The 72,089-nt window shown below is 45.1% G+C and overlaps 3 protein-coding genes across 3 annotated transcripts; 2 read left to right on the top strand and 1 right to left on the bottom strand.

Moving 5' to 3' along the window:
- Positions 1–18,265: 18,265 nt before the first annotated feature.
- On the top strand, positions 18,266–19,204 carry LOC140916633 (olfactory receptor 52N4). The gene has a single exon (XM_073358320.1). The coding sequence runs from the start codon at positions 18,266–18,268 to the stop codon at positions 19,202–19,204; it is 939 nt and encodes a 312-aa protein (XP_073214421.1).
- Positions 19,205–33,603: 14,399 nt separating this feature from the next.
- Positions 33,604–34,494, top strand: LOC140916548 (olfactory receptor 52E2). Its single transcript, XM_073358237.1, has one exon. The coding sequence runs from the start codon at positions 33,604–33,606 to the stop codon at positions 34,492–34,494; it is 891 nt and encodes a 296-aa protein (XP_073214338.1).
- A 12,988-nt stretch (positions 34,495–47,482) lies between these two features.
- On the bottom strand, positions 47,483–48,454 carry LOC140916462 (olfactory receptor 52N4). Its single transcript, XM_073358145.1, has one exon. It carries the CDS (start codon positions 48,452–48,454, stop codon positions 47,483–47,485), a length of 972 nt encoding a protein of 323 aa, XP_073214246.1.
- Between the last annotated feature and the right edge of the window lie 23,635 nt (positions 48,455–72,089).

Raw genomic sequence — 72,089 nt, 5'->3', positions numbered from 1 at the left:
AAATGAATATTTCTCTAAACTATTTCCAATAATATTTGAGTTGCAATTTTACCAGGTAAATCCCTTGGTGCTTTTGACAATACTAAAAATGTAAAGTTGCTGTACTGGTGAATTCCTGCCCAGATGATTTTTGGTATGGACCCTTGAACCCTTCTTGAGCCCTTAGCACTAACTTAAATACAGAAACAAGTAACTCACCAGAATCCTGCTCAACAGAGAGAGAAAATCACCTTATAGCGACAGGAAGCCAGAGCCCTGAGAATCAGCGTATGAATCTCACATGTCTGACACTCGGCATTCCGGACAGTGATCTTTATGATTCCCCTGTACAGTCCCTGCAGACTCTCAGGTTGGCCAGGACTCCCAGACAATTCTCTCGGCTCCATGAGCAGCAGGAAGTGCAGAAAATAGACCCTGGAGATCATCAGCCTGAGAGCCTCCGCTGGGAGTGAAGAAATTATTTGCTGATAACAAAGGCTCAGATTCTCAGGACACACAGAGTCTTGCAGACTTGATACAGCTGTCCAGCATTACAATAACACCAGAGAGAAAAGATAGAATCAAAGGTTAAACATACTCATTTATCTATCAGCATTTCCATGCTGCTGCCCATCGTCATAGAATCTGAGCAGCTCCTCCTCCTGACTGACGAGCCCTGCGCTGAATCCCTGAGAATGCGACAAGCAATGAAAAGGCTCTGGAAAATCCTTAAAAAGAAAAGGAGTACTTGTGGCACCTTAGAGACTAACCAATTTATTTGAGCATGAGTTTTCGTGAACTACAGCTCACTTCATCGGATGCATACCATGGAAACTGCAGCAGACTTTATATACACACAGGGAATATGAAACAATACCTCCTCCCACCCCACTGTCCTGCTGGTAATAGCTTATCTAAAGTATTTTCCATCCTGATTTTACAGAGATGATTTTTACCTTTCTTTTTTTAATAAAATCCATCTTTTAAGAACCTGACTGATTTTTCCATTGTTCCAAGACCCAGAGGTTTGGATCTTTGATCATTCTGTAACAAATTGGTTAGGATATTATTCTCAAGCCTCCCCAGGAAAGGGGGTGTGAGGGCTTGGGGGGATATTTGGGGGGAATAGGAACTCCAAATGGTCCTTTCCCTTATTCTTTATTAAATCACTTGGTGGTGGCAGCGTACCCTCCAAGCGCAAAGAGTTTCTGCCTTGGGGAATCATAGAATCATAGAATATCAAGGTTGGAAGGGACCTCAGGAGGTCATCTAGTCCAACCCCCCGCTGAAAGCAGGACCGATCCCCAATTAAATCATCCCAGACAGGGCTTTGTCAAGCCTGACCTTAAAAAGTTCTAAGGAAGGAAATTCCACCAGCTCCCTAAGTAACCACCTCCCTAGGGAAGATAGTAGAAATAAGCTTAGGGGGTCTTTCATGCAGGTCCCCACATCTGTACCCTAGAGTTCAGAGTGGGGAGGGAACCCTGACACAGAGTAATAGCCCCTCTCATCTGATAGCCTCTGTCTGACCAAGTGCAGCACAGATGCTCCTGCTCAGTCACAACCCCCCCATAACACAATATCGTGCCATGGTCAGGAGAAGCTTTCTGAGCCCCTTCGGTGATCAGCATGTGCCCTGTGGCTTGTGGACTACTAGAGTCATTGCACACGATATAATTAGGAGAGGGAGTGTGGAGGGAGATGTTCAGAGGAACAGCTGTGAGCTCGGTGCCCAATGGTTCATCTGTATTCAGTGGGACTCAGGTTGTTAGAGGCACAAAGGCAGTAGGCACCAATTATAGTCTTGGCCGTCATAACATCCTCTGGCAAAGAGTTCCACAGGATAGGTCCAAAGAGTTCCTGGAGGATAGGTCCATCAATGGCTATTAGTCAGGATGGGCAGGGATGGTGTCCCTAGCCTCTGTTTGACAAAAGGTGGGAATGGATCACTTGATGATTACCTGTTCTGTTCAGTCCCTGTGAATCACCTGTCATTCGCCAGTTGGAAGACAGTATAATGGGCAAAATGGATCTTCTCTCTGACCCAGTATGCCCGCGCTTATGACTAAGGGGGAATATGATATTGACCTATGCAACTGTGACTGTTGTGGAGAAAGTGTACACAAAAGAGTTGTTTACTCCAGCACATAACACAAGAACTAGAGGGCACCAAATTAAATTAATAGGCACAGTGGGTTTAAATCAAACAAAAGGAAGTATTTCTTCAACAGTGCACAGTCTTTCCCAAGGGATCTTGTGGAGGACAATACTGTAACAGAGTTAAAGAAGAATTAGGTAAGTTCATGGATTATAGGTCCATCAATGGGTATTAGCCAAGTTGTTCAGGGACTCAACCTCATGGTCTGGGTGTCCTAGCCTCCGACTGCCAGATGCTGGGACTGGATAATAGGGGATGGATCCCTCAATAATAGCCCTATTCTGTTCTTCCCCCGAGACGCATATGAAACAGGTCACTATCAGGAGACAGGTACTGGACTAGATGGACCCTCGGTGTGATCCAATGTGGTCAGTTTTATATTCTTATCTGAGTCTCCTTTTTCTTCTTGCCAGCAAGTTAAAGAAATATGGGCTGGATGAATGGACTATAAGGTGGATAGATAGATGCCTAGATTGTCGGGCTCAATGGGTAGTGATCAATGGCTCCATGTCTAGTTGGCAGTCAGTATCAAGCAGAGTGCCCAAGGGTCGGTCCTGGGGCCGGTTTTGTTCAATATCTTCATTAATGATCTGGAGGATGGTGTGGATTGCACCCTCAGCAAGTTTGCAGATGACACTAAACTGGGAAAAGAAGTAGATACACTGGAGGGTAGGGAATGGATACAGAGGGACCAAGACAAATTAGAGGACTGGGCCAAAAGAAATTTGATGAGGTTCTTCAAGGACACGTGCAGAGTCTTGCACTTAGGATGGAGGAATCCCATGCATCGCTACAGACTAGGGGCCGAATGGCTAGGCAGCAGTTCTGCAGAAAAGAACCTAGGGGTGACAGTGGACAAGAAGCTGGATATGAGTCAACAGTGTGCCCTTGTTGCCAATAAGGCCAATGGCATTTTGGGCTGTATAAGTCGGGGCATTGCCACGAGATTGAGGGACATGCTCCTTCCCCTCTATTTGGCATTGGTGAGGCCTCATCTGGAGTACTGTGTCCAGTTTTGGGTCCCACACTGCAAGAAGGTCAGGATTGACAAAGCCCTGGCTGGGATGATTTAGTTGGTTCTGCTTTGAGCAGGGGTTGGACTTGATGACCTCATGAGGTCCCTTCCAACCCTGATATTCTATGATTCTATGATTCTATAAGGATTCAAATTGGAAAGAGTCCAGTGGAGGGCAACAAAAATGATTAGGGGACTGGAACACATGATTCATGAGGAGAGGCTGAGGGAACGGGGATTGTTTAGTCTGCAGAAGAGAAGAATGAGGGGGGATTTGATAGCTGCTTTCAACTACCTGAAAGGGGGTTCCAAAGAGGATGGCTCTAGACTGTTCTCAGTGGTAGCAGATGACAGAACAAGAATAATGGTCTCAAGTTGCAGTGGCAGTGGTTTAGGTTGGATATTTGGAAAAAAAAACTTTTTCACTCGAAAGGTGGTGAAGCACTGAAATGGGTTACTTAGTGAGGTGGTGGAATCTCCTTCCTTTGAAGTTTTTAAGGTGAGGCTTGACAAAGCCCTGGCTGGGACGATTTAACTGGGAATTGGTCCTGCTTTGAGCAGGGGGTGGGACTAGATGACCTCCTGCGGTCCCTTTCAACCCTGATATTCTATGATTCTATGATTCTATGACTTGATCACAATTTGTCAGTACTACATGAGGAACAAATATATAACATTAGACTTTTCTGCCTAGTGTACAGAGGTGTAATGGGATCCAATGGCTGGAAGTTGAAGTTAAACCAATTCTGAGTGGAAATAAGGCATATAATTTTAATAGTGAGAGTAATTAACCATTGGAGCAATTTACAGAGGGTCTTGGCAGATTCTCCATCACTGAGAATTTTGAAATCAAGGTTAGATGTTTCTCTAAAAGATTTGCTCTAGGAATAATTTTGGGGAAATTATCTGGCCTGTGCTCTTCAAAAAGTAAGGCCAGATGATCACAATGGTTCCTTCTGGGCTTGGAATCTATGAACATGTCAGCCAGCATGGATTCACCAAGGGAAGGTCATGCCTGACTAATCTAATCACCTTTTATGATGAGATTACTGGTTCTGTGGATGAAGGGAAAGCAGTGGATGTATTGTTTCTTGACTTTAGCAAAGCTTTTGACACGGTCTCCCATAGTATTCTTGTCACCAAGTTAAGGAAGTATGGGCTGGATGAATGCACTATAAGGTGGGTAGAAAGCTGGCTAGATTGTCGGGCTCAACGGGTAGTGATCAATGGCTCCATGTCTAGTTGGCAGCCGGTATCAAGTGGAGTGCCCCAAGGGTCGGTCCTGGGGCCGGTTTTATTCAATATCTTCATAAATGATCTGGAGGATGGTGTGGATTGCACTCTCAGCAAATTTGCAGATGATACTAAACTGGGAGGAGTGGTAGATACGCTGGAGGGGAGGGATAGGATACAGAAGGACCTAGACCAATTGGAAGATTGGGCCAAAAGGAATCTGATGAGGTTCAATAAGGATAAGTGCAGGGTCCTGCACTTAGGACGGAAGAACCCAATGCACAGCTACAGACTAGGGACCGAATGGCTAGGCAGCAGTTCTGCGGAAAAGGACCTAGGGGTGACAGTGGACGAGAAGCTGGATATGAGTCAGCAGTGTGCCCTTGTTGCCAAGAAGGCCAATGGCATTTTGGGATGTATAAGTAGGGGCATAGCGAGCAGATCGAGGGACGTGATCGTTCCCCTCTATTCGACATTGGTGAGGCCTCATCTGGAGTACTGTGTCCAGTTTTGGGCCCCACACTTCAAGAAGGATGTGGATAAATTGGAGAGAGTCCAGCGAAGGGCAACAAAAATGATTAGGGGACTGGAACACATGAGTTATGAGGAGAGGCTGAGGGAGCTGGGATTGTTTAGCCTGCAGAAGAGAAGAATGAGGGGGGATTTGATAGCTGCTTTCAACTACCTGAAAGGGGGTTCCAAAGAGGATGGCTCTAGACTGTTCTCAGTGGTAGCAGATGACAGAACGAGGAGTAATGGTCTCAAGTTGCAGTGGGGGAGGTTTAGATTGGATATTAGGAAAAACTTTTTCACTAAGAGGGTGGTGAAACACTGGAATGCGTTACCTAGGGAGGTGGTAGAATCTCCTTCCTTAGAGGTTTTTAAGGTCAGGCTTGACAAAGCCCTGGCTGGGATGATTTAACTGGGAATTGGTCCTGCTTTGAGCAGGGGGTTGGACTAGATGACCTTCTGGGGTCCCTTCCAACCCTGATATTCTATGATTCTATGTACCCAGGAGTCAACTGGAGGCATTTTGTCTGCAAGCTCATACTTGAGATTACTGAATGCATTTTTTCTCCTCTGGGAGCAGACTGGGAGCATGGAGAAGACACTGGTGACTGTAGTGGGAAGAGAACCTACCGTATATCGACAATGAAGTTGGTGATCAGCTAGAAACCATTGCCAGTTAAGTTAAACTTGGCTACTATGTACAAGTGACTGTATTACTGCTGTATTGTTGTATTTTTGTTGTACATCGTTTACAGTGTGCATAACATTGCTAAACTGTTTAACCAACACATACTGAAAATCAGCAGAGGAATGGCAGCAAAGAACATGAAGGCTTGGAAAAAACAAATTGGTAACACAGTGACTATAAAGTGGGTAAACAAATTCTCTGATAGTACCAGTCACACTTTGGGGTCAGTAACACTGCATCCTAATTAAGGCACATGTTATTCAAAACAATCTTTTTCAGTATCTGGATCCAACACTAAATCCTGGAACAGCAATATTTAACAAATTGGTTACATCCATTTAGTAGATTATCTGAAAGACAGCATACATAAGAAACAACTGGATCTATGTCAGCGTCCGGTGTACCACAGAGCAACGCGACCCGTGGAAGCAAGAAGCTGTTCCTGTTTCCTGCCCAGTAAAATTTACCAGAAGGTGACAACTGGCAGTATGGGTAACCTGTAACATGAATGGCCAGTACTGTGGAGTAACGAATTACAAGACATTTGCATATAAAGGCCTCATTTGTAATGTCACCACTCCACTCTTCTGTTTTACTTCTCCTACACAAAGCACTGTTGGACACACTGCAATAGTGCCCATCCCAGGATTTTAGACCACTCAGCCTGCCACCAATAATAATTCAGGCGGTAACTGTAATTGCCCTACTAGGAAAGTGTTGCTATCTGCAGTGCCACAAGGACCAGACTACACCATGGAGACTGGAAAAGGATTGTTATGCTTGGATATAAGGTGCTGTCGTATGTACACATATATACTAGTGTAGCCCATAGGATTATTTTGCTAGCTGTTATATCCAACTAATCCAACCAGCAGAATCAATGAATATGTTTCTTTTCCTGAAATTAATCTATTTTATCAGTATTAATTCCTTGGAATTTAAGATGTGCTGAGGCATGTGTTTCCTAATAATAAGTTTTGCCGAAATTCTGAAATGCCAGAAGCCTACTGGTCTGTATGATCTGGTAAGAACTGCTATATAGCAAAAAGTATAATCAGTTAAGAATATGTCAGCATAAAAGCTGGCAACCTTTGGCACAGATACGAATGGTTCCTGAACTTTGGGGAACCAAAGGGAGGAACTATCCACATCACTTCACAGGTTTATCTGGCATCTACAACCGGTTGGTAACCGCAGGGTACACCACAACTTGGAGGTCACCAAGAAAGCCTAGGTTGACAGTTTTGGAGTGAGATAATCCTTATTAATATATTTAGAAAGTAAGTGTCATAATCCACTAACCTATAGGAGAAAGGTACCCATACATTTCTTAGGGTACGGAAATAAAATTTGGGTATGTTAATGTCAATAAAGATTTTATCAATTTGTTATTGTCCTCAGTGTACGTGTTCTTGTCAAGCATGCTGAGAGTCCTCTCCTGATATAGAACTCTCTGAATTGGATAAGAACATATTAATCTTCTGGTCGGATGTGATCAGTGGTGAGCCACAACAACTAACCCATCAAATTCAGGTCAGCACTAGGCATACATACCCATATGTAACATACAAATATATACACATATCCCATACTATCCATACATTTTAATTATCTAAAAGTGCCCCCAAAGGTCAATCATAAAACTACATTCCTCAGTCATGGTCCCAGCCCTAACATTCCCAGATCCCCTATAAGTAACTAAAAACAATTGGGAAATAAAATCTATTAGTCGTATAAGAGAATGTGCAGACTCTGGGACCATAAGTGTGAGGATGGGAAAGTAAGGTGACCACATAACAGTGTTTAGCCCACTGGGTCATCTTCAGTCCATGCATTATGCTTTTCCGAGATGATGGGTAAACATCCTTCCCATAAAAAAGACAAAAAGTGGGGGAATGTAGTAGGAAGGGAGCCTGAGACATAAACCCTTGTATCAGAGGCCTGAGGCTTGGGCTAAAGTAGTAGACAAAGCCTTATGATATAAGGCAAAGAGAAGCTGTGACCAAGATGCAGAACCTGCTTAGAGAATCTGGCCCTTCCTAAAAGATAAGATGAGGATGATAATACATAATAGAGATGTTTTGATCTAACCAAGATGTACAAGGAGATGGGTGATAACTACTCACATGAGGGGCAATAACTAACTATATCAGAGGGGCAGTATGAAACTTGTTTGTATTGGGATATAAAGATTTATCTCACAGGGAGTGTCTTTGTCTAGCCTAGGGAGGAATGGAAAGTCTCGTCGTTCACTGAGCTGGTCCATTGATACAGGCATACATGTATTTGTGGTCCGGTAAAGTCTTCGGGATTCTAGTGCTGTGCTGCATTGACGATAAACCAGGCTGGGAGCCTTCATCCCTTAACAGATCTTGTGCTTACTGTGAGTTTCGCTTGAGGTCTGCTGTGCCAACTGTCTGTGAAGAGAGAACACACACATGCAGCCAAACGTCTAACCAAAACGACCAGCATACTGCTGGAATTGAGCCAGCCTAGGATGGGGAAGGAGAGTACAGACAGGGGAATATGAGACTATGATGGGAGATTGAACCAGCTGAGGAGCTAAGACCAGTGGTTCTTTCTACTGGTGAGATACCTGAAGTTACGTAAATAGCATTCAATAACAACAACTGGAAACCAAACTGAGTGAAGGTTGTGACACCCAGGCTGCAGTTCTGTGGCTCGCCAGGGGAAAGAGACCCAGAGCCCAACCACAGGTACTTGGGGCCATGAAAGGTCCCAGTGCTGGCCTTGGACTAACAATCACAACAACAACATTTCAGTAGAGCTGCCCACCTGTCCGTGTACACCTCCCTGCCTCCCCACAGCCCCCCCTGCTGCCCACATATCTATGTGCACCCTCCTGCCTGCCCCCTATCTTCCAGTACTGCTGCTACTCTGCCCCAAAACGGCCAGCACTCCCCATATGTCCGTGTATATCCCCTGCCAACCCACATGCTCCAGTACTTGCCTGCCTGTCCGTTTACACCCCCTGCCTAATCCCCATCCCCAAGTGATGCCCACCTGTCCGTGTACACCCCCTGCCAGCCCCACAACCCGCAGTGCTGCCCGCCTGTGTACACCCCCATCCTGCTTCTGCAAACTACAGCATTGCCCACCTTTCCATGTACATACCATTCCCTACCCCCTAAACCCGCAGCACTGCCTGCCTGCCTATGTGGGTCCTTCCACCCCTACAACTTCCAGCCCTGCCTCACAGTGGTACCCCTCACCAAGGCCCAAAGACAGGTACCCAACCCACAGCAACAGCTCACAGAAATATCTCCTCAGGCGAGGTTAAACTCAGTGTCTGCCTGCACCGGGGAAAAGGGGGAGATCAGCCTGAACTGCCTTTGCGGTGGTGAAGGGAACCCCACCAGCAGTTCAGCCTGTGCAGGGAAGGAGAGAGGGACAGACTCGGTGGGAGAGAAAGAGGACGTGGAGACTAAAAGGAGCCAATGTGAATAACTCTTCCTCAAAAAGACAGAAAGCATTAATGTATTGAAGCCCATTAGAAACCCGGACACCGCTTCCTGTGGTTGCTTTTCCATGTTGGCAATCACTGACTGTGCCATGAGGCTACACAGAGATTGCTCACAGGATTAGCCATGGTCTGGATGGGGGAAGGAGTCAGATAATCTGCTACGGCGTGGTCCACATGCTGTTACAGTCTGACACACCATGCCACCCAAACAGGCCTCGTTACACCTCTTTGGTCTTTGCATTTGGCAGGATGTCCACCCCATATTTTGCTCAGTTTCAGGGCTCTGCACCACTGTGATCTGGATATCACATGCTCCTTCCCCTTCACATACACACACTGTGTTCCTGGATCTCTCCTGTTCAGATTTCAGCAACTCTCCTGTCAGTTCTTCCTTGGTCCAAACGAGCTCACCCATCCTTAGAGGCCACGGGATGACTCCAGCTGAAGTCACCGGAGGTTAATGGCTCGTGTATATCATGAATTTATTTTTGGTTCCTATATGTGGATTTAGGGTGAATTCCTGGCCATGTTGGGAATTTTGCCACTGATCTTCATGGGACCAGATTTACCCTTAATGTTTAACTTTTGGCTCTGAGCTTTGAAAATCACGGCTTCATGTCCTGCTACACAGATTACTACTGTTAGGGTGCTGAAAGCATCTGAAGTAAACCCTCACTTTTTGTGGCTTTCTGAGACTGAGAATGAAAGATGGGGATTCCAAAACACAGGGGCCCTGACCCTTGGGGAAGACCAATAGTTACCCCCTCCATTCTGAAAATTTACCATTTATTCCTACCCTTTATTCCCTGTCTTTTAACCTTTAACCTTTAGGCCTGTGAGTTTGAGATTTCAGCAACTCTCTTGTCAGCTCTTCTTTGTTCCAAATGAGCTCACCCATCCTTAGAGGCCACAGGATGACTCTAGATGAAGTCACTGGAGGTTCATGGCTGGTGTAAATCATGCCATTTATTTAAGTCCCTACATGTAGATTTAGGGAGAACTCCTAGCCGTCTTTGGCAATGGAACCAGATTCACCCTTAGTGTTTAACTTTCGGTTCTGAGCTGTGAAAATCACGGCTTCTTGTCCTGCTACAGAGAGCGCTATTCTGTTAGGGTGCTGAAAGAGTCTGAAGGAAACCCACAGTTTATGTGATGCACTGAGACTGGGCATGAAGGACAGGGATTTCAAATACAGGGGCCCTGATTTTGCTTTCAGGGAAGACAGTGTCAACCAGCAGTGATCCACTGAAGTCAGAATGTGCGAGTGGAATCTGGCCAGTGTGTGACCCATTCTTGTTGTGAACCCTCTGGTAATACAGATACCCACTGCAGAGGCTTTGGCTACACTTCCTAACAGGGCAGTGAAGTTGCTGAATTGGAAACGTGGAGAGAACCAAACGAAAACCACACAGCCCAGAAAATGAAAGCTCCTGAGACAGATCAAAGGACAAAGTAAGAGGCAAGAAACTGCTTTTAAAAACAGATATTTATCTAAACTATTCCCAGTACATTTGTAGTTCCAATTTTACCAGGTAAATCCCTTGGTGTTTCTGACAATACTAAACAGTTCAAGTCACCGTGCTGGTGAATTCCTGCCCAGATAATTCTTGACTTGAACCTGGAACCCTTCCTGAGCCCTCAGCACTAACCTTAATACAGAAACAGGCAACTCACCAAAATCCTGCTCAGCAGAGAGAGGAAATCTCCTTAATGCGACAGGAAGGCAGAGCCCCGAGAATCAGTGTATGAATCTCAAAGGTCTGACATTTTGGGTGCTGGAGAGAGTATGCTGCAAGAATCACCAATAAACATGGGGAAATAGTTTTATTTTTTTCCCCATGTTTATTCCCCCCCCAGCCCCGCTGTTCCTCAGAGGTTCTTGTTAACTGCTGGAAATGGCCCACCTTGATTAACATTACAAAAAGTCGTCGCCCCCCCCACCCACTCCCGGCTCTCCTGCTGGTAATAGCTCACCTTACCTGATCACTCTCCTTACAGTCTGTATGGTAAAACCCATTGTTTCATGTTCTCTGTGTATATAAATCTCCCCACTGTGTTTTCCACGGCATGCATACGATGAAGTGAGCTGTAGCTCACGAAAGCTTATGCTCAAATGAATGTGTTATCTCTGAGGTGCCACAAGTCCTCCTGTTCTTTTTATAGTCAAATACATTCTTCAATTAAGAAATTTTCTCAAGACTTTGTGGGCGTTTGCTAGAAGAATTTCCTAAACACACAGTCGGTACAAGGAAAAGCTTATGAGAAAGGCGTCCTTCTGCAAGTGTTCAAACTGGGTGATTGAGTGTTAGTGGTACTACCAAGCTTGCTGTTCAAATTACTGGTTTAAGAGCAGGGAAAATTTGAGGTATTGAGGTATGCGGGCCCTGTCGACTATGTCCAGCATCCAGAGAAGTAAAAAAGAAACTCAGATAAGAACATAAAACTTTCCACACTGGATCAGACAAATGTTCCATTTAGTTCAGCATCCTGTCTTCTGACAGTGGCCAGTTGCTTCAGAGGGAAAGAATGGAACAGGGCAATTATGAAGGGATGCATCTCCTGTTAACCAATCCCAGCCTCTGGCAGTCAGAGGCTAGGGAAACCCAGAGCATGAGGTTGTGTCCCTGAACAAACTGGCTAATAGCCATTGATGGACCTATCATCCGTGAACTGATCTAATTCTTTTTTGAACCTTGCTACGGTCTTGGTCTTCACATCATCCCCTGGCAATGAGTTCCACAGGTTGACTGTGCATCGTGTGAAGAAATACTTCCTCTTGTTTTAAACCTGCTGTCTATTAATTTTCTTTGATGCCCCCTAGTTCTTGTGGTATGTGAAGGAGTAAACAACACTGCTGTATTCATTTTCTCCACATCAGTCACTGTTTTATAGATCGATATCCTATCTCCTCTTAATCATTAGAATGTTGTTTGGCCATACTGGATCAGACCAAAGATCCATCTAACCCAGTATCCCGCCTTCTGTCAGTGGCTAATGACAGGTGCCTCACAGGGACGGAACAGAACAGGTAATCATCTAGTGATCCATCCCTTGTCACCCATTCCCACCTTTTTTGTCAAACAGAGGCTAGGGACGCCATCCCTGCCCATCCTGACTAATAGCCTCTGATGGACCTGTCCTCCAGGAACTCTTTGGACCTATCCTGTGGAACTCTTTGCCAGAGGATGTTATGACGGCCAAGACTATAATTGGTGTCTACTGCCTTTGTGCCTCTAACAACCTGAGTCCCACTGAATGCAGATGAACCATTGGGCACCGAGCTCACAGCAGTTCCTCTGAACATCTCCTTCCACCCTCCCTCTCCTTATTACAGCCGGTGCAGTGATTCTAGCAGCCCACCGGCTTCAGGGCACATGCTGATCACTGAAGTGTCTCAGGAAGCTGTTTCTGACCATGGCATGATATTGTGCTATGGTGGGTTTATGACTGAGCAGGGGCAATCTGTGCTGCCCTCAATCAGAAAGAGGCTATCAGATGGGAGGGATTATTATTCTGTGTTTGAAACAAGGATTTCCCAGAGACTTTCCATTGCTTGTCGCTTTCCCAGGGATTCAGCGCAGGGCTCGTCAGCCAGGAGGATGAGGAGGAGATGTTCAGATTCTCGGATGATGGGCAGCAGCACGGAAATGCTGATAGATAAATGAGTTTTTTCTAAGCTTTGGGTCTTCCTTTTCTCTCTGGGGATTCAGTACTGCTGGATAACTCTATCAAGTCTGCAAGACGGTGTGCCCTGACAACCCGAGGCTCTGTTATTGACGAATCATTTCCCAGTGGAGGCTCTCAGGCTGTAGTTCTCTCGGGTCTATTTTCTGCTATTCCCACTGCTCACAGAGTCTTGGGAGTCCTGGCCAACCTGAGAGTCTGCAGGGACTGTACAGGGGATTCATAAAGGTAGCTGAGTGTCAGAGATGGGAGATTCATACACTGATTCTCAGGGCTCTGCCTTCCTGTCGCAGTAGGATTTCATCTCTCTGTTCAGAGGGATTTCGGTGAGTTGCCTGTTTCTGCATTAAAGTTAGCACAAAGGGTTCAGCAAGGGTTCAGTTCCGAAAACACCTGGGCAGGAGTTCACCAGCATGACAGCTTTTACTATTTAGTACTTTCAGAAACACCAGGGGATGTACCTGGTAACACTAGATCTACAAAATTATTGATTTTCAGATCAGTTCCTTTTCTCTTACTGTGTCCTTCTATCTGTCTCAGTAGCTTCCTTTTTTGGTTTCAGAGTAGCAGCCGTGTTAGTCTGTATCCTCAAAAAGAACAGGAGGACTTGTGGCACCTTAGAGACTAACAAATTTATTTGAGCATAAGCTTTTGTGGGCTTTTTTTTCTTTTTTGGGGGGGGGAGGCTGTCTCTTTTTCATCTGGTTCTCTCCAGTTTTTCAATTCAATTCAGAAATGTCGCTGCCCTGTTAGGAAGTGCAGACAAAATCTCTTCAGTGGGTATCTATGTTACCAGAGGGTTTAGAGCAAGAATGGGTCACACACTGGCCAGATTCTGCTCTAACATTCTGCCCTCACTGGGTAATTCCAGATTGACGCTGGGCCTCCCTGACATAACAATGAGAGTCGCCACGTAAACTGGGGTTTCCTTCTAACATTCTAACAGAATAGCACTCTCTGTAGCAGGAATGGAAGCCATGATTTTTGTAGCTTGGAGCAGGATCCACTAAGTTCAATGGCAAAACTCCCAACACGGCCAGGAGTTCACCCTAAATCCACGTGTAGGGACTTAAATAAATGGCCTGATTTACACCAGCCATGAGCCTTCAGTGACTTCAACTGGAGTCGTCCCATGGCCTCTAAGGACAGGTAAGCTCCTTTGGACCACAAAAGAACTGACCGGAGAGTTGCTGGAATCTCACACTCCAAGGCTTAGAGGTTCAGAACAATCAGGATAACATTTTTTTTCTGAGATGGAGGGTGTCTGCTCTCTGTGCCCTGCACCTCTGCGTCTGGAGAGGACGAGAAGCCCCAAAAGACAGTAAAAAGAAAAGCATGCATCTGGCTCAGAGGAAACCAGACAGTGTTGGAAATCTCCCCGGGGGAGGCCCAGGAACGCACAGTGGGGGTGGGGGGTGCGGCTTCAGTATCCGGATCACAGTGGCACAGAGTCCTGGAACCGGGCGAAACAGAGAATGCACATTCTGTCTAATGCACAGACCAAAGAGATGTAAAGAGGCCTCCTGGGCAGAGGGGTGTCTCAGACAGTAACGGCATGTGGACCACACTGTCGCAGACTGTCTCTGACACCACCCCCTCCCAACCACCCCTCCTCGCATGAGCAGCCCCACTACAGCCTTGTGGTAACATCAGAAATTGCCAAGATGGAAATGCAGCCTCAGGAAGCGGTGTCTGGGTTTCTAACAGGCTGCAATACGTAAAGCTTTGTGTCATTTTGAGGAGAAGTTACTGGTTCCTTTTAGTCTCCACATCCTCTCTCCCTCCCACCGGATCTGTCCATTTCTCCTTCCCCGCACTGACTGAGCAGCTGCTGGGGTTCCCTTCATCCCCAGGGAGGCTGTTCAGGCTGATCCCCCCTTTCCCCCGGTGCAGGCAGACACTGAGTTTCACCTCATCTGAGGAGGTATTTCTGTGGCTGTCACTGTGGGGTCTGATACCTGGTTTTGGTCCTGGGTGAGGGGTATCACTGTGTGGCGAGGCTGGAAATTTGGGGGGTGAAGAAGTTACATGGGCAAGTGGCCAGCGCTGGGGTTAAGGGGGGCATGGAGTAGGGTCTACACAGACAAACTGGCAGCGCTGGGGGTTCTGTGGGTGGGGAACGGCATGCACACAGACAGGTGTGCAGTGCCAGAGGTTGTGGGTCAGGCAGAGGGCTGTACTCAGACATTTTAAAAACAAGTTCACCTTAGAATGAAAGAAATAGGGACCGCAAAATCATTACACCTCTCTCAGAATCAGTACAAAAGAACTGACAGAATTATACCAGTATTTTATAGTAATAAATGCACAAACAATCTAAACAATGTGTATTACTTTTAGGATAGGAAGAAAATCAGTCTATGCATTATCAGTTTTATATTCTGCCCCTTCTTTGTGAGGGCTGGACAGGAAGTGAAAGTCATATACTTATAATGTATGGAAGACAAGTTTCAAACAGCATATAAAGTTATAATGACAATTGAATCAAAGCTGGAAAGGGGAAAAACAAGAGAGCTGGTTTGCAGAATGAGGATGGAGGAAGTGTAGTTAATGTGTGTGAGGAAAGGGGAGGAAGATGAAACTTACAAGAAAGAAGTACGTTCACAATTCACTTATCTGATCCCGTCTCTTGTAGTGTCTCCCTCCACGCTCCCAGCTTTGCAAGACTTGACTGCCCACTCATGTGAGACTTCTGCAAATGTCATCTTGCTTTCTTCCACATAGACTCTTATGGATATATGGTTCTCTTTGAACTAAGCTGTAAGACTGCTACCCTCTTCTCCAAATCTCTTCCCAAGACCTGTTTCGGTCTCAACTCCTAACACCAGCATTTACATAATTAAGCTGAAGGTCATTTGGAAAAAGTCAATATGTATTAATACAAATAAAGTAAAAACAAACAAAACAACTCTCCTTCCCCCTTCCCCACCCTTTTTTTGTAAATTCTTCATCTTAGGCCGTAAGCTCTCTAGACCAGGCACCCTATCTACTTTTAGTTCTGTAGCACACAATGTAACAGGACTGCAATACTGATCAGAATATCTGGCCACTACTGTAATACAAATAATATGTTGTATTCCCCCTTTTCTCTTATCAAACAACGTGTTTTTTTCAGGATAGGAACTGTTTCCTCTGATTAGGAACCAGTTACTATTCTTTGGGTGCTACCATAATCTTAAATAATAATAAGGAATGGAAATCAATCTCCTTAAAAGCTGAGTTAGAGAAGCATTTTGAGTGTTTTCGGAGAACTAAAATGTTGGTGTTGTAATAAAAATAATCTTGAACAATAACCCCTCATCAAGAGCCATTTCTCCACATGGGCTTCCAGGATATTTGTGACTTCATATTTAAGGTTATAAATTAGGAATCTTATAACTTTCCAAAAACCCTGGCTTATTTTTCTCAGAAGAAAAAAGAAATCCAGCAACTTCTGCTTGAACTGTCACAGGCTGAGTATAGGAATGTTGGAAATTTTTCTTTTTAAATTTGAGATAAATTGAACTGAGATTCTAAATATTCTTTTCATTTTGAAAATAGTTTCCTTTTATTATCCAATCATAATTTAAGTGACATAATATGAAAACTTCTGTATTGCTGAAGTCTTAAATGAAAACTGCTTTCTGTAGCTTTATGTTACTGTAGTAATAGGTAGCAGGTTTAAAAGGAAGTATTTCTTCACGCAAAACACAATCAATCTGTGAAACTCATTGCCAGAGGATGTTGTGAAGGCCAAGACTATAACAGGGTTCAGAAAGGAACTAGATAAATTCAAGGAGGATCGGTCCATCAATGGCTACTAGTCAGGATGATCAGGGATGGTGTCTCTAGCCTCTGTTTGCCAGAAGCTGGGAATGGGCAACAGGGGATGGATCACTTAGTAATTAGCTGTTAGTTCATATTTGATCACATATTGTTTGTTTCTGTCCAGGTTACCAACCATTCCTGATTGCTCTGAATCCATGCCCTGTCCTCTTCATTATTAACAATCGCCAAAATTATGTGTCATCTGTAAACTACATTAATATTTAGGCATGAGATGGGTTAGCAGCTCAGTTGGTGATATGTCTCTGCTAACACTTATCAGTTAACACCTTTAATGTATGTCACACACAAAGTTGGGAGCCTGCAAGAAAGTGTCTCACCAAAGGAAACAGGTGAAGTAACAGAGATTCAGGCCTGTAGCCCTAAATACCAAGATCCTTGTGCCCTTCATGTCCATTCTATTGAGCACAGGCATAACACAGCATGATAATGCCAGTTTCCATGGGGTAAACTTGGCTCTGTTCCAGCATAGGCATTAGGGTGACATCCTCTTGATGGTCAATTCACGCATATCCCTTCCACCTACTGAGGGGTTTCTTACACCTTCATCTGCAGCACCTCAGGCTGTCACTGTCAGAGAAGGAAATGGGACTACATGGACCATAGGTCTGATCCGTGACACACTTCCTAACTGCTAGACGTTGGCTTGTGCCCTGAAACACGTGGGCTTAGAGACTTTCCAAAATATGTATTTTGCTGCGACAATTGTAACTGTATAGTCTCACTATCCATGTAAATGTCCAAACCATTCCTGATTCTTAGTTATCTCATGGACTCCACTACCTCTTGTGGTAATGAGTTCCTCAGGCTAATTAGGCACTGAGTGAAGAAAGCATCTTTTTTTTTTTCTGTTTGAATTTGCCAAGTTTCGATTTAACTGAATGTCCTCTTGATCTTGTGTTAGAGGACCAGGAGAACACATTCTGGATCTACGCTGTACCATTCTGTATATTATTTTACAGTATTTCATAACCCCTCTTATTAATCGCCTTACTAAGGTAACAATACCAGTCTTTAAACCTTTCTCTGTACGAGAGTTAGAATCCTACAATCAGATCAGTACCAACTACACTCCGTTTGATACTGGCTGTTTTCCTGGGCCCTTGATCATTCTCATTGCCCTTCCCTGAACACCTCTTGCTCTGCAATACCCTGAGTGAGAAGGGTGCCCAGTATTACACAGAGGAGTCCAGAGGAGGGTGAAACATTGAGTGACTGATCTCATGGCATTGCATTTTCTGTATTTTTTTAATGATTTTCCATCCCACTCCTCCTGCATCTCAGTGTTTTGCTTAGCATCTGCCCATGCTTGCACTGTGAGCAGGGTTTCACAGAGCTGTGTAAGATGATACCCATGACCCTGTCCTGAGTTCATACAAGTAAAATTAGAACCTAGCAAGGTGTTTGAGAAATTCAAGTTTTTCACTCCAATGGCATAAATGTTCCCATTTTTGGCATCAAAGTATATCTGCTATCATACTACCCATTCACCTGGCTTGGTTATCTCCCTCTAAAGACTTGACAATGACTGAAATAATCTGGTGACATCTGTAAATGTTGCCACATCACTGCTCATCCTCCTTTCTCGTATTTACTGTACTGTTATCAAGTGTGTAACCCCCCGTGCATCTCTGTTTCTCTCCCTTCACAGGCATCTTCAGCAATTCTGATTGATGCTTCAACTACCTCATGGCATCTTTCAACCTCACCCCTTCTGACCCATCAGCATTCATCCTAACGGCCATCCCTGGCTTGCAAGATGCCCACATCTGGATTTCCATCCTTTTCTCTATGTTCTACATTATCATCCTCTTGGGAAATTTCATGGTTCTATTTATTGTAAGCAAAGAGCAGACCCTGCACAAGCCGATGTACCTGCTGCTCTGCATGCTGGCACTCACAGACATCAACACGTCTAGCTCTGTCATACCAAAGGCACTGTGTATATTTTGGTTCAATTTGAAAAGCATTACTGTGGGTGTCTGTCTCACCCAGATGTTCTTCCTTCATGCGGCTTCTGTTATGCACTCAGCCGTCCTTGTAATAATGGCCTTCAATCGCTATGTCGCCATATGTAACCCCCTGAGATACCCCACCATCCTCACGAACACACAAGTAGCTAAGCTAGGGCTTCTGGCTTTGATAAGAGCTGTTCTCTTCATTCTGTCCCTGCCCCTGTTCCTGAGCAGGCAGCCATTCTGTGCCAAACGCATTGTCCCGCACACGTACTGCGACCACATGGCTGTGGTGAAGTTATCGTGTGGAGACATTACAGTCAACTGGATGTACGGTTTGGTGATAGCATTTGTAGTCAGTGGGTTAGACCTTATGCTCATTGTCTTGTCCTATGGTCTAATCATCAGGGCTCTCCTCAGAATCTCCTCCAAGAGAACCCACCAGAAAGCCCTCAGCACCTGCACAGCCCACATCTGTGTGATACTGACATCTTATACTCCCTTGCTCTTCTCCTCTCTGACACACCGGTTCAGTGAGGGCATCGCTCCGCATGTTCACATCATTTTGGCCAACCTCTACATACTCGTCCCCCCCATGCTCAACCCTATCTTTTATGGGGTAAAAACCAAAGAGCTTCGTGACAAAGTGGGCAAATACATCTGCAGAATGTGATCACTTTGGGCCACTGACTGTAAGCCTGTGTGACAAGAGGGGGAAGGATATCTCCTTGTTAATCAAGGGTGCTCTCTCCCCATTTGGATCAGCATAGCATTGTGGAATTTCACAGTCGGAGAAGCTGCTCACATCTAATGTCTTATCATATCATCACCAAGCACTGCTTTCTCTGTTGCTGAGTTCCCTGTCCCTGAACGTTACCTGATACCTTTTAGTGTCACTCACCAGTTCCCACTCCTATCCCCTTCTCACTCAGCCTGTCCATGCCTTCCAGACCACCAGAAGATAATGCAGCTTTCCGATGCTAGGTGACTTTCCATTAGTTCCTGTGTGAACAGGATTCTTTCAGATAGCTAAAGACAAGGAAAGTAACTACAGTGCTAAACTTCTTTATCATATGCACAGTGATCCAGTAAGCAAAATTTACCTGATTTTAGTACATCCAATCCTTCAGGAAGCCTGGAGGATAAACAAAAGTTTTCCACTGGAAAGTCCTAATACAGGAAACCTGCTGCAGGAATTGAGGACTTGGTGAGAGTTGTGAAACTGTGTGTTTTTGAGAACCGGACTTTGCTGTATTAAGCTATGATGTCACCTTGGTGTCAAATTACTTGTTGCTTTGTGAAGTCGATTTTGGTATTGCTTTTAAGCTGGACCTTATAAAATATACACCAGCCTTTCCCATGCTGGAAGATGTCAAAAGTCAGTATTGAGATTGTGATGGGTTGGATCACAGAAACCCCCTGGGGGCTGCCAACTGATGTGCCAAGACTACTACTTCTCCTGCTTTCCTGACCAGTCAGTTGAGGACTTCATGGTCCTGCTTGATTTGAGCCAGACCCACTAGCCTGCTGCAAACCCAGACCCAGGTCTGAACCACATCCCCTAACATCTGTAGGCTTAATTGAAAGCAACTTAGAAAGTGTTCCTGTCCTTGACACTCAGATGCCCAACTCCCAATGGGGTTCAAACCCTAAATAAATCTGTTTTACCCTGTATAAAGTTTATACAGGGTAAACTCATGAATTGTTTGCCCTCTACAACACTGATAGAGAGATATGCATAGCTGTCCCCACCCACAGGTATTAATACATACTCTGGATTAATTAATAAGTAAAAAGTAATTTTATTAACTACAAAAAGTAGGATTTAAGTTGTTCCAAGTAATAACAGACAGAGCAAAGAGATTTACCAAGCAAAATAAAACAAAACATGCAAGTCTATGTCTAGTATGGTAATAAAACTGGATACAGATAAAATCCTCACCAGTTCCAGTAAGCTTTCTTTTACAGACTAGTCTCCTTCTAGTCTGGGTCCAGCAATCACTCACCCTTCCCCCCCACCCCCCATAGTTACTGTCCTTTGTTCCAGTTTCTTTCAAGTATCTTTGGGGGTGGAGAGTCTCTCTCTTTAGCCAGCTGAAGACAAAATGGAGCGGTCTCCCAGGGATTTAAATAGACTTTCTTTTGTGGGTAGAGACTCCCTCCTCTCTCCTATCCAAAGTCCAGCTACAAAATGGAGCTTTGGAGTCCCCGGACAAGTCACACGTCCACACATGACTGAGTTCCTTACCAGCCAAGCCACATTCCTGGGAAAGCCCAGATGTGGATTGGCGTCTCCAAGTTCAATGTTGGCTTAAGGGCTTCTTGGCTGGGCACTTACTGAGAATAGTCTTTTCTCAGCAAGCTGACCAACTGCTTCACTAAAATCTTCTCAGAATCAAACAAGTATGCAGCCAATATTCATAACTTTGAATACAAAAATGATACATACATACAAATAGGATTAATAGATTCAGTAGATCATAACCTTTACAGAGATATGTTACTTCACATATGTAGCATAAAACACATTCTAGTTATGTCATATATACATTCATAAGTATATTTCCTTAGAGTCTTATGGGGGGCACCATCACAGAGATTTCATGTTGGAATTTGTGAAAAACAGATTGCCACCAAAAGTCCAGGTGAATGAATCACTTGCAGTACTAAATCCTTCTACTGTGCATTACCCTGCATGACCTCTATTGGCTGATATCTCATTTTTTTCCATTGTTTTCTGGAGACTTTGGACAGTTGGAGCATCAGTGGAGAGTTTTGCCTACGATGCACAGGCCTCATACTCATGACAACCAAGTTGAGAAGTTTGGGGTTGAAAGTCTCAAATACATGGATGCCGCTGGAGACAAAGACTATAGGGAATATGGCATATTTGCTCTGCTGTTGCTGTCACTACCTTTTAGCAATGTACAGTTGAAATACTATTTTCCCAGATGAATTTAATTAAAAAAAAGTTCAACAAGATGCAGGATGAGCTTTTAGAAAACATTCTTGATGTTACAGAGTACAGACAATGAGACAAAACCTGTTGTGAACATTTTGCACCGGTGAAAGAAATGATTGCACTGGTCACTGCTGATATGTATGACCAGCAGCAGAAGCATTCTACTTCTGATGAAGACAGCAAGGATGAAACATTGCCTTTAGAGACTAATAACAATAAACTAATTCAACTCAAAATATAGACATTGACAACAGTCATGTAATGGAATTAGAAATAAATGATATTTAAATGTTCTTGTTGCTTTTACATTATCATAAATTCATAGAATATCAGGGTTGGAAGAGATCGCAGGAGGTCCTCTAGTCCAACCCCCTGCTCAAAGCAGGATCAACACCAACTAAATCATCCCAGCCAGGGCTTTGTCAAGCCAGGCCTTAAAAATCTCTAAAGATGTAGATTCCACCACTTCTCTAGTTAACCCATTACAATACTTTACCATCCTCCCACTGAAATATTTTTTCGTAATATTCAACCTAGACCTCCCCCACTGCAACTTGAGACCATTACTCCTTGTTCTTGTCATCTTCCACCATGGAGAACAGCCGAGCTCCATCCTTTTTGGAACCCCCCTTCAGGTAGTGGAAGGCTGCTATCAAATCCCACATCCCTCTTCTCTTCTGCAGACTAAATTACCCCAGTTCCCTCAGCCCCTCCTCATAAGTCAGGTGTGCCAGGTCCCTAATAATTGTTGTTGCCCTCCACTGGACTCTTTCCAATTTGTCCACATCCTTTCTGTAGTGGGGTACCCACAACTGGACACAATACTCCAGATGTAGCCTCGACAGTGCCAAATAGAGGGGCATAATTGCTTTCCTCAAGCTGTTGGCAATGCTTCTGCTAATGCAGTCCAATATGCCGGTAGCCTTCTTGGCAAAAAGGGCACACTGCTGACTCATATCAAGCATTTCATCCACTATAATCCCCAGATCATTTTTTGCATAACTACCCCTTAGCCAGTTGGTCCCCAGCCTGTAGCAGTGCCTGGGATTCTTCTGTCCTAAGTGCAGGACTCTGCACTTGTGCTTGTTGAACCTCAGATTTCTTTTGGTCCAATCCTCCAATTTGTCTAGGTCACTCTGGACCCTATCCCTACCCTCCAGCATGTCTATCTCTGCCCCCCAGCTTAGTGTCATCCATGAAGTTGCTGAGGGTGCAATCCATCCGATCATCGAGATCCTTAATGAAGATGTTGAACAAAACCAGCCCCAGCACCGACCCCTGGGGCACTCTGCTAGATATCAACTGCCAACTAGACATCAAGCCATTGAACACTACCAGTTGAGCCCAAAAATCTAGCCAGTTTTCTATCACTTTATAGTCCATTCACCCAATCCATACTTTTTTATCTTGCTGGCAAGAATACTGTGGGAGACCGTATCGAAAGCTTTGCTAAGCTCCAGATATATCACATCTATTGCTTTCCCCATATCCACAGAGCAAATTCTCTCATCATAGAAGACAATCAGGTTGGTGAATATATGTTGAATGATCCTTATCACCTTCCTCTGCTCCAAGTGATTTAAAATGTATTACGCGAGGACCTGCTCCAAGATTTTTCCAGGGACTGAGGTGAGGCTGATGGTCTGTAGTTCTCTGGGTTCTCCTTCTTCCCTCTCTTAAATTTGGGCACTACATTTGCCTTTATCCAGTCCTCTGGGACCTTTCCCAATCACCACAAGTTTCAAAGATAACAGCCAAAGGCCCTGAAATCACATCAGCCAAGTCCCTCAGCACCCTTGGATGCATTAAATCTGAACCCATGAACTTGTGCATGTCCAGCTTTTCTAAATAGTCCTTAATCTGTTACATCATCACTGAGGGCTGCTCACCACTTCTGCATACTGTGTTGCTCAATACAGTACTCTGGGTGATGATTTTGTCTGTGAAGACTGAGGCAAAAAAAGCATTGAGTACTTCAGCTTTTTCCACATCATATGTCACTAGGTTGCCTCCCCCATTCAATAGGGGTCCCACACTTTCCCTGACATTCTTGATGCTAACATATCTATAAAGAAAAGGAGGACTTGTGGCACCTTAGAGACTAACCAATTTATTAGAGCATAAGCTTTCGTGAGCTACAGCTCACTTCCTCAGATGCATATCGTGGAAACTGCAGCAGGCTTTATATATACACAGAGAATATGAAACAATACCTATTCCCACCCCACTGTCCTGCTGGTAATAGCTTATCTAAAGTGATTTCCAGCACAAATCCAGGTTTTCTCACCCTCCACCCCCCGACACAAATTCACTCTCCTGCTGGTGATAGCCCATCCAAAGTGACAACTCTTTACACAATGTGCATGACAATCAAGCTGGGCTATTTCCTGCATAAATCCAGGTTCTCACATCCCCCCCACCCCCATACACACACAAACTCACTCTCCTGCTGGTAATAGCTCATCCAAACTGACCACTCTTCAAGTTAAAATCCAAGTTAAACTAGAACATCTGGGGGTGGGGGGTAGGAAAAAACAAGAGGAAACAGGCTACCTTGCATAATGACTTAGCCACTCCAAGTCTCTATTTAAGCCTAAATTAATAGTATCCAATTTGCAAATGAATTCCAATTCAGCAGTTTCTCGCTGGAGTCTGGATTTGAAGTTTTTTTGTTTTAAGATAGCGACCTTCATGTCTGTGATCGCGTGACCAGAGAGATTGAAGTGTTCTCCGACTGGTTTATGAATGTTATAATTCTTGACATCTGATTTGTGTCCATTTATTCTTTTACGTAGAGACTGTCCAGTTTGACCAATGTACATGGCAGAGGGGCATTGCTGGCACATGATGGCATATATCACATTGGTGGATGTGCAGGTGAACGAGCCTCTGATAGTGTGGCTGATGTTATTAGGCCCTGTGATGGTGTCCCCTGAATAGATATGTGGGCACAGTTGGCAACGGGCTTTGTTGCAAGGATAAGTTCCTGGGTTAGTGGTTCTGTTGTGTGGTATGTGGTTGTTGGTGAGTATTTGCTTCAGGTTGCGGGGCTGTCTGTAGGCAAGGACTGGCCTGTCTCCCAAGATTTGTGAGAGTGCTGGGTCATCCTTTAGGATAGGTTGTAGATCCTTAATAATGCGTTGGAGGGGTTTTAGTTGGGGGCTGAAGGTGACGGCTAGTGGCGTTCTGTTATTTTCTTTGTTAGGCCTGTCCTGTAGTAGGTAACTTCTGGGAACTCTTCTGGCTCTATCAATCTGTTTCTTTACTTCTGCAGGTGGGTATTGTAGTTGTAAGAAAGCTTGACAGAGATCTTGTAGGTGTTTGTCTCTGTCTGAGGGATATGCATCTGAGGAAGTGAGCTGTAGCTCACGAAAGCTTATGCTCTAATAAATTGGTTAGTCTCTAAGGTGCCACAAGTCCTCCTTTTCTTTTTGCGAATACAGACTAACACGGCTGTTACTCTGAAACATATCTATAGAAACCCTTCTTGTTACTCTTCACATCCCTTGCTAGCAGCAACTCCATTTGTGTTTTGGCCTCCCTGATTACACCCTAGCATGCTAGAGCAATTTTAATCACCTGCCTTGTCATCTCTCCAAGTTTCCACTTCTTGTAATCTTCCTTTTTGTGTTTAAGCTCAGCTAAGATGTCACTGTTAAGCCAAGCTAGTGGCCTGCCATATTTGCTATTCTTCCTGCACATCAGAAAGGTTTGTTCCTGCACCCTCAATAAGGCTTCTTTAAAATACAGTCAGCTCTCCTGGACTCCTTTCCCCCTCGTATTAGCTTCCCAGGGGATCCTGCCCATCAGTTCCCTAAGGCAGTCAAAGTCTGCTTTTCTGAAGTCCAGGGTCCATATATTTCTACTCTCCTTTCTTCCTTTTGTAAGAATCCTGAACTCGACCATCTCATAGTCACTGCTGCCCAGGTTGCCACCCACTTCTACTTCCCCTACCAATTCTTCCCTGTTTGTGAGCAGCAGGTCCAGAGGAGCACAGCCCCTAATTGTTTCTTCCAGCACTTGCACCAAGAAGTTGTCCCCAATAGTCTCCAAAAACTTCCTGGGTTGATTGTGTGTTGCTGTATTCCTCTCCCAGCAGATATCAGGGTGATTGAAGTCCCCCATTAGAACCAGGGCCTGTGATCAGGAAACTTCAGTTAGTTGTCCGAAGAAAGCCTCGTCTACCTCCTTCTCCTGGTCCGGTGGTCTATAGCAGACGCCCACCACGACATCACCCTTGTGCTCTTGCCTCTAAATTTAACCCAAGGACTCTCAATATGTTTTTCTCCAGTTTCATACCAGAGCTCTGAGCAATCATACAGCTCTCTTACATACCATGCAACTCCTCCCCCTTTTCTCCCACACTGGTCTTTCCTGAAAAGTTTATACCCATCCATGACAGAACTCCAGTCATGTGAGTTACTCCAACAAGTCTCTGTTATTCCAATCACATTATATATTGACTGTGCCAGGACTTCTAATTCTTCCTACTTGTTTCCCTGGCTTCTTCCATTTGTGTACATGCACCTAAGATAACTATATAATTGCCCTACTTTCTCAATATGAATCAGGAGGCCTCCCCTGTTGCACCCTCTTCTTTGTGCATTCCCACTTCCTCATTTACCTCAGGACTTAATGTGGTAAATATTTAGCCAATGCTTATGAATGTATTCTTGTAGGATATAACACATAAGTGTGTATCTGCTTGTAATTGTATTTGGGTGTAATCAACACCAAGTTCCGTTTGGACTAATAAAGGAATTCTTGTGTGGAAACTTAGTTGTGCTAAAACTTAATAAACATATTAGGGAGATTATTTCCAATAACTGGCCTTTCTGGTCATATTGTGGAGGGACTGCAACCACTTTGATGAAGTCCTGAAGGAATGGTGGGAATGGCTGACTTACAAGACGGAGGCTGACACCCCAGTAAGTGTAGAACCAGCAGATTTGATAGGAATAGGGGAAGAAAAGATGATGCTGTGGAAGACACTTCCAGGCAGGTCAGTGGGTTTGCAATGACCCCAGGCTTGATAGCATCCAGAATGCATTCACTCAGGGAGTGGCTATCTGGGCCCATGATACAGTTTGGTACAGGAATGAAGGGTAGACCAGATGATTAGCCATGCCTAAGGTTAAGATTTTCTCACAGTTATTTTTAGTACAAGTCATGGACAGATCACGGGCAATAGTCAAAATTAACTGAAGGCCCCGCCCTCTACCCACAGTGGCTGAGAGCTGCTGGGTCCTTGGCCACTCATGGCAGCTGAGAACCCGGGGCCCTCACTGGCTGACATCTCTAGCTCCGATGCCCAGGGTTGAAGGGGAAAATGTCAGAGGTCTCTGAAAGTCACAGAAGCCATGACTTCCTTAGCCAGGCCTCTGAACAACTCGCTGCAGTGAATGGGGAAGTGGTGGAACCCCAGGGACTGAGGCAGTGGCCGCACTTTGGGCAGGAGTCACAACAGTCCCTGACTTGCTCCAGACCGTAGAGTTCTTCTCCCCTGGGCTCAGAGTGTCAGCCGGCCGTTGTTAAGTGCTGAAGGCTGGCATGTCATTGCCTCGGTAATGCAGTTCAGGCTGTTCAATGCTTCTGTCCTTGGAGCTCCAGTGTTATCAGTATTCACAGATAAGGCAACTTGCTAATTCATCAGACCTAAATGTTACTTATAAAGAAAGACCACAAGCATGGATTGGTGATAAAGTCACCCTTCCAGATTAGTTGCCCTGAAGCCATAGTCCTAGCATCCTGGCTATGAGCCAAATGAGCAAATAAGCTTATGAAATTCCTTTTGTGCGTGGCAATATCCCAACAAATCCTTCCTAACTGAGGACCCAACTTCACTTTACCCTTGTAAAGAGATTAAGAACATAGATCTACCATTGGAACAGAAAAGACACCAGGAAATAAACATAGTCTGATACAGTCTTCAATTCAGAAATGGCCTCAAGACTTTGTGGGTGTTTGCTAGAAGTATTTTGTTAAATGCACAAGTACAGAGACAGCCTTACAAATAGGTGCAGCTGTGAGTGTTCAAACTGGGTGACTGAGTGTTATTGTTACTACCAAGCTTGCAGTTCAAATTACTGGTTCCATGACAAAGATCTTTTTGAGGTAGTGAGGCATGTGGGCTCCATCGACTGTGAGGTCCAGCAGCCAAAGAAGGAAAAGGAAACTGAGATAAGAACATAAGAATGAGCTTATCTCCCACCTGGTGAGCCTTCCTGAGAACGCTCCAGACAGTCTATGGATAATGGCTGCTATGACCCAGCAGAGCAGGCAAGGGAATGTGACCAGACCACTGAACTCCATTTTGGGTACCTATATATTTCCACAAACCAGACTTGGAACTGTTTTTGGAACAAGGGATTCCCACCACATGTTAATGTTATATTTGGGTGTGACATCATCTATTTGTCTCACTCATACCCCACACAAGAGAGCTCCTGGAAACGCCTGAGGAACAAAGCCTGAACTGGGGGAAAACTGGTCCCAGGCTAAAAGGATTTCTAGCCTGTGTAAGGAAACCTGGTGAACAGCTTGTATCACAAGCTAGGGTGAGAAATTGTTCATTCTTATCCAGTCTATCTAGTATCTTATGCTTAGTTTACAATTTTGTTTATTTGCTAGGTATTCTGCTTTGATCTGTTTGCTAACACTTATAACCACTTAAAATATATCTTTTTGTAGTTAAATAGTTTTTTTTGGGGGGGCAGGGGGAGAGGGGCTTTATCTAAACCAGTGTGCCTTTGAGTGAAGTGTGCCTTTGAGCTAGAGAAAATCTCAGCTTGGTTAGCACTGCTTTGTTGCATATCCTACCAACATTGAGGGAAGGGCAAACTCTATTAATGAGCTTCTATTGGACAGACCCCTGTGCAGTGCAAGACAGTATAATTTGGGGATTACTTTCCTGTGTGGGAGGGCAAACCTGGGGAGCTGAGAAATTGGCTGGTGTATGCTGTTCGTGTTTGGGTGTCTTGGGTAGGCCCTCAAGTAGCTCCATTTGGGTTTGTATCACCATCTGCTGTCATGCTGGGTGATAACAGGGCCTGGTAAGGCTATCTGTATCTCCAGAAAAGCAGCGTGAGCAGGGACAGTCCAGTTGGGTAGTTAGACGGATGCAGCAATTCCCACAGCTCCCAGACTGTACCCCAGGGGTGACAACCCATCACACTCATACCCTCCAGAGCCCAAATTAGGTCCACAGGCACCTGTTTCACAAGAAAGGGGAAAGGACTGTAGCCCAAATGAAAGATCCAGATGTAGCAGTTGTTTGATTCCTTTACCGCTATGTTTTCAGGGCACACCTACCTAAATTTCCACCATACTCAAATAACCCCCAGGCAACAAATCCAGGAAACTCCATGGAAGTTCCTTCATAAAATGTGGGATGACCTGTAAGATGACTTCCACATCATTTGGTCCTGGGATTAGTGAAAGAATTGCACACTGAGTGGAGAAGTCCCATGGTACTAGTGCGGACGCAGGATAACAGAACCTGTGTCTGCATCGATTTCTGAAAGATCAACACCTGATGCAGAGAGCAGATGAATTATTAGAAGAGTTGGGAGCTGAGAGAGATACATTCAACTTTAGATAATGGCAAATACCTTTGATGCCAGAATGCTGGGAGAAGAAAGCCTTTCCCACACGCTTTGGTTCACATCAATTCAGTATCACATCATTTGCCCTCAACAGAGTGGCAGTGACTTTTCAGAGGTCCCATAATTTGTGGCAGCATTCCCACACATAGTGCAGATGGCAGTACATTACACACAGAAAAGAAAGCCATCGCCAGTTGCTATGATGAAGAGTCTGCAACACTCAGTTTGCCCTAAAAATATGAGTGCCTGTTATAGGCGAATAATTTCTTTGCTCCCGGGAAAGGCTTTCAGGCTGAAGTTCTCCAGGGTCTATTTTCTTCTCTTCTCACTGCTCACAGAGCAGAGGGAATTATCCAGGAGCCCTGGACAACCTGAGAGTCTGAAGGGAATATACAGGAGAATGATAAAGGTCACTGCCCAGCACAGCAACTGTCAGACAGATGAGATTCATACACTCATTCTCAGGGCTCTGCCTTCCTGTCGCCGTAAGGAGATTTCTTCTCTATGCTGGGTGGATTTTGGTGAGTTCCCATTTCTTAATGAAAGTTATTGCTGAGGGATTAGAAAGGGTTCCAGGGCCCAAACCAAGAACTATCTGGGCAGGAATTCACCAGCATGGTACTTGAACTGTTTAATGTTATCAGAAACACAACAGATTTAACTACTACAGTCTTGTGGCACCATCATCAATTAACAACATGGAAAAGCAGCCTCAGGAAGGTGTGTCTGGGTTTGTAATTGGCTGCAATACATTCAAGCTTTATGTCAATTTGAGGAAAATTTACTCAAGCTGGCTCCGTTCAGTCTCAACATCCTCTCTCCCTCCCACCAGGTCTGTCCCTCTCCTTCCCTGCACAGGCTGAGCTGCTGCTGGGGTTCCTTTAGCCCCCAGAAAGGCATTTCAGGATGATCTCCTCCTTTTCCCTGGCGCAGGCCGACACTGAGTTTAACCTCGTCTGAGGAGATATTGCTGTGATCGGTCACTGTGGGGTCTGTCACCTGGCTTTGGTCCTGGGTGAGGAGTATCACGGTGTGGCCGGGCTGGAAGTTGGGAGGGTGGGGGACAGACTGAACAGGCAGTCAGCACTTTAGGTTGTGGAGGCAGGCAGGTGGATGTACACAGAGAAGTACTGGAGGTTGTTGGGGGCAGGCAGGTGGATGTACACAGAGAAGCGGTCAACACTGGTGGTTGTGGAGACAGAGAGTGGGGAGTTCATGGACAAGTGAGTAGAGATGCTGAAATTCAATTTTTCTTCGTGATGGTTGGCATTTCACTGGTGAAAGGAAACATTGTTCTTTGCTCCTCAGTTGTTTCAATTTCCCATCATATTTTGACCCTGTGCCCGCATTCTCCTTCCCCATTCCAGGTTGCCCTGTTTCCAACAGCACGCTGGTTACCAGTGTCTCCTCCATGCTCCCCAGCCATCCCTGGCTCCTACACATTCCAGGTTGCCCCACACCACACACAGCTCTTCCTCTGCAGTGGGTGAGGTGCCTCCTGTGACACCTTCTCTATTGTCTGGAGGGAGACCAGTGACTGTGTCTCACCAGTGAGAAATCCCACACAGGGAGTGGCAAATGCCAGGGCACGTCTGCTGCTGATCTTGGTGCATTCATACACAATGTGCATGGCTTCAGGGACTGCTGCACAGGAACAATGCACAAGCGGAGAAGTATGCACATTGTATAACAAGAGTGGGCAACTCTGGGACATATCAGGGCCTATATAAACACCACTCATTTTCAGGAGCAACTGTCAGCTGCCAGAAGCAGTGGGCAACTGGAACACAGACATTAAACCCAGGATGCTCTGGGCCCATTTGTTAGCCACCTCTATTAGTCATTAATAGCAAGGATTTCATGTGGTCAAGTCATTATTTTTCTCTCTTAAAACATTCATCCATGCAGTGCCTCAAAAGATCTCTCTTCCTCATGAAATACACATCTAATGTAGATTTCCCAGGTGCCATCGCCATGAAAATAATAAATGCCTTCCTTAATCTCAGACACAAGCTTGCAGGCAAAATGCCTCCAGGCAATTCCTGGGGACATGTTCATAGATTCCCAGGCCAGAGGGGATTGTGATTATCCGGTCTGTATAACACAGGCCTGAGAATTTCCCCAAAATTATTCCTAGAGCAAATATTTTAGAGAAATATCCAACCTTGATTTAAACTTTCTCAGTGATGAAAAATCCTCCAAGACCCTTGGTGAATTGTACCAGTGGCTAATTATGCTCACCATTTAAAAATGTACAACTTATTTCCAGGCAGAATTTCTTTAACTTCAACTTCCAGCCATTGGATCATGTTACACCTCTGTATGCTAGGCTGAAAAGCCTATTAGTAAATATTTGTTCCCTGTGTAGGTACTTAGCAGACTGAGATTTTTGAGTCTATTTAGTTTACCAAAGATGGTTAAGGGGTGACTTGATGACAATCCATTGCTATAAGGCAGGTTTCTTAACCTTCTAATAATACTTGGCCTCTTCAGTGTATCAACATCTATGTTTAATTTTAGGCACCAGAACTGGACACAGGATTCCAGAAGCAGTCGCACCAGTGCAAATACAGAGGTAAAATAAATTCTCTACCTCTCCTTGAGCTTCCCCTGGTTATCATCCCAGGAACACACTAGCTCTTTTTGGCTGCATGGTCACACTGGGGGCTCATGTTTAGCAAATTATTCCTTCATACCCCCAAATCCTGTTCAGAGTCACTGCACTTCCCATGAGAGTCCCCCATCATGTAAGCATCATCTACATGTTCCTAGATGTAGGTATCTATCTACATGTTTATATTAGAAAACATATTGTTTGCTTCGACCCAGTTTACCAACCAATCCAGTAGCTTTGAATCATGGAACTATCCTCTTCATTATTTACCATCCTCAAATTTTTGAGTCATCTACAAACTTCATCAATATTCAGGCATGAGAAGGGTAAGCACCTGATTTGCTGACACGTTTCTGCTTACAATTGTCGGTTTACACCTGTAACTTATGTCTCACACAAAGCTGGGTGCCAACATGAAACTGTGCCAACAAAAGACACAAGGGAAGTAACAGAGGTGCAGGCCTATAGCCCTAAATACCAAGACTCTTGTGTCCTTTGTGCCCATTCTGTTGAGCACAGTCATAGCTCAGCATGATAATGCCTGTTTCCATGGTGGAAACTTGGCTCCTTTCGAACACAGGAATTGCATCGTGGATCAGACCTATGGTCCATCTAGTCCAGTGTCCTCTCCCTGACAGTAACAGCCCCAGGTGCTGGAGAAGAAGGTAGAAGAAACCCAGCAGTGGGTGGATTCGGGTGGGGGGTGACCTGTCCATCATGAGGCTGTCACCCTAATACCTCACAGCTAAAGACTATCTCAGGCCCTGAAACACGTGGGTGTATAGGCTTTCCAAAATATTTATTTAGCTGTAAGTATTCTAACTGGATAATGTCACAATCCATGTAAATGTCCAAACCCTTCCTGATTATTACTTAGTTTACGGCCTCGACTACCTCTTGTGGAAATGAGTTCCTCAGTCCAATGAGTCATTTAGTGAAGAAAGCATTCTTGATTTATCTGTTTTGAATTTGCCATTTTTCAGTTTATTTGAATGTCCTCTTGATTTTGTGTTATAAGACAGGGGGAACAAATTCTCCATGTACTTTCTACCAGTCAGTATTTTACAGACTTCTCTCATATCCCCTCTTATTCATCTCCTTTGTAAGGTAACAATCCCAGTCTTTGCAATCTCTCTCCATATGACAGATTCCCCAGCCCTTGATCATTCTCGTTGCCCTTGCCTGAACCCCTGTATCCTAAAGTTTCCAGTGTGAGAAGCATGCCCTGGAGTACACAGAGGAGTCCATGGGAGGGTGAAATATTAATCTCATGGCAGTGTATTTTCTGTACAATTCCCCATTTCATTCCTCCTGTACCCCAATGTTTTGCTTAGTTTCTGTCCATGCTCATTCTGCGATTAGGTTTCAGAGTAGCAGCTGTGTTTACCACGGTTTACGTGTTATATGTTTACCACAGTTTATGTGTTAGTCTGTATTCGCAAAAAGGAAAGGTGTACTTGTGGCTCCTTAGAGACTAATAAATTCTGTGATTAGGGTTTCCCAGAGCTGTGTACCATGACCCCAGGACCCTGTCCTGCGTTCATACAGTTAAATTAGAAATTTGTAAGGTGTGTGAGGAATTCAAGCTTTTCTTCCAATGGGCGTACATGTTGCAGTTATTCACATTAAAGTTCATCTGCCATCATGCTGCCCATTTACCTGGTTAGTTAGCTCCCTGAGAGGACTTCTCTGGACTTGACTATGACCGAAATAATCTTTTGTCATCTGCAAATCTTGTCACCTCACTGCTCACCCCCCTTTCTAGATTGGTAATACCTATAAAATATTTAGTGTAGTACTTGTTATAAAGCATGTAACCCCCCTCACTGTGCTTCTCTCCCTTCACAGGCACCTGGAGCATTTCCGAGCCTGATCAACACGTCAATCATCTCATGGCAACTTTCAACCTCACCCTTTCTGGCACTTCAACATTCATCCTATTGGGCATCCCTGGCCTGGAAGCTGACCACATCTGGATTTCCATCCCTTTCTTTATATTCTACATTATCAGTCTGTTGGGAAATGTCACCGTTCTGTTTGTTGTAGGCAAAGAGCAGACCCTGCACAAGCCGATGTACCTGCTGCTCTGCATGCTGGCGCTCACAGATATCGGCATGTCTACCTCCGTGATGCCAAAGGCATTATGTATATTTTGGTTCAATTTGAAACGCATCACTGTGCGTGGCTGCCTCACCCAGATGTTCTTCCTTCATGCAGCTTCTGTTATGCACTCAGCCGTCCTCGTGACAATGGCCTTTGATCGCTATGTTGCCATATGTAACCCTCTGAGATATGCCAACATTGTCACCAACACACAAATAGCTAAGCTAGGGCTAGTGGGTTTGATAAGAGCTGTTCTCTTCATTTTGCCCCTGGCCCTGCTCCTGAGCAGGCTGCCATTTTGTGCAAACCACATTATCTCCCACACGTACTGTGAGCACATAGCTGTGGCAAATATATCATGTGGGGACATTGCAGTCAATAGGATGTATGGCTTAATTATAGGATTTGTAGTCATCGGTTTAGACCTGACACTCATTGCCCTCTCCTACTGTCTGATCATCAGGGCTGTCCTTAGAATCTCTTCCAAGAAAGCCCACCAGAAAGCCCTCAACACCTGCACAGCCCACATCTGTGTGATGCTGATGTCTTATACTCCCTCCCTCTTCTCCATTCTGACACACCGGTTTGGTCAGGGCATCGCTCCGCAGGTTCACATCATCTTGGCCAACCTCTATTTTGTCATCCCCCCCCATGCTCAACCCTATCATTTATGGAGCTAAAACCAAAGAGATTTGTGACAAAGTGGGCAAATACACCTGCAGAATGTAATCACCTGGGGCCACTGATTTTAAACCTGTGTGACAAGAGTGGGAAAGGAGATCTCGTTAAACAAGAGTGCTCTGTCTCAATTTGGCTAAGCTCAGGAAATTGGTAGTTCACAGTGTGAGAACATCCTCACATCTAAGGTCTTATCGCTCTATGACCAAGCACTGTTCTTTTGGTTGCTGAATTCCATCTCTCTGATCATTCCCTGACCTCTTTCAGGGTCACCTGTCAGCCCCAAACCCCCACAAACCCTGTCTGTTGGCCTTTCCATGACTTCCAGACCACCAGAATATACTGCAGCTTTCTGACTCATGGTGGCTTTCCATTAGTCACTGTATGAATAGGGCCTGGATCAGTTTGGATGAATGGAAGCAATGTTTTATTATCATATGTGCAGCAATCTTGTGAACAAAATTTACCTGATTTTTCTACGTCTAATCCTTCAGGAGGCCTGGAGGGGAAACTAATACAGGAAAGCTTCTGCAGGAATTGAGGACATTCTACTAGATCTTGTTGGTGAGAGTTATGAAACTTTGTGTTTTTGAGAACTGGACCACTGTGTTTAACTACAACGTCACCTTTGGGTCAAAAACTTACCACTTTTAACAGTTCATTTGGTTGTCGCTTTTCAGCTTGGACTTTCAAAACACACACTAACCGTTCCCGCCTTCTAAGGCATCAAAAATTGGTGTCAAAATTTCATGTTGGGGTTTGTCATGAAACAGGGATGGCCACCAAACATCCTGGTGATTGAATCACTTGCAGTACTAAGTCCTTCTACTCTGCTCAGCCCTGCACGATGTTGATTGGGTGATCTCATTTTTGCCTTTGTTTTGTGGAGACACTGGAAAGTTGGAGCAGCAGTGGAGAGTTTTGCCAGTGGTTCACTGGCCTCATACTCAGGACAACCAAGTTGAGCAGTTTTGGACTGAGGTTCTCAAATACATAAATGCTGCTGAGGACAAAGTCTCTGGTGAACTTGGCTCATTTGCTCTGTTTTTGCTGTCATTACCTTCTAGCAATGCTGAAGTTGAAAGACTGCTATCTCAGCTGAACTTGATTGAAACAAAACTGCGCAAAAGGCTGGAAGAGGAACTTTTAGAAAACATGCTTTCTGTTAGGGCATATATGCAACAACACAGAATTTGTTGAGAATAGTTTACACCAATGAAAGAAATGATCGCACTGGTCATTGCTGACGTATGACTAGCAGCAGAAGCATTCTCCTTCTGACGAACACAGCAAGGATGAAATATTGTCTTTTAGCAACTAACAGTAACAAACTAATTCAACTCAAAATATGGACATTGAGTACCATGATTCAATGCATTAGAAATAAATATATTTTTTTGTTTTTGCACTACATACATTTTGGGCTACTTTGGGGCTATTTTTAACATTTTCTATTTTTAGTTTGAAATATCTGCCAATCCTCAATTGGGATACAAGTACCAACATTGGGGTTTTGAATGTGATTTGATTTTCATCTCGCTTTGTTTTTAATGTGGATGATCTCCTGCTGGGACTTGTATTATTTGTTTTTTTTAAATCCAGTTTGTACTTAGGTATCTAACAAAAACTTTCATCTGTTACTTGATGTAGAGACCAATGTGTTTAAAAAAAAAAACACCTTTGTCTCAATAGATAGATTGGGCTACTTTGGGGTTAGTTTTTAAGTGATTTGGGGCTATTAAGGCTGTACAAATCTGGAAGCTGCAGTACGGAGCCAAAGTTGGGCTGGAGGCAGAGCAGCACCACTGAGGCAGAGCTGTGGGGGGGCTGAGCAGACTGGAGCCAAACATTGGAGCAGCGGAGGGGCAGGTGGTGACAGTGGGGCTGGTTGCTGCTCCCCACTGCCAGTGGGAATGCCCAGAAACTCCCTCCTACTCTGGGAGGGGAGGGGTTAGAGAACACTTTGGAAGGAAGGGGCAGTTGTAGGGCAAGTCCAGGTGCAATGGGGTAAGCTAGCAGTGACTTTATGGGGGTCAGAGCTTAGGAGAAGCAGGGTGTGAAGGTTGGCTTTGTGTATGGGGCAGAGGGAGGGAGGGAGGGAGGGAGGGAGGGAGGGGAGAGTCTGGGTTGATGGTGGAGTTGGCTCTGTGTGGGGGTGCAAAGGGAGAACAGAAAGGAGAGACGGGGTTGAAGGTGGGGTTGGCTCTGCATGGAGCAGGCAGTCAAAGGGAGGGAGGTGACGGCTCTGGGCTTGAAAGTGGGGGCTGGGCAATAGCAGGGTAATTGAGGAGGACCCCTGTGTGAAGGTGGGAGTTAACTGTGGGGTTGGGGGACAGAAGGAGGGGCAGGAGAGGGGAAGAACCCAGGGTGAAGGTCGAGGTAGGAGCTTGAGGTTGCATTATGATGGAAAAGTGTGCGTGTGTCTTAGTGGCCCTTTCTTCCTGCAAAAAAACAATCAGCAGCAAATTCCTCCCCAAACCCCACCCCGGTAACTTTACTGGTTCACTTGAAGTTATGAGAGATGGTGAGGCAAAGGGAGAAATAGGCTAAAGAAACTAATTTTTGTGAAAAAAAAAAAAGTTTTTTTAAACATTATTGTACCAAAGTAGAAAATCCAGCTTTCAAAAAACGAAACATAACTTTGGGTGGGAGGGGGGCGGGGGGAGATGCAGATGAAATTCCACTGAAGGCTACATTTGGGCCTAATATGGCTCATAAATGTGCCAATTAAGCACTTGTTTTCAGGGCCCCAAGCAGGTCATGAGCTTTTAAACAAAAAAGAAAAAACTAACAAACAACACCCACCCGCCCACACAAGTACACTAAATTCAAAAGTATTTTTGATATATTGATGCTAGCCCAGTTTGTTCTCTAGGGACTGAGTGGAAGTCTCAATCAAATCAAATATGTTTGGCGCCAGGCCTACAAAAGGTTAATCCGGCCCTGATGGGGAACCAGGGCTGAGCTACAGCAGGGTGCAGCAAGGCCATAGCCAGGGGAGTGGATGCAGCCATGCCACAAGTAACATGGCAGCCAAGCATGATGAGTGGCTGTGGAGAGCAAGGTGGGGCCATGGGGAGAGGGGCCAGCACAGGGAGACACTGCGAGACAGGAGGACTTTGAAGGCTGGACTCAGAATGGGGGACATGAACCCGATGGGAGGGAAGATGCTGGGCAGAAGGGTCCTGCCACTTAGAGCCTGAGGGAGTGTGGCCACTGTCATAGCAGTGAAATAGCCCGACTTGATTATGTTAAGAGTTGTCACTTTGGATGGGCTAGCACCAGCAGGAGAGTGAATTTGTGTGGGGGGGTGGAGGGTGAGAAAACCTGGATTTGTGCTGGAAATGGCCCACCTGTTGATCACTTTAGATAAGCTATTACCAGCAGGACAGTGGGGTGGGAGGAGGTATTGTTTCATGATTTCTGTGTGTATATAAAGTCTGCTGCAGTTTCCACGGTAAACATCTGATGAAGTGAGCTGTAGCTCACGAAAGCTCATGCTCAAATAAATTGGTTAGTCTCTAAGGTGCCACAAGTACTCCTTTTCTTTTTGCGAATACAGACTAACACGGCTGTTCCTCTGAAACCTGTCATAGCAGGTCTCTCACCCATGGTATCACCACACCACAGCCCAAGTCTGAGGGGAGGCCTGGGATATGTGGGGAACAGACTGAACTTTTCTCACACCCCAGAGACAGCTGTTTGTGGTGGTTTACATGCCTGTAGGGAAGGTTCCGTGTTTCCCATATTTCTTTCTGTTTGTTCCTTATTTTTCTTGCAATTGCTGTTTAATCAATTGTAGGTGGTTTGGCTGTAATCAATGATCAGTGGGTCAGGGAAGTGACTGGTGTGGAGAAAGTGCCGAGCACCATAGCCACTGTCCTGAGTTATCATGATGAGATTGGGGGTCAAACACAGGGCCGGCCTTTGACATGGGCAGTTCAGCAATGGCCCAGGGCGACATACTGAAAGGGGTGCAGTTTGATACCTCCCATGTGACCTGACCTGCTGACCAAGAGCTAGCTTGCCCCGGAGGCAAAGGTGGCCCTATTGACTGTGCCCACTAAGCCAATCTGCCCTGAGGGCAATAGCAGCTTATTGCCCCTGACCATGAGGGCACATCACCCAAAAGGCAAGCACAGCCACACTTACTTGGATCACTGGGCCCTATCGCTGTGAGGCAAAGGTTAGTCAGGAAGTCTTAGTCATGGGGCCATAACATTCTTGCCCTGCGCCAAAGGTGAATGGGCTGTACTTGCCCCACAACAGTGACAACTTTCTGAATCAGAAAGTTAAGAAAACATGTTGGGGGGGTCATTGATTGTGGTTCTGGTTTTGACCAACATTATTTAGTTGCAAAGTGAAAGTGGTGGGGAACTTGGGGAAGTGAACATGAGCTGATAGAATTCAAGATTCTAAGGAAAGGAGGACATGCAAACAAAACAGACACTGGACTTCAAAGAGGCAGATTTCAACTAACTCAGAGAAATAGTAGTCAAGATTCCACTGAAAGACAAATTAGAAAGAAAAGGAGTAGAAGGGGGCTGGCAGTTCCAAAAAAGATATAATTCCAAAGGCTCAGAATCAAGCTATTCAGATGCAGTGGAAAGATAAGAAGAGCCACTCAAATGTGTCCACAGAAGGAACTTTTTAGCTAGTTAAAAACCAAAAGGAATACATACAGGAAATGAAAGGAGGGGCATGTCACAAAGGAAGTATATATGGCAATAGCACATGTGTGTAGGTACAAAATCAGGAAAGCCAAAGCAAAGAATGAGTTATAGCTGGCAAGAAATGTTAGAGATCACAAGAAGGGGTTCTACAAATATCAGACTATAAAGAAAGATCAGAGAGGGTAAGGGTCTGCTACTCAGTGGAGAAAGTGAGCTGGTAACAGATGATAGGAAGGCAGAGCAAAAACAAATCATACCAAACCATACTGGTGGATGGGGGGAAAGCGATGGACATAAAAGCCATGCTAAAGTCCAGGTATATTGACATATCCCCACGTGACATTCCAATAAGTAAGCTGGAGAAATGCAGACTCAGTAGAACTACCATTAAGAAGATAGATGGTTGGTTCAAACAATCACAAACAAAGAGTAACTATTAATGGAATGCTGTCAGATTGGAAGGAGGTCTCAAGTTGGGTTTCACAGGGATCTGTTCTGGGGCTGATGTTATTTAATGAGCTGGATACAGGTGTGATTGGTTGGAACACAGAAAACCACTTGGGAACTGCCAACTGATCTGCTGAGACTACTTCTAACCCATTTTCCCTGCCAGTTTGGGACTCCAGAACCTTGCCAGTTTGACCAAGACATGTTAGCCTATTACAAACCCAGATCCAGGTCTAAACCACGTCCTGTGACAGCTGCAGGCTTAACTGAAAACAGCTTAAGAAGTGTTCCTGTCTCCAACACTTAGATGCCCAGCTCCCAATGTGGTCCAAACCCCAAATAAATCCATTTTACCCTGTATAAAGCTTATACAGGGTAAACTCATGAATTGTTTGCCCTCTATAACCCTGATAGAGAGATATGCATAGCTGTCTCCACCCACAGGTATTAATACATACTCTGGGTTAATTAATAAGTAAAAAGTGATTTTATTAACTACAAAAAGTAGGATTTAAGTGGTTCCAAGTAATAGCAGACAGAACAAAGTAAATTACCAAGCAAAATAAAACACGAAAGTCTAAACCTAATACAGTAAGAAAGTGATTACAGATGAAATCTCACCCTCAGAGATGTTCCAATAGGCTTCTTTTACAGACTGGCCACCTCCTAGGCTGGATCCAGCAATCACTCACCCCGTGGTTACTGTCCTTTGTTCCAGTTTCTTTCAGGTATCCTTTGGGGGTGGACAGGCTATCTCTTGAGCCAGCTGAAGACAAAATGGAGGGATCTTCCAGGGGCTTAAATAGACTCTCTTGTGGGTTGAGACCCCTCCTCTCTCTCTGATGCAAAATCCACCTCCAAGATCATAGAATCATAGAATCATAGAATCATAGAATATCAGGGTTGGAAGGGACCCCTGAAGGTCATCTAGTCCAACCCCCTGCTCAAAGCAGGACCAATTCCCAGTTAAATCATCCCAGCCAGGGCTTTGTCAAGCCTGACCTTAAAAACCTCTAAGGAAGGAGATTCTACCACCTCCCTAGGTAACGCATTCCAGTGTTTCACCACCCTCTTAGTGAAAAAGTTTTTCCTAATATCCAATCTAAACCTCCCCCACTGCAACTTGAGACCATTACTCCTCGTTCTGTCATCTGCTACCATTGAGAACAGTCTAGAGCCATCCTCTTTGGAACCCCCTTTCAGGTAGTTGAAAGCAGCTATCAAATCCCCCCTCATTCTTCTCTTCTGCAGGCTAAACAATCCCAGCTCCCTCAGCCTCTCCTCATAACTCATGTGTTCCAGACCCCTAATCATTTTTGTTGCCCTTCGCTGGACTCTCTCCAATTTATCCACATCCTTCTTGAAGTGTGGGGCCCAAAACTGCACACAGTACTCCAGATGAGGCCTCACCAATGTCGAATAGAGGGGAACGATCACGTCCCTCGATCTGCTCGCTATGCCCCTACTTATACATCCCAAAATGCCATTGGCCTTCTTGGCAACAAGGGCACACTGCTGACTCATATCCAGCTTCTCGTCCACTGTCACCCCTAGGTCCTTTTCTGCAGAACTGCTGCCTAGCCATTCGGTCCCTAGTCTGTAGCTGTGCATTGGGTTCTTCCGTCCTAAGTGCAGGACCCTGCACTTATCCTTATTGAACCTCATCAGATTCCTTTTGGCCCAATCTTCCAATTGGTCTAGGTCCTTCTGTATCCTATCCCTCCCCTCCAGCGTATCTACCACTCCTCCCAGTTTAGTATCATCCGCAAATTTGCTGAGAGTGCAATCCACACCATCCTCCAGATCATTTATGAAGATATTGAATAAAACCGGCCCCAGGACCGACCCTTGGGGCACTCCACTTGATACCGGCTGCCAACTAGACATGGAGCCATTGATCACTACCCGTTGAGCCCGACAATTTAGCCAGCTTTCTACCCACCTTATAGTGCATTCATCCAGCCCATACTTCCTTAACTTGCTGACAAGAATACTATGGGAGACCGTGTCAAAAGCTTTGCTAAAGTCAAGAAACAATACATCCACTGCTTTCCCTTCATCCACAGAACCAGTAATCTCATCATAAAAGGCGATTAGATTAGTCAGGCATGACCTTCCCTTGGTGAATCCATGCTGGCTGTTCCTGATCACTTTCCTCTCATGCAAGTGCTTCAGGATTGATTCTTTGAGGACCTGCTCCATGATTTTTCCAGGGACTGAGGTGAGGCTGACTGGTCATTGCCCACCTGCTATCTTGAATGTCTCCAGGAAGACTTCTTATGTGGATTGGAGTCTTTGAAGATCCATTGGCAGTTAAGTGTTTCTTGATTGGGCACTTAATTTGCACATTCCTTTCTCAAGAAGCTGACCAAATGCTTTACTAAGGCTACTTAAACTCAACAAGTACACAGCCAATATTTGAAATATTTGTATTTCAAATACAAATATGACACATGCATACAAATTAGGATGAATATATTCAGTAGATCATAACCTTTGCAGAGATATGTTACATGGCATATGTAACATAAAACATATTCCAGTTTTGTCATATATAAATACATAAGCATATTTCCATAAAGAATTATGGGGTGCAATGTCACAATAGGAACAGAGACAATATTGATAACACTTGCAGATGACCTCTCAAGGTCCCTTCCAGTCCTACACTTCTATCAATCTATGATACAAGGCTGGACTCTGTCTTAAAGAGTTACCACACAAATCCAAAGAGTCTGAGGGTGAGAGTTTGCTTGCTCTCCCCTGCATCCTTAAGCAGTCAGCCATAAAATTGTTCCACTCTGAAACACCAGAAACCAAATCTGTCCTCAGACCATGAAGTGCAGTGTGCTCACTTACAGAATGAGCATGGAGACATTCCTGTTCCAACACCATTGTCTTCCCAACAAGCTGGCCAAACACAACCATTTGGTCATAGGGCTGAATAAATTCCCTAACAGCTTTTACTCCATCTGAGACCCTCTCAAAGCTATCCACACTGGATCTTTCAAAAGGAAAGTCAGTGGATCCATTCACAACAGAAAATTTCTAGCTGTTAGGAACTGAAACTTTCTTGATTAAATCACTTTCATGCCCTTCAGTTGCAGCAAACTGCTTGAACAGATTACCAAGAGGATTCCTTTCCCTAGGAGCTTCTCTAAGCCACAATTCATCTCTCACAGAAATTATGCCCTTACCCTCTTCACCTGGGGCTTCCTCTGAAGGAAAACTTTCCTGAGCAGCAACATACTCTTTCTGGGTCTCACTGACATCGAGGATCACCTTGGACTTATCAGGTGGATCCCGACACAATCTCCTTCAGGCAAACTGCTAGATTTCATAGTCAAAAGGTCAGAAACATTCTCCATGCTTTTGCCACCTACAAGCTTTTCCTTATTGCTACAAATTTCCAAACTGTCAGTAGGTAACACAATCAAATTACCTTTATGCTCTTTTTGTGCCCTGTTTAGGATATCACCCTGATCAATCAGAGCTGATACACCCTTTTCCAGCCACACATTAGCAACAGGCAAAATACAAGCACCAGAATTGTCTGGTTTCTGGGATTTTGGTAGCACAAACTTAGGACCATTTCCTTCCTGGGCTTTAGTTGAATTCAGAACCAACTCTGAAACAACTGCACTATTCTCAACCATCACAGACTGAAAGGCATCTTCCGTCTGCTTCACAGACAAAGAAGAGCTGGGGACACATTCTCGTTTACCAGACACACAGCTCGGGATCTCATTCCCCGTGTCTCAGACAACTGCTTGGAGACCGGGGTAGCTCCCTCCATAGGCAAGTCAATACCCCTGACAGACACAGGCACATTTCCTTCACTGTCACAATTCTCCACCCAGGTAACAGGTAAGGTCCAGGGACACTCATCTGCCACTATCCTTGCCTTCCCAAACTGCTGATTAGACAAAGAATCAGCTCACAAGGCTGCCTTCGCTCATCCACATTTTCCTTACCAGGCACATGGCCACTCCTAACAGATAAACTGCTGCTCTCCTCACTACACTGAGCTACTTCCAGTAAATCACAGTTCCCCTTTTTAGGTTCACTTTTATAAGCTGTACTAGCCAAAAATCCATTACCCAACAAAAATCTACCCTTTTCTTCCTCAGCTAGGCCTTTAGCCTGACCATCGACTTTAATCTGCTCCTGAGAAACATTTTCCTGACCAACGAGTTCTTTCTGTGCTTGATCTACTTCCAGGTTTACTTCCGAGACATTAGACAGACATTTAGAGATTTCATTCTCAGACAAACTGTTCTTTTCCTCAGACAAACTTTTGGAGAAACCCTCCCCAGGCAAATCAATGTCCATAATAGACACAGGTTCAAGATAATTCCTTTCCTGTGACTGGCTACCTGGACTGAACAAAGCTTTAATATTTTCCCCAATCAAAAGATCCTTAGGCAGAAAGGTCCTTACACCAGTTATAACTTCAAGCTTAGTACCATTCCATTCAAGGTGGATTCTGGCTAAAGACATGCTTACAGTAAGCTCATAGAGGACTACAACATTCACACTCTGATTTGGTAAGTAATCTTGCTCTTTACAAGATCTGCTTTAACAAGAGTGATGTTAGAAGCTATAATTTGCCCTAAACAGCTTTTACCATTGACTTTTACACACTCTATGAATTTTCCCTTACCACTCCCATAAGGAGCATTGGCACAATTTATGGGGTCACCTTGTATTGAACTCACAGGCACAGGCACTTAACATTATCAGATCTCTCCGTTCTTGATTTGTAGCTTTCTGTTTACAGCTTATCCCATTTTCTGAGCACAAATCTTCCAGGGTTTTTTGTCAAGGAACTTATATGCTTTTTGCTAAGCCATTGCAACTGCTCTTTAACCAACCAAACTCTCACGACCAAAATTCAAATTTGGATAGCGTGCAGTTCTGACCCAAAGCTTAATTGACCTGGCTTAATTGACGTGGGTCCTAGCACGACTACACCACGGTAACGATGCTTTGTGGGACCCAGTTGAGAGTGTTAATCCTGGACAAATTGCTTAAAGCAGGGCAGTTACAGCCCAGGCCTGGGCTTCCTTTGCACACCAAGGCAAACCAAACCAGCCAAACAGAGAAGATTTTGGTTTTACCCCACTGGCTAACCATAAGTCATAAAAGCAATTCCCTTGGACAATCAAGTTTCCCAGTATAACCACCAGTGCCACTCGTTATGGGGATGAAGGGTTATGAAAACCAATACCCCAGCAAAAGAAAAAAGGGTTCTCCTGATCCCAAGGGACCAAGCCCCAGACCCAGGTCAATACACAAATCAGATCTTACCCGCCAATCACGCTGTTGCCAATCCTTTAGCATCTAAAATCTAAAGGTTTATTCATAAAATGAAAAAGATATAGATGAGAGCAAGAATTGGCTCAATGGAATCAATTACATACAGTGATGGCAAAGTTCTTGGTTCAGGCTTGTAGCAGAGATGGAATAAACTGCAGGTTTAAATAAAGTCTCTAGAGAACATCAACAGCCGGGACGGGTCATTCAGTCCTTTGCTCAGAGCGCCAGTTTTAGGCAAGAAGCAGGACTGAAGACAAGATGGAGATGAGGCAGCTGCATTTTCAAGTCTTTTCCGGGTGTAAGGACACATCTTTGTTCTTACTGTGGAAAATTACAGCAAAATGGAGTTTGGAGTCACATGGGCAAGCCACATGGCCATGCATAATTCAATTCTTTACAGGAGGCAGCCAATGCTCACATGCCATTTTCAACGTTCTCAGGAAGACTTCTTATGTGGACTGGAGTCTTCCAAGGTCCATTGTCAGTGAAGTGTTTCTTGGCTGGGCACTGAATGTGCACATTCCTTTCTCAAGAAGTTGACCAAATGCTTTACTAAGGCTACTTCAGAATCAGAACACATTGATATACAAGTACATAGCCAATATTCATAACTTCAACTAAAAAAAACTATTCACCCTATACAGATAGTATAATCATAATAAGCAAATCAGAACCTTTCCATAGACAACATTTGTACAGTATTTCTTCTAATAAATATCAGTGGTTGCATCAATTATCTGTACGGTCACAGATTATATTAATAAGGTCACAGGGGTTCGTTCTGCTTTGAGCAGGGGTTGGACTAGATGACCTCCTGAGATCTCTTTCAACCCTAAGTTCTACGATTCAATGAACAAAAGCCCAAAGATCACTTACTGAGGGTGGGGATGGCCTGTAGAAGGGACAGCCTGAGAAGGAAGCTTTCTTCTCTCGTAGGAATACTGGGCTTCACTGATCCCTCTCATTTGCTATTTGGACTACCCCAGCAGGGCAGAGCCTTTGGAATGAGCTGGCCCTAGGTGGCTGGGCCACACCATAGGAAGAGGCAATTGTCGCTCAAAAAAAAAAGAGAGAAACACCTTGCTGCTGTATGGAGCCACCACAAGGTGTCTCTTAGGGTGAGCAGGCACCCTTCACGGTACCTTACCACAGACGGAGACCTTGGGACTTTCGCAGGGAGGCGGTAGGAAGTGGCCAAGAAGGGCCACCTTACATAGGCAGCGGATATAGTACGCCAAGGAAGGCTAAATCTCCACTGAGCGGCGGACCCACCTGCCACATTTGAAAGTGTGGACACCTGGGCTGTGGTGGCTCATGCCCCACCTGGTCTCTGCCCCTCATGCCCCTCCCCTCTTTTCTTCCATGACTTCACCTACGCTCCATTCTTCCTTGCGACACCTGGTTACCATGGCTTTTGCTGAGTCCTGACTCCCTCCTCTCCTCCAACCCCTCCTCCGTGAACCACCTGTCTGCCACTCACTGAGTCCCTCCTCTCATCCACTCACCTTCCCTGTGGCCCCCCACCTCCCACATGCTGAGTCCCTCCTCTGCTCCACCCCCCACCCACTGCTCTCTGAGTCCCTCCCCCTAATCCCTCAACCCCCAAAGCTTCTATTCCCTGTGGCATCTCTGTCTAATAGAGAACCACATTTCAAAGTGGTCCCTGGCCTCCTGGCCTCCTGTGTTCAAGCCGCCTTCGCTAAGTTGTTCCAGTATCAGCAGGCACAGCGGCAGGAGGAGTCCCACAGCTGGACCAAGTGTAGGATCCAGATCTCAACCAAAAAGCAGAGGCATTCAAATGCCATAAGTGATTAAGGGTATGTCTGCACTACAGGATTCGGCCAATGTTATTTAAGTCGATCCTCAGCCTCTGATTTAAGCAATTCTGTTTTACATGTCCCCACTATGTTCATTGTGTCGGCTAAGCACATCCTCACTAGCTGGGCTTATGAGCATGCTCTTGTCTGACACTGCAGTTTATTAGATTGAGGCACACACAGACATAACCAATAGGTCTAGAATATCCCAGATATTAACCTAACACCTGGAAAGGAACTGAATAATAAACAGCAGGTTCACAGTGGGCAGTTGGTCACCCATTGGGGAGAAAGAGTGTTAGGAAAAAGGTCTCTCAAGATGGTTTCTGAGGACTGCTCCAAAGCGCAATATAATTAGCTAATCTTTTATAATGTCTACAAAGCATAGAGGTCATAGTGACCCCTACTGGATCACCACTTTTTCCAACTTTCAATAAACTTTGAATATCAAAGGTGTTTAGATTTAATGTTTTCATCCATTTATCTTCTCTCTTTCTCATGTATGTACTTGTCTGTCCACTCCCCCCATTGCAATTAGCAGAAACTGCCTGCCAGATTTTGACCTTGCATCTAAAAACCTGTTTTCTAATTAACTCTTAACTATGTGGTGTTCTATACTATTAATTCATTGTGGCCAGTGCACATCACATGGCTGCGATTAGCTTGATAACATTCTGAGGTAAACATCCATCAAAATCCAGGGTAACATAGGGCAGTTCCAAAACCCTCTCTTGTCATGCGGGTTTAAAGTCAGTACCGCGAGGTGAGTACATTCTGCAGATGTATTTGACCACTTTGTCACGAAGATCCTTGGTTTTGATCCCATAAATGATAGGGTTGAGCATGGGGGGAATGAGGTAATTGAGGTTGGACAAGATGATGTGAACGTGCGGAGTGATGCCCTGACTAAACCTGTGTGACAGACTGGAGAAGAGTCCAAGAGGATAAGCCATCAGTAGCGCACAGATATGGGCTGTGCAGGTGTTGAGGGCTTTCTGGTTGGCTTCCTTGGAAGAGATTCTGAGGACTGTCCTGATGATCATACCGTAGGACAGGCCAATGAGTGTCAGGTCGAACCCAATGATTATAAACGCCATCAGCAAGCCGTACACTCTGCTGGCTGTGATGTCCCCACATGACACCTTTGCCACAGCCATGTGGTCACAGTACGTATGGGGGATAATGCGGTTGGCACAGAATGGCTGCCCTCTCAGGAGCAGGGACAGGGGCAGAGCAAAGAGAACAGCTCTTATCAAACCCATTAGCCCGAGCTTAGCTATTCGTGCGTTGGTGAGGATGGTGGCGTATCTCAGAGGGTTACATATGGCAACATAGCGATCAAAGGCCATTGTCACTAGGACAGCTGAATGCATAGTAGAAAATGTGTGAAAGAAGAACATCTGGGTGAGGCAGCTCTTCACAGTAATGCTTTTCAAATTGAACCAAAAAATACACAGTGCCTTTGGCACAAAGGAGGTAGATGTGGTGATGTCTGAGAGCGCCAGCATGCAGAGCAGCAGGTACATTGGCTTGTGCAGGGTCTGCTCTTTGCCTACCACAAACAGAACTGTGAAATTTCCCAACAGGCCCATAATGTAGAACGCAGAGAAAGGGATGGAAATCCAGATGTGGTCAGCTTCCAGGCCAGGGATGCCGGTTAGGATGAATATTGAAGAGTCAGAGGGGGAGAAGCTGAAATTTGCCATGAGGTGGCCGGTGCGTCGATCAGGCTCAGAAATGCTCCATGTGCCTGTGAAGGGAGAGAAGCACAGCGAGGGGGATTACACAGTTTATAACAAATAGTATGGTAACTATTTTATAGTTATTAAGACTATAGAAAGGGGGTTAACCAGTGAGGTGCCAAGATTTACAGATGGCACCATATTATTTTGGCCACGGTCAACTCCAGAAATAGATTGGATCTGCCGTTGCAGCTTGATTCCTGTATGTTTTATGTGCTCTTGCCAAGAAATGAACAAAATAGGTACTCTATCTCTGCAAGCTCTGGCAAATGTTTGGAACCCAATTAACATCAAGCCAAGTTAATGTTGTCAATAGTGTAGGAATCTCGGCATTTAGCCATGAAAGGTATATGGTAGTGTGCCTCAGTTTCCCTTCTTATACAGCACATGAGGTCTGGAGTTCCTTCTCTCCTGTGAAAAGTTTCAAGACTGTTCACAGACACGAACTTTGAAATATCACAATCACAACGACTTTTCACATAAAGTGTTTTCTCATGCATCACTCTTAACATGTTCAAGGGATTTTCCAAACGATTAGGCACATTGTATAGTTTTACAGTTCTTGGTATTAGCAACACATTACTTCCAAAAATCACCACTGGCAATAACAACAAATCCATTGCAAGTGTCAATCTACAATCATTTTTGTCATGCCACACCTTTGGCCCAATACCATTGGGATTTTGGGGTTTTAGGGTTAACCTGTGGCCTCCCTTTGCAAAGTTAAGTTCTCTCTTTCCTCCTTGTCCTGAAGGATCAAATCCTGATTTCTCTTGCTAAACAGAATCCACTGACTGATTGGGTGTGCCCTCTGTGCTAACAGCTATTAACCAGTCTTTCTTCTCCCTGTCAGCCAGGTAATTTGCATCCAACCAGACAGAAGCCCCTTTACCAGTGTTCAGATCCTTAACTCTTACCAATTCCAAGGCTGGACTCTGTCTTAAAGAGATACCATCCATTTTTACTAGCATATTAGATGCAAGATTCTGTTGTCCTTCCATTACCAACCTCTGTTTCCACATGGAAACAGATGTTAAATTCACTGAGAGACTACAAGTCATAGGCAAAATGTCTAGAGGTGGGAGTGTACCTGCCATCCCCGGCCTGCATTCTTGAGAGATTAACTACACAGCTCTTCTGCTCTGCAGACTTAGCTACCCAGTCTTCCCTCTCAACCTGAGAAACAGACTGTTCAGTGTGATCATTTTAGATAAAAGAAAAGGAATACTTGTGGCACTTTAGAGACTAACCAATTTATTTGCGCATAAGCTTTTGTGAGCTACAGCTCACTTCATCGGATGCATACTGTGGAGAGTATAGAAGATCTTTTTATACACATTAAGCATGAAAAATACCTCCCCCCACCCCAATCTCCTGCTGGTAATAGCTTATCTAAAGTGACCACTCTCCTTAAAATGTGTATGATAATAAAGGTGGACAATTTGCAGCACAAATCCAGGGTTTAACAAGAACGTCTGGGGGTGGGGGAGTAGGTAGGAAAAAACAAGGGGAAATAGGTTACCTTGCAGAATGACTTAGCCACTCCCAGTCTCTATTCAAGCCTAAGTTAATTGTATCCAATTTGCAAATGAATTCCAATTCAGCAGTCTCTCGCCAACGTACATGGCAGAGGGGCATTGCTGGCTCATGATGGGAGACAGGCCAGTCCTTGCCTACAGACAGCCCCACAACCTGAAGCAAATACTCACCAGCAACCACATACCATGCAACAGAACCACTAACCCAGGAACCTATCCTTGCAACAAAGCCCGTTGCCAACTGTGCCCACATATCTATTCAGGGGACACCATCACAGGGCCTAATAACATCAGCCACACTATCAGAGGCTCGTTCACCTGCACATCCACCAATGTGATATATGCCATCATGTGCCAGCAATGCCCCTCTGCCATGTACACTGGTCAAATTGGACAGTCTCTACGTAAAAGGATAGATGGACACAAATCAGATGTCAAGATTTATAACATTCATAAACCAGTCAGAGAACCCTTCAATCTCTCTGTTCACACGATTACAGACAGGAAAGTTGCCATATTACAACAGAAAAACTTCAAATCCAGACTCCAGCGAGAGACTGCTGAATTGGAATTCATTTGCAAATTGGATACAATTAACTTAGGCTTGAATGGAGACTGGGAGTGGCTAAGTCATTATGCAAGGTAACCTATTTCCCCTTGTTTTTTCCTACCCCCCACCCCAGACGTTCTTGTTCTGGATCTTTTCAAAGCAAAGTTAATGAATTGCTTCTTAGCAGAACATTTAAGGACCTAGGGGTGACAGTGGACGAGAAGCTGGATATGAGTCAGCAGTGTGCCCTTGTTGCCAAGAAGGCCAATGGCATTTTGGGATGTATAAGTAGGGGCATAGCGAGCAGATCGAGGGACGTGATCGTTCCCCTCTATTCGACATTGGTGAGGCCTCATCTGGAGTACTGTGTCCAGTTTTGGGCCCCACACTTCAAGAAGGATGTGGATAAATTGGAGAGAGTCCAGCGAAGGGCAACAAAAATGATTAGGGGACTGGAACACATGAGTTATGAGGAGAGGCTGAGGGAGCTGGGATTGTTTAGCCTGCAGAAGAGAAGAATGAGGGGGGATTTGATAGCTGCTTTCAACTACCTGAAAGGGGGTTCCAAAGAGGATGGCTCTAGACTGTTCTCAATGGTAGCAGATGACAGAACGAGGAGTAATGGTCTCAAGTTGCAGTGGGGGAGGTTTAGATTGGATATTAGGAAAAACTTTTTCACTAAGAGGGTGGTGAAACACTGGAATGCGTTACCTAGGGAGGTGGTAGAATCTCCTTCCTTAGAGGTTTTTAAGGTCAGGCTTGACAAAGCCCTGGCTGGGATGATTTAACTGGGAATTGGTCCTGCTTTGAGCAGGGGGTTGGACTAGATGACCTTCTGGGGTCCCTTCCAACCCTGATATTCTATGATTCTATGATTCTATGATTTCTGGTTTTCAGGAACTGAAACTTCCTTGATTAAATCATGTCCACACCCTTCAGCTACAGCAAACTGCTTGCACAGATTACCATTACCTTTTCCTAGGAGCTTCTCTAAGCAACAATTCACCCCTCACAGAAATTCTGCCCATACCCTCTTCACCTAGGGCTTGCTTTAAAGGACCATGTTCCTCAGCAACAACAGACTTTCTGGCCCATCGGGGCAATTTTTACACAATCTCCTTTCAGGCAAGTTCATAGCCTCACTAGATGAAAGGTTAGAGGTACTTTCTTTCCCACTGCAATTTTCCTGACAGTCACAAGCAACATGCAAGTTGTCAGGCTCAATAGGCTTAGGAATCATTTCCTCCTGGTTACAAGTTTCCACATTGTCAATGGGCAACATAGTCAAATCACCTTCATGCTCTTTTTGTGCCCTAGCAATCTGATCATGCAGACCTGGTATACGCTTTCCCAGCAACACCCCAGCAACAGGCAAAATAAAAGCACCAGAATTGTTTGGTCTCTGGAATTTTGTTATGACACTAACTGGATGCAACCCAGTCACAGTGTCATTCTTCCCAGAAGACCCAAATCTAGGACCATTCCCTTAATGGGCTTTATTTGTATCCAGGACCAACTCTGAGACACCTGCATTACCCGCAACCGTCACAGGCTGTACTGGTTCCTGCCTTGGCATTTGCCCCTTGGGCGTGATATATCTCACTGGCGAGACACATTCACTGATTACCCCTCAGCCAAGGGAGCAAGTGTGACAGGAGGCACCTCCCCCCCTGCAGAGGAAGAGCTGTGGAGAGCGTGGGGTGGCTCTGAGATGGTCAGATCTAGGGATTATTGGGGAGCATGGAGCAGACACTAGCGACCAGGGAGCTGTTGGAATCGGGGCAGCCTGGGATGAGGAAGGAGAGTATGGAGAGGGAGGCACAGAGTATAATGGGAGATTGAAAAAGGTGAGGAGCAAACTGACGGGTTTGTCCCAGGTGGCACCTGGAGCTGGGGTTCCACCGAGTCCTCTGACTCCTCAGCCTGAGCTTCCTCTCTCAATGGACTGTTGTGACCCGCTAAAGACCCGCTCCCAGTGTTGCCTCCACCAGCGTTCCCACAGGCAGGATAATATAATATCACACCCGGCTGCAGGTACAGGCAGGCTCTGACCAGCCTCTACGTGAGCCAACGATAGAGAGATTACAGCCAAAATAACCCCCAGCTCCCTAGCCCACGACCCCAGAGCTGTACCGGACTGAACTGGTCCAAACTCCAACCAGGATGAATTTCTTTCCTGGTTTGCCCCTCCCTCAACGTGGGGACACCGTGCACGCTTTTGGTAACCAAGCTGATATTCCCCCGTGCCCCACACACTTCACTTAACGGCATCCTGGGTTTTGATTAAAACATCAAACAAGTTTATGAATTACACCTTGGGTTTCTCAGGTTTCCATACACAGGTTAGAAATCCCTTTGGCCGGGGTCCAGCACTTCCCTCAGTCAGGCTTATTTCCTCACATCTTTCCCGTCCTCTTGAGTGGAGAGGCCCTTCCCAACCAGCTACCTAGATTGAAGGCATCTTGCCTCTGGGTGTTACTGATGTGTAACTACAATTGAAAAACAGATCATAGAATAGCAGGGTTGAAAGGGACCTCAGGAGGTCATCAAGTCCAACCCCCTGCTCAAAGCTGGACCAATCCCCAATTTTTGCCCCAGATCTCTAAATGGCCCCCTGAAAGATTGAACTCACAACTCTGGGTTTAGCAGGCCAATGCTCAAACCACTGAGCTATCCCTCCCTCCGACATATTGATACATAGTCAATATTCATGACTTCAGGTACACAAATCATACATGCATACAAACAGGATAATCATTTTCAGAACATCATAACATTTCCAAAGACATCTTACATAACACATCTGACATGAAATGTATCAGAAATATGCTATAATCATATCATAATAATATCACGATGAGAAATAGGGGTGCAGTGTCACACAAAGGTCAATTGTTCTTTCTACTGGTGAAATGCCTGAAGTTACACAACAAAAACAACGATTGGAAATAAAACTGAGTAAACGTTGTGACACCCAGGCTGCAGTTCTGTGGCTTGCCAGGGCAAGGAGACCCATAGACCAGCACAAATGCACCCAGGGCCAGGAAAGTTCCCAGTGCTGACCTTACACCAACAATTACAAAGAAAAATTTAATTTCTGCAGCACTGCCCACCTGGCAAGTATATACCGCTCCCTGTCCCCAACACACTCAGCTACACTTGTCTGTCCCTGTGTACCTGCTGCCTGTCCCCACAACCCTCAGTGCTTCCCTATTCTCTGTGTACACACCCTGCTTGCCTGCCCTACCCTCAGAACTGTCCACTTGCCCATTTACAACCCGCTTCCTTCCTCCATACCTCTGAGTCCTGGCTACTCGTCCATGTATGTCTCCAACTCCGCATAACTTCCAGCCCTGGCACACAGTGCTGCCCCTCACCCAAAACCAAAAACAGGAGCAAGACCCCACAGAAGCAGCTCACAGAAATATCTCCTCAGATGTGGTTAAACTCAGTGTCTGCCTGCACGGGGAATAGGGGTAGATCAGCCTAAACTGCCTTTCTGGGGGTGAAGGGAACCCCAGCAGCAGCTCAGCCTGTGCATGAAAGGAGAGAGGGACAGATCCAGTGGGAGGGAGAGCGGACGTGGAGACTAAAAATAACCAGTCTCAGTAACTCTTCCTCAGAATGACTGTCAAGGTTCCTTCCCCAATCTGAACTCTAGGGTACAGATGTGGGGACCTGCATGAAAGACCCCCTAAGCTTATGCTTACCAGCTTAGGTTAAAACTTCCCAAAGGTACAAACTTTTACCTTTTGTCCTTGGACCTTATGCTGCCACCACCAAGTGTTTTAAACAAAGAACAGGGAAAGAGCCCACTTGGAAACCTCTTCCCCCGAAAATATCCCCCCAAACCCTACACCCCCTTTCCTGGGGAAGGCTTGATAAAAATCCTCACCAATTTGTATAGGTGAACACAGATCCAAACCCTTGGATCTTAAGAACAATGAAAAAGCAATCAGGTTCTTAACAGAAGAATTTTAATTAAAGAAAAGTAAAAGAATCACCTCTGTAAAATCAGGATGGTAAATACCTTACAGGGTAATCAGATTCAAAACATTGAGAATCCCTCTAGGCAAAACCTTAAGTTACAAAAAGACATAAAAACAGGAATATACATTCCATTCCGCACAGCTTACCAGCCATTTAATCAACACAGAAATCTAACGCATATCTAACTAGATTACATACTAAGTTCTAAGATTCCCTTCCTTTTCTGTTCCCGGGAAAAGCAACTCTCTCTCTCTCTCTCTCTCTCTCTCTCTCTCTCTCTCTCTCATACACACACACACACACACAGACACCCTTTGTTTCCTCCCCTTCAGATTTGAAAGTATCTTGTCTCTTCATTGGTCATTTTGGGTCAGGTGCCAGTGAGGTTCCTTAGCTTCTTAACCCTTTACAGGTGAAAGGATTTTGCCTCTGGCCAGGAGGGATTTTATAGCACTGTATACAGAAAGGTGGTTACCCTTCCCTTTATATTTATGACAATGACATACAGCTTTAAGATATTGCAGCCCCTTAGAAAACCAGACACCCCTTCCTGTGGCTGCTTTTCCATCTTGGCAATTGCTGATGTTACCACAAGGCTGAAGTGGGGCTGCTCATGGGGAAGGGGTGGTTGAGATGGGGGATGGTGTCAGATACAATCTGGCACAATGTGGTTTACATTATGTTGCAGTCTGAGACCCCCACCCATCCTAGGAGAACTTGTGATGCTTCTTTGCTCTGTGCATTAAGCAGGATGTTCATTCCCAGTCTGGATATTGCACATCCCCACTCCTCTCCACACACTGTGCATTCCTGGACCACCCGAGGGTTAGATTTCTCACACCACCTGGTTTCCTCTAAGGCAGAAACATGCTTTTATTTTTACTGCCTTTTGGGCTTCTCGAACGAGAGATGCAGGGGCACAAAGAGAGCAGACCCCTCTCCTGCCCTAAAAAAATTCTTACACTGATTGATTGGAACCTCTAAACCTCTGAGTGAGATTTCAGGACACGAATAACCATTTCAAGTAACTGCGTAGGTGAATTCCTGTCCAGATGGTCCCTGACTTGAACCTGGAACTTTTCCTGAGCCCTTCACAATAACTTTAATTCAGAAACAAGCAACTTACCAAAATCCTGATCAACAGGTGTTGCAAATGAATGTACGAATCTCACATGCCTGACACTCAATGTGCCAATCAGTGACCTTTATGATTGAACTGAACAGTCCCTGCAGACTCTCTGGTTGGCCAGGACTCCCGGACAATTCCCTAGGCTCTGTGAGCAGTGGAAAGAGCAGAAAATAGACCCTGGAGAACTTCAGCTTGAGAGCCTCCCCCGGGAGTGGAGAATAATTGGCCGATAATCAGGGCTCAGATTGTTAAGGGATCCTGAGTGTAATGTACTGCCAACTGCACTGTGGGTGGCAATGCTGCCAGAAGATACGGGACCAAGACCTATTTTTAATAAATTGTATCAGGATGAACGCTGCATACCGCCCATGCAATTGTAATGTCCCATCCATTAGTCTTTGAAAAATCAATGCCACTCCATGTAGGCCAAACGACGTGATCCTGAATTGACGAGAGCCAAAGGAGGTGAAAAGCTTTCTTCTCCCAGGATTCTGCCATCAAAGGCATTTGCCCGTATCCCTTTGTGAGGTCTAAAGTGCATATATATTTGGCAGCTGAAACCCTTCTATGTGTTCATCTATTCTATGCATCAGAAATTGATGCAGAAATGGATTGCTCACTGTGCGGCACACGGGGGGTGAGTAGGCGAGCCGGAGGGGAGGGGGGGATGATGAGCCGAGCACGTGGGCACTAAGTTCTTCCTGTCTTCCACCCCTTCCTCCATGGCCCTTCTCTCTGCCACTCGCTGAGTCCCTCCTCTCCTACACCCTTATCCCCCAAGGCTGCTACCATATGCGACTCACCAGCGAAAAACAGAGCATATTTTTAAAAGTGGACCCTGAGCTCCTGGCCCCCTGTGTTCCAGCCCCCTTGGCAGAGCTGGTTCAGCATCACCAGGTATAGCAGCAGGAGGAGTCGGAGAACGGGGCCAGGTATAGCAGCCAAACATCAACCAAAGAGCAGAGACGTGCGAATGCCATAGGCGATGAAGGGTGTGTCTACATTACAAATGTAAGCCAATTTTATTTAAATTAACATAGAGCCTCTGATTTAATAAGTCAATTTTCCATGTCCCCACTATGCGCATTGTGCAGGCTGAGTGCATCTTCACTGCCAGGGCTTGCATCGACGCACGGAGCGCTGCACTGTGGAGAAATATCCCACCGTGCGTGGAGCCCAGTGGAATTTTGGGTTCGGCTTGCAATGCCTCATGTGACCAGAACATTTGTGCTAGTGGTTATAGAAACATGGCATTAGCCTCCCACAATGTACTTATCTCCCTCCCTCCCTGAAATCAATAACAAACAAACCAAGGCTTTTTCACGCCTTTTTTCCAACGCCTGGCTTACCTGCGCAGATGCCACAGTACAGCAAGCATGGACCCCGCTCAGCTGTACATTGTTGTTGTGGGCATTACAAATCCCTGGCACCTTATCCTGCAGTATTTTCTCAGCCGAAGCAGGTTCCTCCAGGTGCAAGAATAGGATGCAAAGCAAGCAGCCCTGGTGGAAGCCATAGGTGGAGCATTTTGCAGATGCTGGTGACAATCGTGCGTCACCTTGACATGGTGGAAGTTGCTGATACACGCATTTTAGAAGAGCAGATTGTGCCCTCAGGAATGTGTCTAACAGGGTCTCAAGGCTGTAAACTCTGGAAAAACCCATTCCAGGTTAATGAATAATCAGAAGGAAGCCTCTTGCTTGAGCATTGGAACTTCTTGCTTAACAAGTTTTCCTTAAGGGACATGTCATTCTCTTACTGATGTATAAATAAGGTGGAAAAGTTTGAGGACTCTTTGGGATAGGACTCTCCCTCTGGATGCATCTTGTGGTCCCCACTGGTAGAAGGGCTGCTGCTGTGCCACTCGAGAGCCACACTCAGCTTTGGTCATTATCAAGGGTTGGGGCTGTTTTACGACCCTGTTGCAGACGTGTGTCAGTGCTTGAGACCAAGTAAAATGTATCTTTAAGTGAAAGTGCTCTTGTGTCGTCCTGTTTGTGCCGGCCACCTATCGGTCGGACGGCCGTGTCTCCTCTGGTTTATTTCCTGACACCACCTCACACAGAGTAAAAGTTACCAAGAGCTCTGGGTTGAAAGAAGCCTGGGTAGCAGGGGGACAAGGACAGCTTGCTTACAATTGCACTGCAATATGAAAGAATCACAGAATAACACAACCGCAAGGAAACTTGAGAGGTCATCTAGTCCAGTTCCCTGCACTCGTGGCAGGACTAAGTATTATCTAGACCATTCCTGACAGGTGTTTGTCTAACCTGCTCTTAAAAATCTCCAATGATGGAGATTCCACAACCTCACTGGGCAATTTATTCCAGTGCTTCACCACCCGGACAGTTAGGAAGTTTTTCCTAATGGCCAACCTAAACCTCCCTTGTTGCAGTTTAAGCCCATTGCTTCTTGTCCTATCATCAGAGATTAAGAAAAAAACAGTTTTTCTTCCTTCTCCTTATAACAACCTTTACATACTGAAAGCTCAGTCTTCTCTTTTCCAGATTAAAAAAAGCCCAATTTTTTTAACCTTCCCTCAGAGGTCATGTTTTCTAAAACTTTAATCATTTTTGTTGTTCTTCTCTGGACTTTCTCCAATTGGTCCACATCTTTCCTGAAATGTGGCACCCAGAACTGGACACAATACTCCAGTTGAGGCCTAATCAGCGCGGAGTAGAAGGGAAGAATTACTTTTCATGTCTTGCTTACAGCACTCTGGATAATACATCCCAGAAGGATGTTCAATGCTAGACATGGTAGTGAAAAAGCACTCCATTGACCAAATATGCATAATGTGGACACGCACCTTCAACTTTATAAAATCAGACTCTAAAGGTCGACTTAAATAAATTCAACCTAATTTTGGCATTCCTTACAATGATCAGGTGGTGGTAGCATTGGGATGTCTGGAGCAGGTGGTGGCAGCATTGGGATGTCTTGTTAGTTCTCCACCTGACTAGACCAGCCCAGACCACCAACTGGGGGCACAACCTGATGGCTGGAAAGGATTGGCCCCAGGACCCGCTTTAGGGGGTAGCAAATAGGGCAATTGCCTGGGGCCCCACATCAGAGGGGGTGTGTCACAAAGTTAAATTACATCATATCTTTTGAGTCACTGTGGGTATTGTAATGCAAGTATCACCATAATTTAATTTCTAAATGTCAAAATAAATCACACTAAAGCAGAGGTTTTCAAACTATGGGTAGCACCCTCCTAGGGGGTATGGAGGAATGTTTGGGGGAGATGGTGACTGGCAATGTCAGGTGTTTGGGGCTTCAGCCCTGGACAACAGTGCTCAGGGTTCGGACCCGGGCAATGGGACCACTTCTTAGCTTCAGACCTAGGCCCAAGCGAGTCTAATACCAGTCTTGATTACAGCAGAATTAAGGCCACCATCCTTGATTATATGGATGTCATGAAAAGACACTCTGGTGTTGCTTTCATGAACAGAAATATCTACCACGGGCCAGAAACCCGGTGATAGCCCAAGACTGGTGGAACACTGCTTGTGATGCCTAAAACCTGAGATCAGCACCCGCCACAACTGGACTCCCTGCCCATCCTGGCTAATAGCCACTGATGGACTCTTTGGACCCATCCCGTGGAACTCTTTGCCAGAGGATGTTGGGCAGGACAAGATTATAATTGGTGCCTACTGTTAGGGGGCTTATTCCTTCACCCACTTACTTCCCTGGTCCTTCTCGCATGAACAGAGAGCAACAATACCCGAAGTCCAAAGGTGCAAACAATTCGATGTTTATTGGGGTGAACTTCCAGCAAGAATGATTCCAGTTTCCTTCCTTAGTATCCTCCTTCCCAGCTCTAACACCACAAAGCCTTACACCTGTGTCCCTGTTCCCATTCCTGCCCTTAGCCAAACATGATTCCAACTTCCTTACTCCCATTCCCTGTTCCCATTTCCCCCTTTAGCAAAACATGATTCCAATTTTCTTACCCCCATTCCCTGTTCCCATCTCACACACCCACATGCCCATGCCCACCCACACCCCGTCACTTCCTCATTGACTACAGATTATATATTAAAACTTGAGTTCTGCTTAGCTATACCTTAACCAATCATTTTCCTGAAATTTAACTAACCAATCCTAACATATTGTAACATGATTATGTAACCAATTATATCCCACCACCTCAATTAGTTTACACCCAGCAAAATTAATTATACAGCAGACAGAAACAATCACAGAACCAGACAGAGATTATACAGACAAACAACAGCAAAGTGGGAACTATAATGACAAAACAATACAGAAGTGAGGATTTCACATCCCAGCTATTGATAAGTGAGTTCTTGCCAGACAGGATGCTATCAAACTAAGTTTCCTTTTACATTTTCTAGGCACTTCCCTTTCTCTGGAGGTGATAGGAATACAATCCTGTCCTGATAGTGCCTAACAGCCCAATAGCACCTTATTTCAATGTGACTAGTTTGGAATGTGAGGAGGTGACCCGTCGCTTCCCAGCTTATGGCTGCCTCTGCTTCTTAGCCAAAGGCCTTAGCCTAAGAACAGGGCCTCAGACTGTCACAGTAAGAGAAGACCCTTACACCAGCAGACAGTGATTTTGATTCTTTCTTTTATACCTCTATCACTAGCCAAGTGATAAGAATACACCTAAATTCTTAGAGTATAGGCCTTTACAGACAGGCCTGAATATCTATATCCTAACACCTACTGCCTTTGTTCCTTGAATAACCTGAGTCCCACCGAATGTGTCTGAACATCTCCTTCCAAACTCCCCATTCTAATTATAGCCTGTCAGCAACTCTAGCAGCCCACAAGACTCAGGGCACATGCTGATCACTGAAGGGGGCTCAGGAAGCTGCTCCTCCCCGTGACATGATATTGCACGATGAGGGTTTATGACTGATCAGGGGCAATCTGTGCTGCCCTCGGTCAGAGAGAGGCTATCAAATGGGAGTGCCTATTACTCCGTGTTTGAAACAAAGATGTGCGAGAGCCTTTCCATGTGCATGTTGTGTTTTCAGGGATTCAGCACAGAGCACGTCAGCTGCAAGGAGGAGGGGATGGTCAGGTTCTATGAAAATGGTCAGCCGCACGGAAATGCTGATAGATAAATTCTTACATCTAAACTTTTACTCTTCCTTTTCTCTCTCTGGTTTCAGTAGTGCTGGACAACTCTATCAAGTCTGCAAGACTCTGTTTGCTCTCACAATCCCAGCCACTGTTATTGGCAAATAATATCTTCACTCCCGGGGAGGCTTTCAGGCTGAAGTTCTCCAGGGTCTATTTTCTGCTCTTCCCAAGGCTCATGGAGACAAGAGAATTGTCTAGGAATCATGGCCAACCTAGAGTCTGCAGGGACTGGACAGAGGGATCATAAAGGTCACTGTCCAGCACCCTGAGGGTCAGACATGTGAGATTCACACGCTGATTCTCAGGGCTCTGCCTTCCTATTGAGGTAAGGAGATTTTGTCTCTCCACTGAGTGGGATTGCGGTGAGTTGCCTGTTTCTGCAATAAAGTTAGTGCTGAGGGCTCAGGAAGGGTTCCAGGTACAAATCAAAAACCAGCTAGGCAGGAATTCACCAGCACGGCAACTTGAACTCTTTAGTATTCTCAGAAACGCCAAAGGATTTACCTGGGAAAATTGCAAAATTGCAAAATTGAAAATTACCTACAAAGGTAATGGAAATAATTACGACAAATATTTGCTTTTAAGGTCAGTTCCTTGTCTCTTCTTGTGTTCTTCTATCTATCTCAGTAGCTTCCTTTTTTTGAGCTCTCTGGTTTTCTGGTTCTCTCCAGTTTTCCAGTTCAGCAACTTCACTGCCCTGTTAGGTGAAATCTTGGTCCCACTGAGATCAGTGGCAAAACTCCTAACTTCAACAGCATTTCACCCTAACTCCACATGTAGGGACTTAAATAAATGGCCTGCGTTCACCAACCATGAGCCTCCGGTGACTGAAACTGGAGTCATCCCGTGGCCTCTAAGATGGTGTAAGCTCATTTGGAACAAAGAAGAACTGACAGGGGAGTTGCTCACATCTCAAACACCCAGGCTTAAAATTACAGAACAGTCAGGATACAAAAATATTTCAGGGCGGGAGAGGGGTCAGTATTTAATATTGGTAGCCAGACACTGAACAATATTGTTTTGAATGACATGTGCCTTGCTTCGGATGTAGTTTCAGAGTAGCAGCCATGTTAGTCTGTATCCACAAAAAGAAAAGGAGGACTTGTGGCACCTTAGAGATGAACCAATTTATTTGAGCCTAAGCTTTCGTGAGTTACAGCTCACTTCATCGGAGGCATGCCGTGGAAAATACAGTGGGGAGATGTATATACACAGAGAACATGAAACAATGGGTGTTACCATACACACTGTAAGGAGAGTGATCAGGTAAGGTGAGCTATTACCAGTAGGAGAGCAGGGGGGAAAAAACCTTTTGTAGTGATAACCAAGGTGGGCCACCATCAGATGTTCTTATCAGCTTCTGGAAATGGCCCATCTTGATTATCACTACAAATGTTTTTTTCCCTCTCGCTCTCCTGCTGGTATTAGCTCACCTTACCTGACCACTCTCCTTACAGTGTGTATGGTAACACCCATTGTTTCATGTTCTCTGTGTATATAAATCTCCCCACTGTATTTTCCACTGAATGCATCCGATGAAGTGAGCTGTAGCTCACGAAGGCTCATGCTCAAATAAATTTGTTAGTCTCCAAGGTGCCACAAGTCCATGTGTGACTGGTACTATCGGGGCATTTGTTGACCCAATTTGCAGTTACTGTGGAACTTAATTTTTTTACCAATTTGTTTTTCCCAAGCCTTTGTGTTCGTTGTTGACATTCGTTTCTTGATTTTTTACCAGTGTGTTGGTTAAGTAGTTTGGCAATGTTGTGCACATTGTAAAAGATGTACATCAATAATACAGTACAACATTAATACAGTAACCCAGCAATAACCCAGTTGCTTTTACATAGTAGCCAAGTTTAACTTAACTGGCAATGGTTTCTAGCTGATCGCCAACTTCATTGTCCATATATGGTAGGCTCTCTTCCCAGTACAGTCGCCAGTGTCTTCTCCATGCTCCCCAGTCATCCCTGGCTCCCACAACCTCCAAACCACCCCACGCACCCCACAGCTCCTCCTCTGCAGGAAGTGAGCTGCCTCCTGGCACACCTGCTCCCTTGCCCGGGGGTAATCGGTGACTGTGTCTCACTGTACAGTAATCTCACACAGAGACGAATGCAAAGGCACCCGTGGTGCTGCTCTTGTTACAACCATACACACTGTGTGCAGCTTGGTGCACAGCTACACAGGAACAACGCACAAGCTGAGAAGTAGCCACATTATATAATGGAAGCAGGCAACCCTGACACATGTGAGGGCCGAGATCAATACAGCTGCCATGTGCAGGAGCCCGTGGCACTTGCCTGAAACAGTGGGAAACAGACAATAAAACCAGGACTCTCTGCAATCGTTTGTTAGCTATTAGCCATTCACAGGAACGGTTGTACATTCCTCAGTGTGGAGATTTTATGGGCTCAAGTCAGTATTTTTCTCATCTAAAATGTTCATCCATGCAGAGCCTTATGGGATTCCTCAGCTTCATGAAATACATACGTATTGTAACATTTTCAAGTTGCCACCATCACATGAGACTTTGTTGCCATAGGGCTACATTTACCATGGCCATGAACAGAAAAAATGACTTCAGTAAGCTCAGGCACAACCCTGAAAGCAAAAGGCCTCCAGCTGAATCCTGGGGACATGTTTTTAGATTCCAAGGCCAGAAGAGATCATTGTGATCATCTAGTCTGACTTTCTGTAGAGCACAGGCTGGAGAATTTCCCTAAAATTATTCCTAGGGCAGATCTGTTAGAGAAATATCCATCCTTAGTTTAAAACTTCTCAGTGATGGAGAATCTGCCATGACCCTTGGTAAATTGTTCCAATGTTTAATTACTCTCACCGTTTTAAAAATGTATGCCTTATTTCCAGTCAGAATTGTATCATGCTACATCCGTGTATGCCAGACTGAAAAGCCTGTAGTTAACTAGTTGTTCCCCATGTAGGTACTTAGAGACTATTGTGAAGTCACCCCTTAGCCACCTTTGTAAAGCTAAATAGATTGAGCTCCTTAAGTCTATCCCTATAAGGCAGGTTTTTTGATATTTTAATCATTCTTGTGACTCTTCTCTGAACCCTCTTGAATGTATCAACATCCATCTTTAATCCTGGACACCAGAACTGGACACAGGCTTCCAGCAGCAGTCGCAACAGAGTGAAATAAAGAGGTAAAATAACTCCTCCACCTGTCCCTGAGATTCCCCTGGTTATCATCCCAAGATCACATTGTTTTTTTTGGCTGCAGGGTCACACTGGGAACTCATGTTTAGCTAATTATTCCTTCAGACCCCCAAATCTTATTCAGAGTCATTGTGATTCCCACTATAGTCTCCCATCATGTCAGCTTTGCCGACATTCTTTGTACCTAGATGGATCTATCTACACAGCTATATTAGAAGACACATAGTTTTCTTCGACCAGTTTATCAACGAATCCAGATTGCTCTGAATCAGCGACCTGTCCTCCTCATTATTTACCATCACCCAATTTTTGTGTCATCTGCAAAGTTTATATCTATATTGAGGCATGAGAAGGGTTGGCAGCTGAGTTGCTGACAATTATCTCTGCTTATACTTCTTAGTTAACAACTGTAACTAATTGTGACAGGATCCTAAGGGTGCAGTCTGGAAAGGTGGGACGGCAGTGTCCCCTTAACTCTCCAGCCTGGGCTGTCTCTCACAATGCTTTGCTAGTGACAAACAGGAAACTCCTCCAGGCGCTGTTATCACTCAGCACAAGCACATGTGGAGCCCCACACCCAGCTAGATTGCATGAATGCTCCCAAAGCCACTCATGAATCACACAGAGAAAGGCACCAGCCAAATCCCCCCAGCTCCCAGCCCTGTATCTCAGGAATATACCGTCTTGCACTGCTCAAGATGAGCAGGGCAAGTTTATTAATTAGTTCAGCACTTCATCAATGGAAAGTGGATATGTTATGTTTGATGCATATTCAATAGGGGATTTTTCCCTTTTTCGTCATTTGTAATCCCTCACCTTACTAATGCCGCAGTGTCTATTTCCTATAGGTCAGTATATCATTGACCTCAACTTATTATCACATGCGTCAATTCATTACCATGGCCCCTTTGTGATTAGGTATCACATTTGTTATTTCTGTCCTAACCAGTCATTTCATTCTGATCTGACCTGTTTATTTTGTTTTTTTCCAAGTTGTGGTGTACCTGTTAAGTTTAAAAGGGTATGAACTTAGGAAGGTCCCCATGCTACCTTGCTTTAACACATCATATGTGGACCTTATGCTTTAGCTCAACACCATCTATCTAGGTGACAGGTCCTGAACATAGGTGAGCCAACTTTGCTATCTGGGTGAATGGTCCCAGACAAGTATATGATAACTTTGCCTTAGTGCAACATACAGGCTGTGGCCTTTAAGTCCTTTATGTTACAGCCAAACTACTTTACTATAAAGCTTTTATAACTTTTTATAATAAAACAAATAATCAAAACCATAAGGAAATAAGAAATTTATAGGAAAATATATCTCTATAGGCAAGTAAGCAGGTTAGCCCTATAGGCTACATGGGGAAAGGAGAAAAGGTCAAATGTGTTCTGTTCTATCGTCTTAGTCCCTGGAGAACACAGGTCCAGGCATGTCTGCTGGGCACTGTTGTGTTGCCAGGCAAGGTTGAGTAATTCCTGTGATATGACCTTGTGCAAGCCAGTCATTGCATTGTAGCTCATTTGCTGGACAATGGATGTTGATGATTGTTTGACACCTGCCCAGGCTTTGTTTACTTTTTCTTGCTGTTCTCTCTGTGGAGCTGCTGATTCCCAGCTCACAGCATGATTAAGTGACAAACATCAAATGCACTCTCATAACTTCATATGCACTAATGCTTACATATTTAGATAGAACAATGACTTTCAGTAAATCATAATCTTTCCCTGATACCTCACATGGCCTGCTATATACGCAATATCATGATTATCTATCAATGAGAAATATGGGGGTTACAGGGCACTCCTGATATATTCAGTATCACACTTATGTCTCAGACAAAGCTGGGTATGTGCAAGAAAGTGGCTCACCAAAAGAAACACGGGAAGTAACAGAGGTGCAGGCCTGTAGCGATAAATACCAAGATGCCTGTGCCCTTCATGCCAACTCTATTGAGCAAAAAGTCATAGCCCAGCATGATAATGTCTCTTTCCATGGGGAAAAGCTGGCTCCTTTCCAAAGTGGGCCTTGCATCATAGATCAGGCCTATGGTCCATCCAATCCAGTTTCCTCTCTCTGACAGTGACAGCCACAGGTGCTGCAGAAGAAGGTGAAAGAAAGCCTGCAGTGGGTGGCTGGGGGGATGACCTGACCATCGGGAGAGTGTCACCCGAATGCCTAACAGCTAGAGATTGGCTTGTGCCCTGAAAAACATGGGTGTATAGGCTTTCCAAAATATTGATTTGGCTGTAACTATTGTAACTGGATAGTCCCACTCTCCATGTAAATGTCCAAACCCTTCCTGATTCTTGCTTAGCTCATGGCCTCAACTACCTCTTGTGACAATGAGTCCCTCAGTCTAATTAGGCATTGAGTGAAGAGAGTAGTATTTATTATCAGTTTTCAATTGGCCACTTTACAGTTTAATTGAATATCTTGTGTTATAAGATGGGGGAACACATTCTCAATGTACTCTGTGTTAGGATATAGATATTCAGGTCTGTCTGTAAAGGCCTATACTCTAAGAATTTAGGTGTATTCTTATCACTTGGCTAGTTATAGAGGCAAAGAAGAAAGAATCAAAATCACTGTCTGCCGGTGTAAGGACCTTCTCTTATTGTCACAGTCTGAGGCCCTGTTCTTAGGCTAAGGCCTTTTGCTAAGCAGCAGAGGCAGCCATAAGCTAGGAAGCAACCGGTCACCTCCTCACATTCCAAACTAGTCACGTTGAAATAAGGTTGCTGGAATTGGCGGCTGTGATTGCAGAGCCATTGGCCATTATCTTTGAAAACTCGTGGCGAACCGGGGAAGTCCCGGATGACTGGAAAAATGCTAATGTAGTGCCAATCTTTAAAAAAGGGAAGAAGGAGGATCCTGGGAACTACAGGCCAGTCAGCCTCACCTCAGTCCCTGGAAAAATCATGGAGCAGGTCCTCAAAGAATCAATCCTGAAGCACTTGCATGAGAGGAAAGTGATCAGGAACAGCCAGCATGGATTCACCAAGGGAAGGTCATGCCTGACTAATCTAATCGCCTTCTATGATGAGATTACTGGTTCTGTGGATGAAGGGAAAGCAGTGGATGTATTGTTTCTTGACTTTAGCAAAGCTTTTGACACGGTCTCCCACAGTATTCTTGTCAGCAAGTTAAGGAAGTATGGGCTGGATGAATGCACTATAAGGTGGGTAGAAAGCTGGCTAGATTGTCGGGCTCAACGGGTAGTGATCAATGGCTCCATGTCTAGTTGGCAGCCGGTATCAAGTGGAGTGCCCCAAGGGTCAGTCCTGGGGCCGGTTTTGTTCAATATCTTAATAAATGATCTGGAGGATGCTGTGGATTGCACTCTCAGCAAATTTGCAGATGATACTAAACTGGGAGGAGTGGTAGATACGCTGGAGGGGAGGGACAGGATACAGAAGGACCTAGACAAATTGGAGGATTGGGCCAAAAGAAATCTGATGAGGTTCAATAAGGATAAGTGCAGGGTCCTGCACTTAGGATGGAAGAACCCAATGCACAGCTACAGACAAGGGACCGAATGGCTAGGCAGCAGTTCTGCGGAAAAGGACCTAAGGGTGACAGTGGACGAGAAGCTGGATATGAGTCAGCAGTGTGCCCTTGTTGCCAAGAAGGCCAATGGCATTTTGGGATGTATAAGTAGGGGCATAGCGAGCAGATCGAGGGACGTGATCGTTCCCCTCTATTCGACATTGGTGAGGCCTCATCTGGAGTACTGTGTCCAGTTTTGGGCCCCACACTTCAAGAAGGATGTGGATAAACTGGAGAGAGTCCAGCGAAGGGCAACAAAAATGATTAGGGGACTGGAACACATGAGTTATGAGGAGAGGCTGAGGGAGCTGGGATTGTTTAGCCTGCAGAAGAGAAGAATGAGGGGGGATTTGATAGCTGCTTTCAACTACCTGAAAGGGGGTTCCAAAGAGGATGGCTCTAGACTGTTCTCAATGGTAGCAGATGACAGAACGAGGAGTAATGGTCTCAAGTTGCAGTGGGGGAGGTTTAGATTGGATATTAGGAAAATCTTTTTCACTAAGAGGGTGGTGAAACACTGGAATGTGTTACCTAGGGAGGTGGTAGAATCTCCTTCCTTAGAGGTTTGTAAGGTCAGGCTTGACAAAGCCCTGGCTGGGATGATTTAAATGGGAATTGGTCCTGCTTCGAGCAGGGGGTTGGACTAGATGACTTTCTGGGGTCCCTTCCAACCCTGATATTCTATGATTCTATGATTCTAAGGTGCTATTGGGCTGTTAGGCACTATCAGGACAGGACTGTATGCTTATCACCTCCAGAGAAAGGGAAGTACCTAGAAAATGTAAAAGGAAACTTAGTTTGATAGCATCCTGTCTGGCAAGAATTCACTTATCAATAGCTGGGATGTGAAATCCTCATTTCTCTATTGTTTTGTCATTATAGTTCCCACTTTGCTATTGTTTGTCTGTATAATCTCTGTCTGGTTCTGTGATTGTTCCTGTCTGCTGTATAATTAATTTTGCTGTTAAGGTATAGCTAAGCAGAACTCAAGTTTTACTATATAATCTGTAGTCATTGAGGAAGTGAGTGGGTGTGGGTGGGAGGGGGTGGGTGTGGATGGGGAAGATGGGAACAGGGAATGGGGGTAAGAAAATTAGAATCATGTTTTGCTGAAAGGGGAAATGGGAACAGGAAATGGGAGTGGGGAAGTTGGAATCCTGTTTGGCTAAGGGCAGGAATGGGAACAGGGACACAGGTTTAAGGGTCTGTGGTGTCAGAGCTGGGAAGGAGGACATTAAGGAAGGAAACTGGAATCATGCTTTCTGGAAGTTCACCCCAATATACATTGAATTGTTTGCACCTTTGGACTTCGGGTATTGTTGCTCTCTGTTCATGCGAGAAGGACCAGGGAAGTAAGTGGGTGAAGGAATAAGCCCCCTAACACTCTGTACGAGTCAGTGTTTTATAGACTTTTCTCATGTCCCCTCTTATTCAACTCTTTTGTAAGGCAACAATCCCAGTCTTATTAATCTCTCTCAGTTTGAGAGTTTCCCTAGGCTCTTGATCATTCTCTTTGCCCTTCACTGAACCCCTGTAGTTCTGCAATACCCTCTGTGAGGAAGATGCCCAGGACTAGACAGGGGAGTCCAGAGGAGGGTGAAATATTGACTGACTGATCTCATGGCATTGTATTTACAATATGAGTCCCCATCCCACACAGAAAACAAGAAAAGAGCACATTTAGTGCCCATTTAGAAAAAGGGAAATTAGGACAACCCAGGAAATTACAGACCGGTCAGCTTAACTTTTGTACCCAGAAAGATAGTGTAGCAAATAATTAAGGAATCCATTTGCAAACATCTAGAAGATAATAAGGTGATAAGCAATAGTCAGCATGGATTTGTAAAGAACAAATCATGTCAAACCAACCTGATAGCCTTCTTCGACAGTAAATCATTAGACACTGTCTCACACTACCTTCTCATAAACAAACTAGGAAAATACCACCTTGATGGAGCTACTATAAAGTGGGTGCATAACTTGCTGGGTAACTGTTCCCAGAACGTAGTTATCAATGTGTCATAGTCCGGCTGGAAGGGCATAAGGGCTGGGGTTACACAGGATCAGTTCTGGGTCCAATTCTGTTCAATATCTTCATCAATGATTTATATCATGGCATAGACAGTACACTTATAAAGTTTGCAGATGATACCAAGCTGGGAGAGGTTGCAAGTGCTTTGGAGGATAGCATGAAAAGTCAAAATGAGCTGGACAAATTGGAAAAATGGTTTGATAGAAATAGGATGAAATTCAATAAGGACACATGCAAATTGCTCCGTTTCTGAAGGAACAATCGGATGCAAACATACAGAATGGGAAATGACTGCCTATGAAGGAGTACCGAGGAAAGGGATCTGGGGGTCATAGCGGACCACAAGCTAAATATGAGTCAACAGTGTAACGCTGTTGCCAAAAAAGAAAACATCATTCTGGGATATATTAGTAAGAGTGTTGTAAGCAAGACACGAGAAGTAATTCTTCCATTCTCAGCTTACTTTGGGAATTAGGAGCACATTAAACACCACACGCATTATCCAGCAGTATATGCAGCACCAGAACCTTGCAAAGCGATACCGGGAGAGGAGGCGACATCAGCGCGGTCACGTTTGTGATCAGGACATGGACACAGATTTCTCTGAAAGCATGGGCCTTGCCAATGTATGCATCATGGTGCTAATGGGGCAGGTTCATGCTGTGGAACGCCGATTCTGGGCCCAGGAAACAAGCACAGACTGGTGGGACCGCATAGTGTTGCAAATCTGGGACGATTCCCAGTGGCTGTGAAACTTTCGCATGCGTAAGGGCACTTTCATGGAACTTTGTGACTTGCTTTCCCCTGCACTGAAGCACTTGAACACCAAAATGAGAGCAGCCCTCACAGTTGAGAAGCGAGTGGCGATAGCCCTGTGGAAGCTTGCAACGCCAGACAGCTACCGGTCAGTTGGGAATCAGTTTGGAGTGGGGAAATCTACTGTTGGGGCTGCTGTGATGCAAGTAGCCCACGCAATCAAAGATCTTCTAATATCAAGGGTAGTGACTCTGGGAAATGTTCAGGTCATAGTGGATGGCTTTGCTGCAATGGGATTCCCTAACTGTGGTGGGGCCATAGACGGAACCCATATCCCTATCTTGGCACCGGAGCACCAAGCCACCGAGTACATAAACAGCAAGGGGTACTTTTCAATGGTGCTGCAAGCTCTGGTGGATCACAAGGGATGTTTCACCAACATCAGTCTGGGATGGCCGGGAAAGGTACATGACGCTCGCATCTTCAGGAACTCTGGTCTGTTTCAAAAGCTGCAGGAAGGGACTTTAATCCCAGACCAGAAAATAACTGTTGGGGATGTTGAAATGCCTATATGTATCTTTGGGGACCCAGCCTACCCCTTAATGCCATGGCTCATGAAGCCATACACAGGCAGCCTGGACAGTAGTCAGGAGCTGTTCAGCTACAGGCTGAGCAAGTGCAGAATGGTGGTAGAATGTGCATTTGGACGTTTAAAGGTGCGCTGGTGCATTTTACTGACTCGCTTAGACCTCAGCGAAACCAATATTCCCACTGTTATTACTGCTGGCTGTGCGCTCCACAATATCTGTGAGAGTAAGGGGGAGACGTTTATGGCGGGGTGGGAGGTTGAGGCAAATCGCCTGGCTGCTGGTTACGCGCAGCCAGACACCAGGGCGGTTAGAAGAGCACAGGAGGGCGCGGTACGCATCAGAGAAGCTTTGAAAACCAGTTTCATGACTGGCCAGGCTATGGTGTGAAAGTTCTCTTTTTTTCTCCTAGATGAAACCCCCTGCCCCTTGGTTCACTCTACTTCCCTGTAAGCTAACCACCCTCCCCTCCTCCCTTCGATCACCGCTTGCAGAGGCAATAAAGTCATTGTTGCTTCACATTCATGCATTCTTTATTCATTCATTACACAAATAGGGGGTTGACTACCAAGGTAGCCCAGGAGGGGTGGTAGAGGAGGGAAGGAAAATGCCATACAGCACTTTAAAATTTACAACTTTAAAATGCATTGAATGCCAGCCTTCTATTTTTTGGGCAATCCTTTGCGGTGGAGTGGCTGGTTGGCCTGAGGCCCCCCCACCGTGTTCTTGGGCATCTGGGTGAGGAGGCTATGGAACTTGGGGAGGAGGGTGCTTGGTTACACAGGGGGTGTAGTGGCAGTCTGTGCTCCAGCTGCCTTTGCTGCAGCTCAGCCATACACTGGAGCATACTGGTTTGATCCTCCAGCAGCCTCAGCATTGAATCCTGCCTCCTCTCATCACGCTGCCGCCATATTTGAGCTTCAGCCCTGTCTTCAGCCCGCCACTTACTCTCTTCAGCCCACCACTTACTCTCTTCAGCCTGCCACCTCTCCTCCCGGTCATTCTGTGCTTTCCTGCACTCTGACATTATTTGCCTTCACACATCCGTCTGTGCTCTGTCAGTGTGGGAGGACAGCATGAGCTCAGAGAACATTTCATCACAAGTGCGTTTTTTTTTTCTTTCTCATCTTCACCAGGCTGTGGGAAAGAGAAGATCCTGTGATCAT

This window comes from Lepidochelys kempii, chromosome 1 (genome assembly GCF_965140285.1).
Source record: "Lepidochelys kempii isolate rLepKem1 chromosome 1, rLepKem1.hap1, whole genome shotgun sequence".
Taxonomy (NCBI): Eukaryota; Metazoa; Chordata; order Testudines; family Cheloniidae; genus Lepidochelys; species Lepidochelys kempii.
Note: the sequence above shows the minus strand (reverse complement) of the source record. Positions and strands in the feature narration are given on the sequence as shown.

Coding starts and splice junctions, on each gene's coding strand:
- LOC140916633 (XM_073358320.1), top strand. CDS start 18,266: ATGGCATCTTTCAACCTCACCCCTTCTGACCCATCAGCATTCATCCTA.
- LOC140916548 (XM_073358237.1), top strand. CDS start 33,604: ATGGCAACTTTCAACCTCACCCTTTCTGGCACTTCAACATTCATCCTA.
- LOC140916462 (XM_073358145.1), bottom strand. CDS start 48,454: ATGGCAAATTTCAGCTTCTCCCCCTCTGACTCTTCAATATTCATCCTA.